Source organism: Pinus tabuliformis, chromosome 3_2 (genome assembly GCF_031772625.1).
Source record: "Pinus tabuliformis cultivar Carrire ecotype Pingquan chromosome 3_2, CPIR1, whole genome shotgun sequence".
In the NCBI taxonomy this organism is placed as follows: Eukaryota; Viridiplantae; Streptophyta; class Pinopsida; order Pinales; family Pinaceae; genus Pinus; species Pinus tabuliformis.
The window spans coordinates 41,596,590-41,668,678 of record NC_142302.1 but is presented as its reverse complement, the minus strand read 5'-3'; positions in this window follow the sequence as shown (position 1 = coordinate 41,668,678).

Below are 72,089 nucleotides of genomic sequence, written 5' to 3'. Positions count from 1 at the left end.
TAATCTTTTCTCGGATGGAAAAATCATTTACAGAAAAATATCCTTCTAGAAGATTTAACCATTTATCTATGGTGTCTATATCTATTTGGTCCTCAAATATGGGAATGTCAAAGTTTACTTGTACCTTAAAAGGAGCGGATCCTCTAGAGTGGTTGTTCGATGTGGATGCACTGTCAATGTGCAACCGTTGAAGGATCTGGGAAAAGTTATCCATCATCGTATTCATTTCATTCTCAAGGCCTCCTCGAGCAATATTTTGATAGGATCTCCTGCCCCCTCGTATTTCTTTTCTTCCCACATAGGCAGCCATCGAGGTTTGCGAGGCTAATTTTGCAAAGGTTCAACAAGATCGAGCCCTAACTCCTTATATGCCAACCTCGTTGCGGACATGCAAAGAAAAACAGAGAAAGAGAATACCGCTCTGATACCACAAATCCAGATTTAAAAAGGAATGAAACAAATTACAAATATAACAATAAATACAAGGATGCAGTAGAGATAACACTTCATTTCATTAATATCCAATATTGAAATATGCTTACAAACATAATTGAAATAAGACTAGCTCGGGTGATGGTAGCTTATCTCTGAGAAGAGATGTGGTGGCTACATGCCTCTGAATTGTGTTACAATGAGGCTCAAAGGCCTATTTATTATTGAGAAATAATGGAAAACCCTAAACATCCAAAAATATAACCCTAATAGATGAAGCGCCAAACTATGGGCCTCGTTTGGGTAAATTGGTACATCAACTTCCCAGGGTCGTAACTTTGGCATACGATCTCCATTTGACGCACAAAATACCTCGTTAGAAAGATCTATCTGAGGACTACACCTTTTGAATGGCAAACATTGCCTTATGACACTTGTTGGTATCTATTTTCCGAAAAAAAAAATGTTGTTTAGGGCCTCAAAACGACTCTGGAAGTTCACGACCCGAAAAACTGCCAAAAATAGTAAATTGTGCTACAAATAAGGAAACTAAAAAACTGAAAAAAAATAGTGGTGGGGGTATAAGTGGAATAAGAGGGTGGCCACCAATATCCACCTGGATCATTCATCCCCCCTTAGGAACCAATGGTCCCCATTGCGTTGAGTTCCTCCATGAGATGAGGAAACTTTTATTGAACTTGGTCACTGGTGAGCCACTTGGCCTGGTGAAGGAGTTGGCCTGCTTTGACAACTCGATATAGTCGGATCCTTTGTTGTCAGGTGTTCTTGATCTACATGTCCATGATCCAATCAATTTTTTCTTGATCCATACAATCTGGATTTAACTCTGTAGGTGTGAGTTGTTCTGCAATGTTTGATGTGTCCAACAATGGTGGGAAGTATGGTCGAAGGCGGTCCACATTCAACAATGGGTGCAAGCCAAGGAATGGGGGAATGTTGAGCTCAAATTCATTGTCTCCCATAGCCTTGGTAATGGTTTAAGGACCATATCAGAGTGGTATGATTTTCTGATAGGCTTCGGTAAGGCATTCCTTCTACAAATGCAACCAGGCTTTATCACCCAACTGAAACTTGTGTGGCACCCGATGTTGATCATGTTGCTGCTTGTACTTGGAATTTGATTTCTCTAGAATTTCGTGGACCTACTAGTAGGTATGTTGGATGTTCTCAATGAATTTGTTTGCCTTATAGGCTTCGGACTAGACATGAGTTGAATCTACCTGAGTAATTGCAAATGGTATGGCCACATCAATGGGACATAGTGGTTGGAATCCCAAGCCCACCTAAAAAGGGTTGTGGCCAGTCGAGTTGTAGAGAGCCCAGTTATAGTTTTGTTGGACATAGGGGAGGCTCTCATCCCATGTGCATGGATGCTTTGAGTTGTCCAGGCGCAAAATGTGTATGATCATCCTATTGACGACCTCTGTCTCGCCATCAGTTTGGGGATGGAAATCTGTGGACTTAGTGAGCCTGGTGTCCAGCATCGACTAGAGACTCGACCAAAATGTACTAAGGAACTTGCTATCCTGATTTGAGATGATAGACTGGGGGATCCCAAAGTGTACCCACACTCATTCAAAGAAGATTTTAGCAGTGGCTTCTGTTGTGATATTCTTCTTGCAGGCTCCCATAATGGCCATCTTCGAGAATATGTCAACGACCACAAAAACACAGTCATTTCCACGCTTAGTAGAAGGAAGGCCTAACATGTAATCCATGGAGATGGATTCCCAAGGTCGACTAGGGGTACGCAGTGTAGTATAGAGCCCTTGCTTCTTGATGGTCAGTTTAGCAATGGCGCAGGAAGTGCAGGATTTGATGTACTTCCCGACAACCTATCGAAGATTCAGCCAATATAAATACTTATGCAGTACTGCCATCGTTTTCTCGACCCTGAAGTATCGAGCGACCCAACTGTGGTGTACTTCCCAAATCATCTTAGCATGCTCTCTTGAAGGAACACAAAGGTGTCCCAAGTGGCATAACAGGGCATCCTAGAGGTGAAATTTTGGAACTTGTTGACCCTCCAAGAGCATCTGGTATGTGTGGCCGAATTCTGGGTTGGTTTTGTAGAGAAGTCACCAATCAGAAGTCTCGTGCCCACAAGAGTTGAGCACGTTGGTTAATGCCATGATCAGTGGTTCGCTGAGGTAGTATGCGACATTATTGGTGTTGCCCTTCTTATACTTGATATTCAAATGGAACTGTTGCAGGTATGTGGACCACTTTTGATGGCGATCACTCTCCCACTCCCCTTGCGTCTATATGAACTGTAGGGGTCAGTGGACTGTGTGGATGATTGTTTCCTTCCCTAAAATGTAATGCTTCCATTGTTGGCAGGCCTTCACAATTGAATACATCTCTTTGTCATAAGTGGGAACTTTCGAACTGTGTTAGAAAGTGTCTCGCTGTGATATGCCACTGGATGCCCCTGTTGAGTAAGGACTGCCTCAATAGCATAGTCAGAGGCATCTGTCTCAATCTCAAATGGTTGTTGCAAGTCTGGTAATGTAAGCATTGGTGCGGAGCATAGGCGATGTTTCAACTCTTTGAATGCCTTTTGTTGAGATTCAGACCAAAATAATTTTTCTTTTTCTCCTCCCTTGGTGACTTGACTCAAGGGCCAAGTGATATGAGGGAATCCTAACATGAACCTGCAGTAGAAATTGGCAAGACCCAGAAAGCTGCGAAGCTCTGTCAGAGTGGTTTGGTCTGGCCAATCCTGAATGACTTGGATTTTGGATGGATCCACATGCACCCCCCCATTCATTAATAATGTATCTTAGATACTGAACTCAGGTCATGCCAAAAGTTAATTTCTCCAAATTGGCACACAGCTTGTGTTGTCACAGTGTTTGGAGAACTTGTCGGATGTGGTGGAGGTGCTCTTCCCAACTCTGGATAAATATCAGGATGTCATCCAAGTATACCACTACAAATGAGTTGGTGAATTGCCACAAGATTTCATCCATCAGCCTCATGAAGGTTGCAAGAGAATTCGTCAACCCGAAAGGCATAACCAACCATTCGAAAAGGCCCTCCTTGGCTTTGAAGGCAATCTTCCACGCATCAAAGTGTTTGATAGGTACCTAGTGATATTCGGACTTCAATTCGATCTTGCTGAAATATTTGCCCCCCTGAGTAGGTCTAGAAGGTCATCAATCCGTAGGATCCGGTACCTATTACGAACAGTGATCTTTTTCAGTGCCCGATAGTCAATACAGACTCTCCAAGTCCCATCCTTCTTTTGTACCAACATGATCAGTTTCCCACTGGGCAATGAATTCTGCTGGATGTAACCTTTTTGCCGCAGCTCCTAAATCTACCTCTTGATTTCGTCATTCTCCAGAATGGAGCACTGATAGATTGGTCCATTGGGAAATAACGCACCTGGGGTCAAATCGATGGAGTGCTTGAGCTGACAGTGCAGAGGCACCCCTAGGGTGGAGGTGAAGATGTCCTCGTACTCCTCCATGACCTTATCCATTTGTTGTTGTCGTGCATATGGGCCCTGTCTGAAGGTCGTGGCCACCGTCTTCTTCTTTCCATGAAGGCGTATCATCAGGAAAACAAATTTCCTAGCTTTGGAAATGAACTTACTGCATTGTTTTGCAGTAACCAAAGCGATGGCGGTAGGCAGTGCTACCTCCGGTTTCATGTACAACTTATTTCCCAAAGTAACAATAACAGCCCGAGGCCTTGACACATACACATCATGTCGCTTCCACAAGTATGGTTGGCCTAATAATATATCACAAACATCAAGGGGAGCAACATCACATAATACTTCATACATGAAGGGCTTGATGATGTATGGAAGCGGCGTTGTTGGTTCACGCGAAGATCCCGTCCTTAGTGAAGCCACCTGATGGTGTATGGTTGTGGGTGTGTTTTGGTCAGTAAGCATTGATGTTTCACGACCTCTGCCAAAATGAGGTTCTTTTGGCTACTATTTTCGACAATGAACTGTAGTGGGGAACCCTTTACCCAAATCTGGGAGTGGAAGCGGTGCTCCACCTCCTCTGGATCTTCAGGTTCCTCCTTCTAGATCTTCGTTGTGGCAACAGTGGAATTGGGATCCACATTAATAATCTACTTCGCTTTTTCATTCCCCTTGTCAAGTTCTGACTCATAGTTGGAACACGCATCTGATTCTAAAGCCTTCAGCTCGGCCACCAGTGACTGCTTGGCCCGACACTCACTTTTGTTGCGAGTGGAGCTCTTATGGAACTCACACCACTTTCCCATGTCCTTCTTCGACATAAAGGTGTTTTTCTTTTCTTGTGGATTTGGAAGGTTGTCCTTAGCCGCCCTGCCTTGGTTTTTCCCTTTGTTGTGCGGTTTGGGGGCACCTTTCCCTTGCTTCGAATTCGCAGATCCAAATTCTCGCTTCTTCTGTTTAAACTTCTGATCGATCTTGACAGCATATCAGTACTTCGTGCCAAGAGACGAGATGTCCACGAACTCCATCTCGTCCTGGATGTACCTATGTAGGCATTCGTGATACTTGAGTACCAAATGTTTCTGAGAATCCTTGATACCCAACCTAGTGTGAAGGGTATGAAAAACATTGATAAACTCCAGCACATATTGGTACCTTCCATGCCGCAGTGTTGCCCATTTTATGTATTTATCCTCATAGCTCCCGACAAGGTATTACTGCTCCTTGATGGCATCCTCAAATGAATTCCAAGTGGGTGCGACTGAAAACAGTGAAGTCGTACTTTCATCCTTCTTCTCGCAGTAGGTTTCCCACCAGTCCTTGACGTGGGGGGCGACTTTAAGAAGAAAAAAAGTAATCTTTTCTCGGCTGGAAAAATCATGAAGAATATCCTTCTAGTAGATTTAACCATTTATCTACAATGTCTACATCTATTTGTCCCTCAAATACGAGAATGTCAAAGTCTACTTGTACCTTAAAAGGAGTGGAGCCTCTGGAGTGGCTGTTGGATGTGGATGCACCGCCGATGGGAAACCGTTGAAGGATCTAGGCAAAGTTATCCATCATCGCGTTCCTTTGTTTCTCAAGGGCCTCCTTGAGCAATATTTTGGTAGGATCTCTTCCCCCCTCATCCTTCTTTTCTTCCCCCATAGGCGGTCATCGGGGTTTTTGAGGCTGATCTTGCAAAGGTTCAACGAGATCAAGCCCTAACTCCTTATATCTTGACCTCGTTGGGAACATGCAAAGAAAAATAGATAAAGAGCAGACCGCTTTGATACCACTGATCTAGATTTAAATAGGAACGCAACAAATTACAGATATAACCATAAATATAAGGATGCAGTAGAAATAACACTTCGTTTCATTAAATATCCAATAATGAAATATACTTACAAACATAATGGAAATAAGACTAGCTCGGGCGATGGTAGCTTATCTCTGAGAAGAGATGTCTCGGATACATGCCTATGAACTGTGTTACAATGAGGCTCAAAGGCCTATTTATTATTGAGAAATAATGGAAAACCATAAACATCCAAAAATCTAATCCTAGGAGATGAAGCGCCAAACTATGGGCCCTGTTTGGGAAAATTGGTACATCAACTTCCCGGGGTCATAACTTTGGCATACAATCTTCGTTTGACGCGCACAATACCTAGTTAGAAAGATCTATCTGAGGAATACAACTTTTGATGACCAACATCAATCCATAGCCATGTTGGTCCCAATTTTCCGGGAAAAAAAAAAAAAAAAAAAAAAAAAAAAAAACATCGTTTAGGGCCTCAAAACAGCTTCGGAAGTTCAGGACCTAAAAATTTTCCAAAATTAGTAAATTGTGCTGCAAATAACGAACTGAAAAACTAAAAGAAACAATGGTGGGGGTCCAAGTGGAATAGGCGGGTGGCCACCAATATCCACCTAGATCATTCCTCCCCCCTTAGGCAGAAATGGTCCCCATGAGTTAAGTGTTCTTGATCTGTGTGCCCATGATCCAATTAGTTGTGTCTTGTTCCATGCAATCTGGATTTAACTCTGTAGGTGTGAGTTGTTCTACAATGTCTGATATGTCCAACAATGGTGGGAAGTATGGTCGAAGGTAGTCCACATTGAACATTGGGTGCAAGCCAAGGAATAGGGGAATGCTTAGCTCAAATGAATTATCTCCCATAGCCTTGCTAATGGTTATGGACCATATCAGAGTGGTCTGAGTTTCCGATAGGCTTCGGTAAGGCGTTCCTTCTGCAAATGCAACCAGACTTTGTCGCCCACCTAAAACTTGTTTGGCACCCGATGTTGATCATATTGCTACTTGTACTTGGCATTTGATTTCTCCAGAATATCGTGGACCTGCTGACAGATATGTTGAATGTTCTCAATGAAGTTGTTTGCCTTATCGGCTTCAGACTGGACATGAGCTGAATCTACCTGAGTAGTTGCAAATGGTATGGCCACATCAATGGGACATAGTGGTTGGAATCCCAAGCCCACCTGAAAAGGGTTGTGGCCAATCGAGATGTGGAGAGCCCGACTATAGTTGCGCTGGACATAGGGAAGGCTCTCATGCCATGTGCGTGGATTCTTTGAGTTGTACATGCACAAAATGTGTACGATCATCCTGTTGACAACCTATGTCTGGCCATTAGTTTGGGGATGGAAAGTTGTGGACTTAGTGAGCTTGGTTTCCAGCATTGACTAGAGACTGGACCAAAATGTACTAGGGAACCTACTATCCCAATCTGAGGTGATAGATTGTGGGATACCAAAGTGTACCCACACTCATTCAAATAAGAGTTTAGCAGTGGCTTCTGCTGTGAAATTATTCTTGCAGACCGCCATAATGGCCATCTTCGAGAATCTGTCAACAACCAGAAAAACACAGTCATTTCCATGCTTAGTAGAAGGAAGGCCCGACATGTAATCCATGGAGATGGATTCCCAAGGTCGACAAGGGGTAGGCAGTGGAATATTGAGGCCTTGCTTCCTTATGATCTATTTGGCAATGGCGCAGGCAATGCAGGATCTGATGTACTTCCCGACATCCTATCAAAGATTCGGCCAATAGAAATACTTTTGTAGTATTTCCACCGTTTTCTCAACCCCAAAGTGTCCAACGGCCAGATTGTAGTGTGCTTCTCAAATCATCTTGGAACTCTCGCTTGAAGGAACACAAAGGTGGCCCAAGTGAAATAACAGGGCATCCTAGAGGTGAAAATTTGGAACTTGCTGACCCTCCAAGAGAGTCTGGTATGTGTGTCTGAATTCTGGGTCGCTTTAGTAGAGAAGTGGCCAATTAGAAGTTGTGTGCCCACAAGAGTTGAGAACGATGGTTAACGCTATGATCGGTTGTTGGCTGAGGCAATCTGCAACATTATTGGTGCTTCCCTTCTTATACTCGAGATTCAAATGGAACTATTACAGGTATGTGGACCACTTCTGATGGCGATCATTTTGCAACTTCCCTTGCATCTGTATGAACTGTAGGGGTCGGTGGTCTGTGTGGATGACCGTTTCCTTCCCCAAAATGTAATGCTTCAATTGCTAGCAGGCCTGCACAATGGAATACATCTATTTGTCATAAGTGGGATACTTCTGGACTATGTCTGAAATTGTTTCACTGTGATATGCCATTGGATGCCCTTATTGAGTAAGGACTGCCCCAATAGCATAGTCAGAGGCATTTGTCTCGATCTCAAATGGTTGTTGCAAGTCTGGTAATGTGAGCACTAGTGCATAGCAAAGGCGATTTTTCAACTCTGTTCTATTGAGATTCAGACCAAAATAATTTTTCTTTCGCTCCTCCCTTGGTGACTTGACTCAAGGGCCAAGTGATATGAGAGAATCCCAACACGAACCTGCAGTAGAATTTGGCAAGACCCAAAAAGCTACGGAGCTCTGTCAGAGTGGTTTGGGGCTAGCCAATCCTAAATGACTTGGATCTTGGTTGGATCCACATGCGCCCCCCGTTCATCAATAATGTATCCCATATATTGAACCTAAGTCATGCCAAAAGTGCATTTCTCCAAATTGGCACACAGCTTGTGTTGCCACAGTGTTTGGAGAACCTGTCAGATGTGGTGGAGGTGCTCTTCCAACCTCTGGCTGAGGATCAGGATGTCATCTAAGTATACCACTACAGATGAGTTGGTGAATGACCGCAAGATGTCATCCATCAACCTCATGAAGGTTATAGGAGCATTCTTCCACCCGAAAGGCATAAGAAACCATTCTAAAAGGCCCTCCTTGGCTTTGAAGGCAGTCTTCCACACATCGGAGGGTTCGATTGGTACTTGGTGATATCCGAACTTCAAGTCGATCTTGCTGAAATATTTTTCCCCCTTGAGTTGGTCCAGAGAGTCATCAATCCGTGGGATCGGGTACCTATTCCGGACAGTGATCTTATTCAACGCCCGATAGCCAATACAGAGTCTCCAAGTCCCATCCTTCTTCTGTACCAGCACGATCGGGCTCCCACAGGGCAATGAACTCGGCTATATGTGACATTTTTTTAGCATCTGTTGAATCTGTCTCTTCATTTCATCGTTCTCCAGAACGAAGAGTAAATATATTGGTCCACTGGGCAACGGCGCACCTGGCGTCAGATCAATGGAGTGCTTGACCTGACAGTGCAGAGGCACCCTTGCGGTGGAGGCGAAGATGTCATCGTACTCCTCCATGACCTTATCCATCTGTTGTTGTCATGTGGAGGGGACTTGTCTGGAGGTCATGTCCATTGTCTTCTTCTTTCCCTAAGGGTCTATCATCTGGAAAACAAATTTTTCGATTTTGGAAATCAGCTTACTGCATTGTTTTGTTGTAACCAAAGAGATGGCGGTAGGCAGTGCTACCTCCAGTATCTTGTACAACTTATTTCCCAAAGTAACAATAATAGCGCGAGGCCTTGACTCATACATAGCATGTCGCTTCCACAAGTATGGTTGGCCTAATAATACATCACAAACATCAAGGGGAGTAACATCACATAATACCTCATCCGTGAAGGGCTTGATGTTATACAGAAGGTGGCACTATTGGCTCACGCGAAGATCTCGTCCTTAGTGAAGCCACCCGATGGTGTACGATTGTGGGTGTGTTATGGTCAGTAAGCCCAGTCGCTTCACGACCTCTACCAAAATCAAGTTCTTTTGGCTACCACTGTTGATGATGAAATGTAATGGAGAACCCTTTACCCACATCTAGGAGTGGAAGAGGCGCTCCTCCTCCTCTAGATCTTCGGGTTCCTCCTTCTGGATCTTCGTGGTGGCAAAAGTGGCATTGGGCTTTACATCAATAATATGCTTCCCTTTGTCATTGCCCTTGTCAGCTTCTGACTCAGATTTAGAACATGCATCTGATTCCTAAGCCTTTAGCTCGGCCACCAGTGATTGCTTGGCCCAACCCTCACTTGTGTTTTGAGTGGATCTCTTATGGAACTCACACCACTTTCCCATGTCCTTCTTTGGGTTCACAATGTTTTTCTTTGCTTGCGGCTTTTGCAAGCTATCTTGGGCTACCTTGCCTTAGCTTTTTCCTTTGTTCTACAGTTTGGGGGCACCTTTCTTTTGCTTCGAATTCACATATCCAAAGTCTCGCTTCTTCTATTTAAACTTCTGCTCGATCTTGATGGCGTAATGGTACGTTGTGCCAAGTGAGGAGATGTCCAGGAACTCCATATCATCTTAGATGTACTTGTGTAGGCAGTCGCGGTACTTGAGTACCAAATGTTTCTAAGAATCCTTGATACCCAACTCCGTGCGAAGGGTATGAAAAACATTGGTAAACTCCAACACATCTTGGTACCTTCCCTGTCACATTGTTTTCCACTTTATGTATTTATCCTCATATCTCCCGATAGGGTAGTACTACTCCTTGATGGCATCCCAGAATGAATTCCAAGCGGGTGCACTAAAAACAGTGAGGTCGTACTTTCATCCTTCTACTCGTAGTAGGTTTCCCACTAGTCGTTGACGTGGGGGGCGGCTTTGAGAAGAGAAAAAGTAATCTTTTCTCGGCTAGAAAATCATGAACATAAAAATATCCTTCTATCATACTTAACCAGTTATCTACGGTGATTGCATATATTTGGACCTCCAATATGGGAATGTCAAATTTTTTGTGTACCTTAAAAGGAGTGGAGCCTCCAGAGTGGATGTTGGATGTGGATGCGCCACCGGTGGGTAACCGTTAAAGGATCTAGGCAAATTTATCCATCATCGCGTTCCTTTGTTTCTTGAAGGCCTCCTCGAGCAATATTTTGATAGGATCTCCTGCCCCCTCATCTTTCTTTTCTTCCCCCATAGGTGGTCATCAGGGTTTGCGAGGCTGATCTTGCAAAGGTTCAAGCAGATCGAGCCATAACTTCTTATATCCCGACCTTGTTAGGGACATGCAAAGAAAAACAAAGAAAAAGCATATCGCTCTGATACTGATCCAAATTTAAATAGAAATGCAAAAAATTATAGATATAACCATAAATATAAGGATGCAGTAGAAATAACACTTCATTTCATTAATATCCGATACTGAAATATGCTTACAAACAAAATGGATATAAGACTAGCTCGGGCGATGGTAGCTTATCTCTTAAAAGAGATGTGGCGGCTACATGCCTCTGAATTGTGTTACAATGAGGCTCAAAGGCCTATTTATTATTGATAAACAATGGAAAACCATAAACATCCAAAAACCTAACCCTAGGAGATGAAGCACCAAATTATGGGACCCGTTTGGCTAAATTGGTACATCAACTTCCCAGGGTCGTAACTTTGGCATACAATCTTCGTTTGACATGCACAATACCTCGTTAGAAATATCTATTCGAGGACTACAACTTTTAAATGACCAAAATTAGTTAAGCACCCATTTTGGTATTGGTTTTCCCAAAAAAAATGTCATTTAGGGCCCCAAAACAGCTCCGAAAGTTCAGGACCCGAAAATCTGCCAAAAATAGTAAATTGTCCTACAAATAAGGAAACTGAAAAATTGAAAGAAAAAATGGTGGGGATCCAAGTGGAATAGGAGGGTGGCCACCAATATTCACCTGGATCATAAAGTACTTCAGGAGCAGGTCCATTGTGGGATACTGGTACCCAATAGTGTCCATTGATTTCCATGAGAATGTTATGATCGATATGATGGTTTGAGGCATGTATATTCCTTGGTTTTTGTATCTTCTGATGCGAGGAAGCATTGCCAAGGGATGGAATGCCTAGGATGGGGGTGCTATTAGAAATTGGAAGGTGAGTGACTGCATGGAAGGGGTTACCGGATTCCCGAGGGACTGTGTAGTGGAGAAGGGAAAGTCACAAATGGATTTGTATTGGTCACTAGAATTTCCAAATGGAATCAGATGCACATTTGGAATGCTCCCTGAAACAATGAGCTGGAAATTGTTCATTGAGAGGACAAGTGGCACATGATTATAACATTGGGCATTGGATGCAGATTTGACTTTGTTGTGGATTTTGGACTTCCCGTGAAGGAGGTGAGTCCTGCTATTACTTTGAGGGTGGAGGTGTGAGCCTCTGGATTCCCTTCTTGTGGAGGCAGGCATCATATCTTTATTTACTGGTTTAGAAAATGTGCATATGTGTATATGTGGTTATTGTAAATACTGTAACGAGTTGTGTTATAAAGCTCCAGTATGTGGTATGTCGTCATGTTGTCATGATGTTTTGCTTTTGAGCGGGTCATTCATTCTAAATATTGATCTGAGTTGTGTTATGAAGCTCCATGGGAATTATGTTTTGTTTTTGGTGGTCTTATTGGTTATAGGTGTCATTGAACACAGAGGACGGTGTTCCCCCAAGGGGGAGGGTTTTGTAACAACCCTGGTGAAAATTCCATGTAAAAATATATAAAATACCACAAATGATGGGACACATATTCCAAGCTAAATGTTGGGCAAAGCATCCTAGGGGGTGTTCATTTGGTTGTTTATGGCTAAGGAAATTGGCAAAGGCAATGGCTAAGGTTTGTAAAGGCAAAATGGCATTTTTAGCACATTTTTTTATGAAAATAATGGAAATTAGGAGAAAATAAAGGTGAAAGGTCATAGGTTGCATGTGAGGAGGAAAATGAAGGAAAATGAAGAAAATAGAGGCCTCATTCATAAAAAGGATTCTAAGGGCCAGTTGGTCACCTTTTGTCAGTTGAGTTTTGGAGCTCTCTCACTATTCTCTCTCTCTCTCATACTCTTGGACACTTAGAGTTTCTTGGAGCAATTTTGGCATTGGAGCAAGAAAAGAAAAGAAGCCAAGAGGAAGCAAAGATCAAGCATGGAAAGGCAAGATAAAGTAGCTACAATAGGCTTCATTGCAGGTATCAACTTGCATGTGTATTTTCCTTGCTAGATTTGGCGTGCATGGGATTGCATGTGGTTCTTTTCTACCATGTCATGGGTTTTTCCAGGTGTGATAGTATTTTCAACCTAGCCTTGACATCTCTTGATAGCTTTGATCATATGGGTTCTCTCATACGATTTATGTGGGATGGCCAGATTGGATTCAAAGCTGAGTGGGGTGGATCTTTGAATTGACAAACACATGGTCTGAGTGGTCCTTGAACCGGATTGAGGATCATGAAGCCATTGGCCTAGTAACCCCTGAACCAGATTGTGGGTTGCGGTAAAGCTAGATTGTGTGCCTCGGTGGGCCTAGGAATCCTTGCCAGTGAATGGTGGGATACATGGTAAAGCTAAGAGGTGGATTTTCTCTCTGTTGCGCCTAGTGATTCCGGGATGGGATGCACAGTAAATCCTGGAGAGTCTATCTCGGTATATGGCCTAGTGATCCCAGGATTGGACTATGGATGCACGATAAATTCTGAGAGATTGGGAGGTGCTCAAATTCTAGTGGCATCCATGTTGATGTTTTTTTTGTGTTCTATGAGTCCCACATTCATGCTTGGAATATGGAAAAGGGGTAATTGGTTGAAGAGATACTTGGCTCAGCCAATCTATGGTTGGGTGAAACATGGTAGTCCCATCTCTGGTTGGTTCATTGCATTCATTAATGAGAAATTCATTCCCTTGATTTTCATGTGTAAATGTATTGATGTATATGTGGATTTTGATGGTTGATATGTTTATGGTATTTATGTTCCTATTATGTTGGCTATATGTACATTTTATGACAACAACTATGTATGGCTCTCAGCATTTTTTTACTTCTATATGAATGGATAGTGTATATATATGATAATGCAGCAAATGACATGAGGGAACAATGGTTCATAGTGATTCTCATATAAGTATGAGATCCCTACACTTAATTATGTTGTTTACACTTGTAGGTTACATGTTGATGATATGTTTGACGAAATGCCTGCCATGGCTAGTAGGGGTATGATTATGGTCTTGTTCATCTTATTAATTTTTCATCATTGTTTCCCTGTAATTTTAATGATTTTAAGCTATCACTCCATTCTGGGCAATGGCCTAGGCTCTGGGATTTAAAAATTGGCTTAAATCCTAGGGTCGCTGGCACAAAACTGGAAATTTTGGTCCCTAGTCTCTGGCGGGAAAGCCTGTGAGAGCGAATTTAGGTTGTCGGTTGCTCCCTTACCCATAGCATGAGAGAAACTATGTCCTGAGATATCCAGAATATAAGTGGGACCCATGGACATACTGTCTAAGTGGTTGACTTGTCTCCTGAGGGTTTTGTTGATGAGGTTGGATGACTGTGTATGATGTTTCCATTGATTCCACTTTCTTAAGGTCACATAGGAGGTCGAATATGATCATAGTAGCCTCTTGTCTCATGTTTACCCTTGTTGGCATGGTTACTTGGGTGGATGTGGGAGGAGGGTGTTATAATTGGTCTATCGTTTCAATGGTTTTTGGTTGCATGTTTATATCTTCATGAGTGGATATCCCAAGACTCAAAGCTTATTTCTATGATGAATTTTTTACATCCATGTGATTGCACGTTTTTTCATAGAAATTTTCTCTGATCAAGACAATGATAGAGTCCTCACTTTCAACACATTTTTATGGATGATGCAAGCCTCTATGATGAAGAAGCAATCTCCTTTCTTTGATCCCTCCCTCGAATAATTAACTTCAATTCTTATAAGGATTAGGATTTCCAATACACTCTTTTATTTTTGGGCTCCTAAGTCATTGGCCTCTAATGGAAATGTTATGAGTAACTTCCCTTTCTATTCTGGAAAACCAAATAGTAAGAATAACATAGTCTATCCCAGGTTGCGTGTAGAAGAGGATTTTTCTAATCCTTCTCTCAGGGTATCTTGATTTACGCAATAAGAAAAGTTTGGAAGCAAACATTTGATTATGCATTGATAGACTTTAGATGTGAAGCATGCTTTGAGTAAGGTCATTCGGTGGTGTCATGGCCTAGCCAAAACATGAACTAAAGAAAACCCCTTAACCCTTCATAGGAAAAATTAATTAGTATGACCATATGCCCACCTAGAAAAAGGGTATGGAAGAAAACCAACACATGACAAGAGTGAGAAACTCATCCACAACAAAAGAAAGTTCTAAAAAAAAAGTTGAAATATGTAACAATGGTCTTGTGCATGACATTGTTGACACTAAGAAAGGCAAGATAGATTACCCCCCTTATCATTCCTTTAGGGGAAGAATAAGAAGGATGGTGGATTCAAGGCAAGAAGAGATAATAAAAATAGGATAAATAAAAATTATATTAGGATCAAGGATTTGGATTATTTGGAGGGAATTATATGATGAATAAGAAAGGAAATCCACTATATAGATCCAAAAACAAACCCTCTTAGCGAACAAATAATTTTTAGTTTAAGAGAATCAAGATTAATTTGTTGTGGTGTGGTCCATTACTTGGGATGAGGTGTCCCCATGCTAAATATCCATAGTGTGTTGGGATGTGGTCTAGTGGTTGGGATAAGGAGTCACCGTGGTAAAGACCTAGGTATACTATGTTGGGTTTTGCACTAGTGGTTAAGATGAAGAGTTATGATGTTACAAACCCACATTCAAAAACCAAAGGGTATAAAAAATTAGAAATAAAGTTACTAGTTGATTATTACAACATTTCATATGTAACATCCATTTTAAATTGAGAAAGATTGAATAAGATTCATTTAGGATCACTATTTTCTTAGTTCATATTGCTATTTATTACCCAATTCATGTAATTGGGATGTTAAAAATGAAAATCTTGTGAAAAATTTAATCATTTAGTAGATGAAATCAAACATTGTCATCAATTATTCATGCTTAATTATGTGAAAATTAAAATGATTTGGTTGACTAAATTTAGAGAATGTAGAAGATTCAAATGAGTTGGTTGATGAACCTTAGATCATGTATACAGTTAAATCAAAGTTGCATATATAAGATCCTTAAAATGGTTGATCGTTGAAATTTTTCTTAAAGAAACTATCAATTTTGACATATCCTTCCCATTCCCAAAAAACTCCTTTCAGTTGGCTAACACATTGATGTCAATGAGAGAAATCATTTAATAGCGAAAACAATTTAACATGAATTCACTTTCCATGATAGCCTTGTAAGTATATCATGCATGTCGCATGACTCAATTTAAATTTGTTGACAAAAAAGAGAAAACACTAATAGGATATCAAGCATAGAATTAGGGTCTAATTTCAATTCTTTTCAGTACTTCCATCATTGGTAAAGCCCAATCACTAGTGGCCTTACCTAGTGGGATCCTCCCAAATGATGTAATAGGGGGAAAATGGCCTATTAGAGTTGAGAAGGATATAGGTGTGGTGGCCATTTAATGTTATGTGGATTGGATCCATTATGCTAGTTATTTTTAAATAAGGCCTACTAAGTAGTTATCATGCAAAAAATTTAATATGGCTCATTGATTAATGTAGATACCAATAGTGGTTAGGGAAAGAATTTCTTAGATAACTATAAGTAAGGATGGAGTTCACTTTACGATATGTCAAGGATTATCATTGTAGTGAATCATTGTTCATTTTGAGGTTCCCATGTCGAAGAGGCACTTGAGCCAAGGTTTATCCTTCAATAAAAGATTATTGTATGGTGTTTACCAGCCTTAAGGATTTTATGATTTTATGATTTAATGAAGCAAAGAGGTGATTTTTGCCATTTATTGCTTATATGTTTTGTGAACCATCTTGAGATTTAATAAGGATAAATTCAAGTGGAAATATTCACGAATATATGGTTTGTTATTAATCTTCAACATTAAGGTACATAACATCTACACTATTTATGCATGTGGAGAACAACTTTGCCATATTAGGCATGGACTTCATTATGTTCTTCGTTATTATTAGTGTGCATAATTAGAAAAGAGTGGTCACAATATCCACCAAGAAAATTTGACCCACGAATAACATTTCTGTGAAACCGTTGCTTTGACATTGAAGGAATCAATGATCATTAACCCAAACTCATAATTTAAAAACAAACAAAAAAACACAATTCCAAAGCTAGAAAATGTCAGGATCCATAGATGATTAATGTTGAACCTCACTCTTGCCACGTGACTAAATATCACTACTACCTTCATAGATCAAAACCTATGCTTTCCATTGAGAAACTTTGACAATTTATTAGTCTCTAGTAGATTCGAGAGGATTCTTAGCATTGACATATGAATAATATTAAAATGGAGGTTTGAGTACATAGACATGTTGATAAGTTTTTTCAATTATAACTTCTTAAATTCTTTTCAACTGGCAAATTTTTAGTGAACCCTTTACTCATCATTACAACATATAAAAAAACTTCAAGGTTTTTTAGTTTATCATTGCATAGAACATGTACAATTGATGTGTTAAATCAATTGACATGTGTATCTCAAGGGACATTTAACACATTGATTTAAAATAATTTACACAATAATAAACAAGAGATCCTTGGAAAATATACTAATGCCCAATTATGGGTGAAGTGTTCACTCAAAACTCATTGTGACAAATCCAATGTAATTAGTAGCTCATCAATTCAAGGCATGTTTTTTCTTCTATCACTAGTTGCAAATAAGGAACTAGAGTCATTCGAGGGCACATCTTATAGTGCTCCTAGGAGCATAATATGAAATGAACATCAAACTAATATGTTTTAGTTATTGTACATGTATTTTTTGATGCCAAGGAAAAAATGTTGTCAACTATCTTACGGGATTGTGATGTGCAAAGTTGACCCCCAACTTTAAGTTTTGTAATGCCTTCCACTATGGAAAACACTAGTTCTACAAATAGATAAAAAAAATTCAAATACATCAAAGTAAACGTTTGTAAGAAGGGAATCCTTAGCACTATCCCATCATAATGAGTGAAAAACAACAAACACCTCATCAATTTGAAGCTTGATTTGGCTTTTATCTTGAGTTGAAACTCAAAGGTCAGAGTCATTCATGGTTTTCTATTGTTGTGCTCCTAGGAGCATAAAATCAAACAAAGCATCAAAATCACTTCCCATTAGGTCCTACATATTTATTTTGGAAATGTTAAGGACAACATGTTTTCCATGGGCTTTTAGGCCCTCTATATGCAAATTTGACCCCTAAATGCAAGTTTTTCTATGACTTCTACATGGAAAAACCTAATTCATGCAAATCATCATAAAAGGAATTGGATGGCAAGGAAATGTAAGTGAGAAGGATGCCAAGTCGTGTTATTTCATGATGATGATTCTATCACTTTACAACTTGTTAATTCAAATATTAACAAGGCTTATATTGTGAGTAGTTATTTGTGGGCTACAAAAATTCAAGGACACAAGTCATAGTGCTCCAAAGGCCATAAAAATCAAAGGAAGCATCAAAAATACTACTTATTAGTGTGTATGTTGGTGAGGTTGAGAACAACACACTCTCCACTAGACTTCAAGGTCATGGTGTTTAAATTTAGCCTTCAAATGTTAGAAAAATAGTTATGTGGAAAGGAAACGTACATGAGAAGAATGCCCCAAGTGTGATTCCATAATGGGGAGTCTAATGTAGTTTAATCGAGTTTAATTTGGATTTTATCACAAGTTAAAACTCATGGGCCATAATTATTCAAGGACACAAGTTATATTTATCCTATGGGCATAAAAATCAAACAAACATCAAAATGGCTTCATGTTGGTTCTTGCACATGTATTTTGGTGATTTTAGACACACATTGCCCTTAACTTTCGAGGATGTTATGTGCAAATTTGATCCTCAAATGCATGTTTTATAATTCCAAAAAACGCTGGTTTTGAAAATTATTATAAAAATAGTTGTGTGCAATGAAATGCATGTGAGAAGGGTTCCCTTACTATTATTCCACCTCGATGAGTCCAATTCAATCAACAAATCATCAATTTGAGGCCTCAGGGTTGTTAATGCTTTTATTATGAGTGGAAACTTATAGGTCAAATCCATTTATGGAAACATGTTGTTGTGCTATTAGGAAGAAAAAAATTTGAATGAATCATAATTACTTCCTATCAATTCCTACCAAAAATATTTTTGGAGAAGCCATCAATAACATAGTCTTATTGTTTTTAGGCTTCTACGGTCAGTGCTTTGTGTGTAGTTTTCTTCTGGAGTTCTCGCATCCATAATTGTTTGCATCGACGTTTCGAGCCATCCATCGTGGCTCATCATCAGGATAGATCGGTAATTGTGTAAGACAGATCTCATTGGTATGTGAGATCTGCCTTGTTCTTAGCTATCATAGATCTTAGATGTTCGAATACCCGAACCTCTTGTAATTTCTCCCTTCCGTATAGGGTTAAAATTATTGTTTTTAGGCTTCTACGATCAGTGCTTTGTGTGTAGTTTTATTTCGGAGTTCTCGCATCCATAATTGTTTGCATCGACGTTTCGAGCCATCCACTGTGGCTCATCATCAGGATAGATCAGTAATTGTGTAAGACAAATCTCATTGGTATGTGAGATCTGCATTGTTCTTAGCTACCATAGATCTTAGATGTTCGAATACCCAAACCTCTTGTAATTTCTCCCTTCCGTATAGGGTTGAAATTAATTTTTTTAGGCTTCTGCAATCAATGCTTTGTGTGTAGTTTTCTTCCGGAGTTCTCGCATCCATAATTGTTTGCATCGACATTTCGAGCCATCCACTGTGGCTCATCATCAGGATAGATCAGTAATTGTGTAAGACATATCTCATTGGTATGTGAGATCTGCCTTGTTCTTAGCTATCATAGATCTTATATGTTCGAATACCCGAACCTCTTGTAATTTCTCCCTTCCGTATAAGGTTAAAATTATTGTTTTTAGGCTTCTGTGATCAGTGCTTTGTGTGTAGTTTTCTTCCGGAGTTCTCGCATCCATAATTGTTTGCATCGACGTTTCGAGCCATCCACCATGGCTCATCATCAGGATAGATCAGTAATTGTGTAAGACATATCTCATTGGTATGTGAGATCTGCCTTGTTCTTAGCTATCATAGATCTTATATGTTCGAATACCCGAACCTCTTGTAATTTCTCCCTTCCGTATAGGGTTAAAATTATTGTTTTGAGGCTTCTGCGATCAGTGCTTTGTGTGTAGTTTTCTTCCGGAGTTCTCGCATCCATAATTGTTTGCATCGACGTTTTGAGCCATCCACTGTGGCTCATCATCAGGATAGATCAGTAATTGTGTAAGACAGATCTCATTGGTATGTGAGATCTGCCTTGTTCTTAGCTATCCTATGATATCTAAGAACAAGGCAGATCTCACATACCAATGAGATCTGTCTTACAAAATTATTGATCTATCCTGATGATGAGCCACGGTGGATGGCTCGAAACGTCAATGCAAACAATTTTGGATGCGAGAAATCCGGAAGAAAACTACACACAAAGCACTGATCGCAGAAGCCTAAAAACAATAATTTTAACCCTATACGGAAGGGAGAAATTACAAGAGGTTCGGCTATTCGAACATCTAAGATCTATGATAGCTAAGAACAAGGCAGATCTCACATACCAATGAGATATGTCTTACACAATTACTGATCTATCCTGATGATGAGCCACGGTGGATGGCTCGAAACGTCGATGCAAACAATTATGGATGTGAGAACTTCGGAAGAAAACTACACACAAAGCACTGATCACATAAGCACGTCGATGCAAACAATTATGGATGCGAGAACTCCGGAAGAAAACTACACACAAAGCACTGATCGCAGAAGCCTCAAAACAATAATTTTAACCCTATACGGAAGGGAGAAATTACAAGAGGTTCAGGTATTCGAACATCTAAGATCTATGATAGCTAAGAACAAGGCAAATCTCACATACCAATGAAATATGTCTTACACAATTACTAATCTATCCTGATGATGAGCCACGGTGGATGGCTCGAAACATCGATGCAAACAATTATGGATGTGAGAACTCTGAAAGAAAACTACACACAAAGCACTAATTGCAGAAGCCTAAAAACAATAATTTTAACCCTATAAGGAAGGGATGAATTACAAGAGGTTCGGGTATTCGAACATCTAAGATCTATGATAACTAAGAACATGGCAGATCTCACATACCAATGAGATCTGTCTTACACAATTACCGATCTATCCTGATGATGAGCCACGGTGGATGGCTCGAAACGTCGATGCAAACAATTATGGATGCGAGAACTCCAGAAGAAAACTACACACAAAACATAGTCTTAATTAGCTTCCTGGGTTGTGATGTAGAAAGTTGACCCTAAAACCCAATTTTTATAATCTCTTACATAGGGAAACGCCTCACTTTTGAAAAGAATTTGAAAAATATTTATGTGGAAATGAAACATGTGTGAGAAGAGAAACCCTAGTGCTATTTTGGTTTAGTAAGTCTGATGCAACTAAAAGATCATTAATTAGAGGCCTTATTTGTCTTTTCTTACTAGTTTATACTTGTGGGATATAGCTATTTAAGGACATGGACCATAATGATCCCTAGGCATAAAATTCAAATGAAGCTTCATAATAACTTATTGTAAGCTCTTGCACATGTGTTTTTTATATGGAAAGGACAACACATCAGACACAACCTTTCAGGGTTGCAATCTGCAAATTTGACCCCCAAATTCCATTTTACAATGTCCTCCATTGGATACTGACCATTGTGAAATTGGCCTCTTTGTAAACTATTATTTAAGTACCCTTGGATGGCCATGAGATGCATAAATAAGGGTGCCATTAGCTATGTTCCATTGAGTCAAATCCAATAGTGTAGACAACCACTAAAATTGTCTCATGTTTTTTTTAATCTCTAGGTGTGGTTCATTTGTTGGGCCACCTCAAGAACAATTTAGATGCAATGAAATCAAATGATGTGACATATTGGAGAATCACCCTTCCCCACATGCATATTTAGGCATGATAAAGCTTAACATATAGGGAACCATCCTCCAAGGCTTGCAAAATAATTATAGTAAACATTGAGAAAAAATCTATGATGGAAACTTAGTTTTGCAATTGCAACAATTAAGCAACATTTTCATGTTTAAAAATCATTAAGTTGTTCATGCAATTTAGTTAAGTTTATAGTTTCACAATGTTGACTTGTCATGATACTCTCCCTTGGTTTTCTTGAGGGTCTAACAACTCATCATTTTTTAAAATTGTGCTAATAAGCAATATAATGTTTATGTGTTATGAGATGCATAATGAATTTTTATGGTTATAAATGGTTTTGATGAATTTTTGTGGTTAATATTAACACTTAAAAGTTATAATTTACTTTTAACTACTTGATCTCATTATATATTTTTTCTATCCAAAGGAGTCAACAACTAGGATGGTCTTGCACTCGCATGACACGGGGTCGATTCTAACTGCTAACACTATAACTCTAGGTGCCTACTTATGCCCCTTCTGCATGCATAGGTGAATCAGGGGGATTTTAACCTTGAACCTCCTCGCACATGACACTTCATTTTCACAACCATCACTAATTGAGTTCCCCCACCCCCGAAGGCTTACTTGATCTCATTATATTAATCATGCATTGTTTAGAGATTATATGTTGCTTTACTAATTTCCTATTAATTTTTGTGTTTTCTTATCTTTTAAAATTAGGAGCATAATAAATGCACATTAAGTATACTACCATAGAGGTTCAATTAACATCACACGTTTGTTAACCATAGTCACAAGTAATCAATATTAATGTGCATATAATTATCAAAATTAATAATTATCCAAATTGCACTAATCCTCCTCGTTACAACATCATAAGTTTTACCTTCATTCATATTGTTACCAATGTCATTATTATTGTTGTTATTTTTACCACTATTAGGATTTTGAGGTGTGCAAGAAGAAATATCATATCCTTGCTTAACAAAATAAAGTGCATCAATGTTTTATAGTACATAATACACATTGGTGTATCTTAAATAGTGAGGCAACAATGCACCATACTATAACGTGTGTAACATTGAAAACCTTCCCTAAAACCTCCTACTGCCCAAATCTTTTGATTATAATAAACCTCCGCTAAAATTATCCAAAAACCTCCACTTTTTTTTAACTAGAATGAGAATATTATATTTATAAAAGTATGCATTGTGGATGTAGCAATTATAACAAAAGAGGGACTATTCCTGCTATTTGACTCACACACATGGCTCCTTGGAATTCCCACTGGAATAAAATGTTTGATTTCCTTGATATCTAAACCATTATGTCTATATGCATAAATATGCCAAAATATATAATAATAAAAAATTTACAAAATTTACAACAAATGCTAACTGAGAGGAGGTTTACATCTTTGGTCCCTTTAGACAAATTGATACAAAAATAGAGCATGATCAATTATTATTAAAAGGCACTCCTAGTAAATCAAAGAAGCTTGGAGATTTATGGGAGTTGGAGTTTCTTTCTTTGTGGCCTTCCATGCCTCTTATCAAAAGAGGGTAGGGACCTTCATTTTTCTTTAACACTTCTAAAAAGGATGGAGAAGAGGAAGAATAATGATCTCCAACACTTTTTTATAGATGAAATTCCACCTTCCTTATTTTTCTCCTTTTCGTAGGTGAAACTTCTTTTTCTGCTCCCAAGTCCTTGCCTTGGCATTATTTAATAGTTGCCTAAAAGGCCTCTTTCAATGACCTTTGAGATCCGTTCTCTTTATCTTTCCATGTGTTGGAAAATGTAACTAGGTTTAGTCTTCATAATATTCTATGTACTATTGGTTTTATGTATTTGATTTAAAAGAGAAAGAAAACTTATTATTATTATGTTAGAGCATGGGTTTCATGCTCTAGATCGATTTATTTGTAGGTCAAGCACCCATTGTGTGCTCCTAGGGTTTTTTCATAGAGTCTAGGAGTCAAAAGAGTCATTTTTATATGTAGTAGGCTCCATTGGGCGTCTTGTATAAAGTCAAAATAATTTATTTGATTCAAAATAGTGTTAATAGTCCCTCCTAGACCAAGTTGACCTTCAAAATATGAATTTGGCCTCATTAGGGAAATCTGCACTCCTAAAAAGCGTATATATAAGAAGCATTCGACCTTAGTTAGAGGAGATCATCCAAGAATTTCAATCAAGCAAGAAGGAAGACTAAAAGTTAAACAAAGAAGAAGAAAAACCTAAGAAAGAAGAAATCAAAGTATAAACCCTAATTTGTGTCTCCTTTCTCTCACACGTGTGAACAAGAAGCTAGGGTTTTGCAGCAATTAGGATGAAATTTTAGATCTCCATAAGAAGACAGAAATTTTGATCTAAAAGGAAAATCATATCATCCACTTGACTAAGAAAGAAGATCAAGCCAAACGAAGGAGAAGGAAGGCCAAATTTAGCCTCTACTACCCACACGTGCAAATTTGTAGTTGTTGCTAGAAGACCGAAAGGTTGCAGACCTAAAGCAGAAGCGAAAATTCTAAAATAAAGGTCGAAATCTAAAGTTTGAAGTTGTTTGACTATTGTTGACTTTGGGGAAAGGAAGCTCATCTAAATTAGGATTCTTGTTCTTGGAGGGGTCTTTGTATTGGTTTTAAAGGTCTTGTAATTCTTCATTTGAATATTCCATAAGAAGAGAATAATTTCTGGTGGGCTTTCCTCTCTAGGAAAGTTTTTGGCCCTAGCTAGCAGCCTATATTTTGTGTCCACTTTTACTATTTGATCTTCATGTTTTGGTAGTTGTTCGATGATAAGAACACCATAATAATCAAGAGAGGATGAAGCTAATTATAAACACTACAAATAGAAGTAAACAATATCACAAGAAGTTATCAAGTTAAGAGAATTCACCCTTAATCTAGTTTCCCTAGATTTCTCAACATGGTATCAGATCCAAGGTAACAAGGAAAGGTAGCTTGGAGATCATTTAAATTAGAAAAGTATAAAAAGGTTCGAATATAAGCAGAAGAGAATCAAGGAAATCTAGTCATCACATCACAAAGACCTTATCATCTTAAAGGAAGAACTCTTGGAATAATAAAAGAAGGCCTTAAGGACCTTGCTAAAGCAGGACTCTACACATTTGAAGCATCTTGGGAAGCCTCCATCATCATCCAAAGGAAGCAAGAAGAATCATTGTCATTTTCAAGAAGGAAGAACATCCCTCCCTCATTTTAAATCTCACACTCTAGTGGAATGCATCATCTTCAAGGAGATATCTTCATTGGTCAAGTAAGTACTTTATATTTATGTATCATCCTATAAATAAAATGACTACTTTTTGCAAGGAGAACAATAAACTTGTTGGGAAATCAAACTACCTTGCATGGAAGAAGAGAATATATTTGATTCTCATAGAAAATGAAGTTTTTGAGTATGTCAAGGGCTCCATTGCAAAGCCTCCTCAAGAACAATCTCAAGAAACATCAAAGTATATGAAAAGAGAAATAAGGGCTCATTGAATCCATCAAGGATTCTCTCATTCCCTTTGTAGAAAAATTGAAGACATCAAAAGAGATCTATGACAAGCTGGTAGAGTTGTACTCTGTAGGTACAGCTGGGGAAATAATATATTTAAGAAATGAATTATATAAGATGAAAGTGTCAAAGGAAAAATGGATAGCTTCATATCACATGAAGGTACCTCAAATTATAGATCAACTACAAGAGCTATGAGAAACAATCTCATATCCAAATATGACCACTTTTTTACTCAATGCACTACTAGATGAATGGGGCAACTTTGTATCAAGCATCTATGGAAAGAAGGAAGCTACACCATTCAGTGATCTATGGCCATTATGTAAGTTTGAAGAAACTAGATTAAAAGAAAATAAGGTGTTGGTTCAAATGAGAAAACACAAGAATTTGCTTCTATGACAAGGAAGAAAGGAAAGTTTGAAATTTTTGAGCCTCAGAAGAAATTTCAAAAGAAGATTGACATGTCTAATATTCAGTGTTATGAATATAATGAATATGGGAATTTCAAGAGGAATTGTCCTAAACTGAAGAAGGGCAACAAGAAAAGGAAAGAAAGAAGTGAAGCTCATGTGACCGAAGAAGTAGAAGAACCAAAAGAGAGGAAAACAAAGAAAGAAGAAGTAAAAGACCTCTAATATTAAATGTCTCTCATACATTGAGTATATTTTCAAGACAACAATCATGGTGGAAAGCATTATAGTTAGGATAGAATGCATTGTCGCAATAATTGAGATGGAATCATCAATAGAAGTATAGAAGAAGTAGCAGTTTGCATTGTTAAAGCAAGTCATATAGCAAGATAGGAAGATAAGAAATCATCACACCTCGTCATCTATAGAAAGAAGCATTTGAAAAATAAGGATCACCTCCATTGGAATATTTGTTGGAAGGATTCACCGCTACTTCAAAGAAGCAATTGTTACATAGATAGTCTACATTCCACCAAATGTGGGATCCACTATTTGGAAGGATGAGGGTAAGATGATAGAAATGTGCAGCATGATAATTTAGTTGAAGTACTTCTCCATTTTCAAGCAAGGAAAAGGAATTTTTTAAAGGAATTCTAGATGACCACATAAAGAAAAAAGGTATGCATGTATTTGGTAAATTTTTTAATAGATAGATTCATGTCATCACTTAGTTGCAGATAGAATGGTTAGAATACTCTATCTCATGAGCATGGTTGAAGAAGAAGGAAATCTTCCTTATGAATGACATATGAAGGCATAAATCAATATTCCTTGAACTCTTCTACATTATAAAAATGATAGAATCAGCATCATATGACCTCATATGAGGTGGTGGACAACAATTGTCTCTATGCAAGAACAGCTATATATATAGAAGATCCCGAGGAAGCAATATGTGAAGAAGGTAAAAGAAGAGTTTGTGAAGATGTAATCAAAATCTAATATTAAAAGGATTGGATATGACATCTCCATGAAGAATTTATGAAGACCTCCTATAGAATATAAGGAGGTAGGCCATAAGGTTTCTAATAAGAGGGAACTATGCTAAAGAAAGGAGTATGTGAAGAAGTTATGAAGACCCTAATGAGTATGATGAAGAAGGATAACCTCAATAATGGAAGCATTGGAGATGGATTCGTAAAGAAAAATATGTTGATGTTGCAAAAGAAGATTTCATGACCAAAGGCCATAATAAAGAGGTAATTCTATTTCTCATGTTCAATTTGAATTTTGAAAGCATCTGGTTGGGTTGGAACAGAGCGACCAACAGAAGATTGTATAAATTCACCTGCACCTAGTACACATAAATTTGGATGAATGATACTTATAGGAACATGACTTGGAAGAAGGTAGCAAGGATAGTCATATGATGACAAAGAAGATCACTTTCTGATGAAAAAGAAGGATGACATGACTAGCATTAATTGGTTCAACATTATGTTTCATTGAAGAGAAGTGATGTAGAAGATGGTTGAATCCCTATGAATAAGTTATAGAAGAAGATGGCTCCATGATATAAAAGTTGAATTTTATACATAACCTAATGATGTAGAAAGAGAATCCCTACAAGCTTCTGATAATACCATGATCTCCATAGAAGAATAGATAGTTGTTGTTGAAAACAAGTCCCTAGTTAAGAGGGAGCTTGGGTATATTCCTTTCATGTGAAGGAATAAGAAATCCTCCCTAGTTGAGAGGGAGAGATAGACACATCATTATTGTCTTCATATCATGAAGAAAGAACGGAGGATTGGGTAACCATCTAAGACCTATACCAATGCTCTTTGAGGATGAGGTAGGACATTCAATAGGTAAGAGTAATCGAAGAGGAGATTCCTTGAGGATGTGTAAATCCAATACAGGAATGGTCCTAAAAGTACATACCTTGTGAACATCCGGATGGGGTATGTGCCTTGAGAGACAATGATGAAGGTATCTATAAGTTATTGTCTCCCCAACATTGTGCTCTAATCTAGTGGAGAGATAGAGTTGTTAGTCAAAGCCTTGGTCTATGACAATGTTGGTTAATATGATGAGATGCACTGATATAAGCTGAAAATATAGCTTATGAGATGGCTTACCAATCCGACTCTTCTTATGAGAAATTCTTCAATATGAGAATGTCTATGTACCTTCTATGTATTATGAATACCTCCCTAGTTAAGAGGGATTATTGGAAGATGTAACTAGGTTCGGTCTTCATAATATTTTATGTACTATTTATTTTAAGTATTTGATGTAAAAGAGAAGGAAAATTTATTATTATTATGTTATATCATGGATTTCATGCTTTATATCAATTTATTTGCAGTTCAAGCATCCATTGTGTGCTCCTAGGGTTTTGTCATAAAGTCTAGGAGTCAAAAGATTCATTGTTATATGTAATAAACTCCATTGCGCATCTTGTATCAAGTCAAAAGAATTTATTTGAGTCAAAATTGTGTCAATAGTCCCTCCTAGACCAAGCTGACCTCATTAGGGCAATTCGCACTCCTAAAAAGCCTATATATAAGAAGCACTTGACCTCATTTGGATGAGATCATCCAAGAAGTTCAATCAAGCAGTCAAGCAAAGAAGAAGGAATACCAAAGAAATAATAAATTGAAGTCTAAACCCTAATTTGTGTCTCATTTCTCTCACACGTGCGAAGAAGAAGCTAGTGTTTTTGCAACAATTAGGACGAAATTTTAAATCTCCATAAAAAGACAAAAAAATTGTGATCTAAAAGGCAAATTGTATCATCCACTTGATTAAGAAAGAATATCAAGCCAAGAGAAGGATAAGGAAAGGCACATTTAGCCTCTACTACCCATAGGTGTGAAATTGCATTTGCTACTGGCAGGCCAAAAAGTTGTAGACCTGAAGCAGAAGCTAAAATTCTGAAATAGAGGCCGAAATCTGAAGTTTGAAGTTGTTTGACTAGTGTTGACTTTATGGAAAGGAAGCTCATCTAAAAGAGGTTTACTTGGTCTTGGAGGGGTCTTTGTATTGGTTCTAAAGGTCTTGGAATTCATCACTTGAACATTCTATAAGAAGAGAAGAATTTATGGTGGGTTTTCCTCTCTAGGAGAGGTTTTGGCCCTAACTAGCAACCTATATTTTGTGTCCACTTGTAGTATTTAATATTCATGTTTTGGTAGTTGTTTGATTATAAGAACACCATAATAATCAAGAGAAGAAGAAGCTAATTATAAACACTACAAATAGAAGTAGCAAATATTACAAGCAGTTATCAAGTTAAGAGAAATGACCCTTAATCTAGTTGCCCTAGATTTCTCAACGCTATCCATGTGCACTTCTAACATATATTAGTGAGGCGACCTACTTTCTTATGTGGTTTTTCACGGATTACCCTTTCACCCTCGGATTTTTCACATGCAAATCCATAAACCAAGGATCCATAATGGTTCCTGGTGTTTCTATGGGAATGACATACCTCTTCCTCTTCTGATGCAACCTCTTCCTCTATGACTAAATTTTCTTGTGTTGGAACATCTTTGAGGGGAGGCATGTCATTTTTACCCTCATAATTTGTGCGTTGGGGGCTGATGAGTTAAATATCTTAGTGAAGTGGACCAAGATTTCCCTTCTTCATCTGCCGGATTGAGGGAATCAAATTTGTTCCTTTCCAAACATTTTTCTTATGAGAGGAGAATTCTTCAACTTTGGTAGTTGATTTATTTGGAAAGGGAGGGTCTTTAGGTCCTAATCCATTTCCTTTTTGTGTCTTTGTGGCTATATTTTGTCGGGGGGCACCCTTTCTTCTTTTTGGTTGTTGCCATTGTTCTCCTTCCTCATTATTTTTTTGGAATTTTTTCTGCTTTTGGGCATCTTTGGGAAAATTTCTCATATTCATGACAATTCTTACATTTAAATAGTAGTTGATCATAATCCACTTCTTGATAATGAGTCCAATTATGTAGTATATTTGTTGTCATCGAGAGTCCCTTATCACGATCCACTTCTACACAAATCTCAGCGCAATATTGCATACCTCCTCATGGTTTTGCACAATTGAAATAGTAGCCCATAGCATTTCCAATGTCCCTAACAGTTTCCTCATTACAATAGTGAAGGGGAAAATAAGGCAATTTAACCCAAACAAGAACAACCGATGGAACATCATTTTCTGGGTTGAAATCTAGACTCCATCAATTTATATACAAACCCTAAGCCTCCATAAAATATGGCCCACTTCAAAAAATTAGATCTCGATCTACTTTCTTTTCAAAGAGGAAAGAGAAAATCCCCCTACCACATAAAGAAATAGATAGTTGTCCTTCAATCATGGGTCTTCAGTTTTTATCCACCCAAAGATTCAAAGAGCACAATGAGGGACGTAAACCGATAAATTTTCTGATCAAGCCTCTCTCCACTAGCCTAAGATTCATTGCGCGAGATTGATTGGAATGAACCATAATTTTTGGGACATCATCTTATTTCTTCACAAATTGAGCTAGCTTGGAGTGTTGGAACCTCATACCACTGGCAACGAGTGCATTAAAAGCATCAATATCAGGATCAAGTAGAGGAGGCAGAGAGTCAAGCCCTCCAAAACTTGAAACGATTAGCGAGGTGGATAGGGTTTCTTCAGTTCTTTTCATGATCATTGTTTACATACCATTTGTAAGTAGTTTACTTTGTTAATCTTATAAATTTTTAAAAACCTTCACTTTTATTAACAAAAAAAAATTGGTAATTTTTTGTTGGGTATACGACCAAAGTCCCACATTGACTAGAGGTGGGGAGGATCATGGATATATAAGGATGGACAAATATCTCCATTGGTATGAGTCCTTTTGGGGTAAGTCCAAAAGCAAATCCATGAGGGCTTAGGCCCAAAGTGGCAATATCATACCATTGTGGAGATATGTGGTGTCCAGAGTCCTTACAAGTGGTATCAGAGCCATGCCCCGAAGTTAGCCAAGTGGATGAATCCTCGGAATACCGAACGAAGGTGGTGGACCCTGGTAATATCACGATGGGATTCGTGGATGAGCTCGGTTAGACAGGCGGTGTGCTCCGGATTCTCATGGACGTGTCCTGGTCCCAACACGGTGAAGAGGAGTTGACCTGGGATAGAGCAAGCTCTCGAGGCAGGTGGTGCTCCATGTAAGGCGTGTGCTTCCAACGTATTGGAGCGGAGAATCCTGGTTGGTAGAGAGTGGATGGATGGAGTTTGAGGGGAGGCTCGATGGTCCTTTGTTCGAGGGGAGGATTGTTGGGTATACGACCAAAGTCCCACATTGACTAGAGGTGGGGAGGATCATGGCTATATAAGGATGGACAAATATCTCCATTGGTATGAGGCCTTTTGGGGTAAGTCCAAAAGCAAATCCATGAGGGCTTAGGCCCAAAGTGGACAATATCATACCATTGTGGAGATATGTAGTGTCTAGAGTCCTTACATTTTTCCAATCTTTAAACACTAAAATTCTCCACTAAAACTTTTGTTATTTTGCTCTTTGGTGTTTTTCATGTTTTCCTCATATGATAACTTTCTGATAACATCATTTCCATGTAATTGAACGAGTTTTACTTCATTTTAATATTATGCATTCATCCCAATACAACACCTCAGTAGAGTAACCAATTTCGAACTACGCTTATATGGTCCATAACACTAAAGGGGCACCTATGAACTCTAGAATAAATTACTTGTAAACAATTATTTATTGTAAACGTCTTTTACCCCAAAAGGCAATAATCCTTTGAAAACACAAAGACATGTCCCTATAATGCAACCACAAATGAGGTAGTGGAGAAAAATCGAGTTGAGAAATTACTAAAGAAGCATATTCATTAAAGCCCTTTTCACCACCAAAATATGTTTCATTTTAAAAAGAAAAAGAATGGCCAAGACAACCATATGGGGAAGAGTTACATGGAGTGAATATTAATTGGTATATAAAGAACTATAACATAAGCACTAATTTTGGAAAAGTAAAAGATAGTTTAAAATCTATTAACTTTTTCACAAAAATAAGAACATGCTTAAACAAAGGATGCACATGTGAAACATTAACAATACCATTGACAACCTTAGTAATTAAAGATGTAATTTTCTAGTGGACAGTAGAGTATGAGGAAGCATTTGAATAATTGAAATAGAGGTGGATTATTATTACTATGTCAAAATTTACAATATGAATGATTTTAAGATAAAAACCAATTTGGACAAATATGCAAGATACCATGCAATTAAACGTGTTTTAATCACAAGATTAGATTGTTGGTGTATCTTTTTGGTTTACAAAATTTGATCCAATGCGACACTCATAAAATTGCCCACATTTGAAGGCAAGCTCATGTGATTCACATTAAAAGGGATATTTTGAGCTTTAGAATGCATTCTCTTTTAAATAATTAAGTATTTCCATTTTCTTACCTAAAAAAGGCAATATATTTTTGCAAGGATCCATAAACCATAGTCATAAATGGAAGAAAAAAAATGTGTTACGAAATTACCAAATAAGCATATTTATTAAAAGGAATTTTCATCTCCAATATATGTTTTATTTTAAAAGGAATGAGAATACTTATCAGTGTTAACAAAATTAGTTAAATAGAAAGAATATTAATTAGCATATTAAAAATCACAATGCAAATATTGATTATGGAAAAACAGAAGATTTTACGAAAGGTTTAAATTTATTTACAAAATTCAGAGCATCCTTAAATAAAGGATGTCTTAGGATTGAAAATGTTAGAGGCTAGTAATGCTACTAGCCAAGATTTTGATTAGAGATATAGTGTTATGGTCGATACTAGAGTATGATAAAGCCTTTATATAGTTAAAATAAAAGGTTGACTACAACGTAGATGTTTCTGGGTCTAATTGGATTCTCCTCTATAGAGTTCTCCATATACATAGTCATGTCAAAGTTTGTAATATGAATAGATTTTGGATAAAAAATAGTATGGACAAAAACGCAAAATACTATACAATCTAAAGCATATCAATAATGAGTACTATTATATTTGGGACAAAAGAAATTTGCTCTTCATAATTTCTAGTTACTAATTTTTTCTCATTATATTTGGACACTACAAACCTTCATGCACCTTTGAATAAACCAACTAAAAATTATTACATTTAATCAATTAAGATAACCGTAAAAAAGAAAACTATATTTGTTCACCATCTCTTTAGAAATCTTAATTCAATTTAAGAAAATGAATTTAAATTCTTTTTTAGAAAAGACTTCCTTTATTATAAATATAAACTCAATTTTTGCCCCGACTTTTAGACACTCATGTAAGAGATTAATTACTCCTTGTTTTCTTAAAAGTTAAGAAAACACCTTGTGAAATATTGTACTATTTGCACTAATTGCAAGCATCATGTATTAATAATGTACTATTTCCTCCGAAGGAGAAAATGAAGCTTGTAGTGAAATTTCTATGTCTTATGTGATGAATACATGAACCCGTACACAAACCTCTGGATCTTCACGCAGTAACGCTCTTCAATGACCTCTTGCCAACACGAGAAAAATGTCCCTCAATCCTCGGTGAACCTCAGATGAACCTCTCCTCTCACAGAATATTTAAAATAGCATAACATAACATAAACTCATGCAGAACACTTTGAAAAACTTCTTTCTTTTATTGATCTCAAAAGATGAATTACAATGCTGGAAGATTTAGAGAAACTTCAACCAGAGATAAACTGCTTGGGCATTTACCAGACGATACACCTTATATTAAGATGCACTCCAGAGGCTACCTGGCCCTTTGCAGACTCTATCTTTGAACTTTCTAAAACAAACACAGACTCAAACTTAATGAGTTCAGCCACTTTAGGTTCTTACCAGGGTTGTTAGGCCCTGATACGCAAGCTTTTCAAACTCGACTCTAAAGAGACTTTCTTTGTGATGCAAGCAGATCGAACACAGACATTCGCAGATGCAGAGTAGGAAGATTATCTCAGACTTCAAACAACAAGATTCTCACTCTCAAACTCTCCAACTCCGAAAGCCCCAGTGAGCCTTACTTCTCCCTTTTTATAGGATGAGAAGGGGACAAACATCAGATAATCGTACTGAGATTCCGAGATATGGATCAAATCACACCAAAAACCAATCGTATTGAGATTTTGAGATGTGGATCAAATCACACCAAAAGTCGGAGAAATGCTCTGGGTCTCAAAAATCAGAATTTTTTACAAAGTAGAGATTATTTCAAATCCTACGGAAAAGATATTTACAATGTGGAGATTTTTATTTTGTCGTAAAATCCCACAAAAATCAGTCACTATCAAAGTCAAGTGATAAGACATTACTGTACATTATGGATGCTTTTTAGGAGGAGCCCACGAGAACCCTTGGAGTCTTTTAAGTTACGTTCCCAATGGATTTGTAGCAGGGAATCGGCCATCATTATGATGGTATGCTCCACTAGTCTCCCATGCTTTTGTATAAATCCTTTGTACAATCATTGGTTTCCCGAATATAACTTGATGGTTTACTTTGGTTAAGACTAACCAATGATGATGTCCTCTCATGAAGTAGCCTAATATGTGATCATCAAAAAAATTCTTTAGATCTGCAATAGTCTTACAAGGAAGGTGAAAACACTCCATGCCATTACACTCCATGCACTCATGGAAATCACTTTGAAAATCTCTTTCAAAGTACCTTGGATCCATAGTAGACTTATTTATCCCATACCATCTCCACCATTTCTGTAACCAAGTTGGTTGAAATAATAACTGTGCAATGAAGACAGGTCCAAATTTTAATAATGTGTAATGTATTTCTAATTTTTCTTCTCTACATAAGATATCCCACCAGAGATCTTTATAGCCCTGGAAATTATAGACAATGTTAGGAAATACAAGGTTCGGATCCTTTTGTGGCCACATTATTCTTACAAGATGTTCAGAATATCTGGTTCTATTGATAGTATAATATTTATGGAATGTTTTGGTTCTATTGCTTCCCTCATTCCATATGAGACTGATATCATGAAAACTTTCCATTAATGCTTCATTTGCAAGATTAGAATACATCATTGAATTCTTATACACCATATCATGTATCCAAGTGATGGACTTAAGGTAAATCTTTCTTTCTGGTACAAGGTGTTGTAAGTCCTTATGAGGATGTAGATTTGCATCCATAACTTTGGTGTTTCTTAATTTCCAAGTGGGTTTCCATTTTTCTGCATAGATTGATCATGGGGTGCTATCTGGAATATTTCTAAGTTTTTCTTGTTGTGTTGTAGGGTCCCATTCAGTGACAATAACCATTAGATGATTTTCTTTTTTCAGATACTCCTGACTCAAAAAATCTGTTAGACAGTTTCTTTCTCCCTTTATATGCTCAACATCAAAATCAAAATTTGCAAACAATGCCTTCCATCTAGAAAAATTGGATTCACTAGACTTTTTAATGTCTTTTGTCAAAACTTTTTTGAGTGCAGAGGCATTAGTTCTAAGTAAAATTTCTTGTGTACAAGGTTGAGATCAAACTTGTCAATACAATTCCAAGCCGCTTTGACTTCCTTTTCAATTGTTGAATAATTCTGTTCGGCCAAATTCCATGTTCCTGAGGCAAATTGTATGACTTGTTCTTCTCCATCTTTTATTTGCTTTAAAATTCCTCCCCATCCAATATTACTGGCATCACTTTCTACAATTTTTGGAAGATTTTCATCTGCAACATAGAGAATGGGTAAAGTTTTTACCTTGGCTTTTATTTTCCTGACTGCAGCAGTATGTTCTTCAGTCCATGGTACTGGTTCTTTTTTCAACCTCTGGTTCAGTAGGCTTCGGTCTGAAGCACACCCTTTATAGAAATTACTGACATAATTTAGGCATCCTAAGAATCTATGTAGTTGCGTCTTATTTGTAATCTTATCAGGAAATTTGTCGGTGAAATCTAATGCATGTTTTTGTAGTGTAATCTAACCATATTCAATACTATGGCTGAGGAATTTGATGGTTGTTTGAAAAAACTCCATTTTCTTCTTTCTTAGCACTAGACCATTATTCTTTATTATCTGTGAAAATTTTTTAACATGCTTAAATTGTTCTTCAACAGATTTTGATAAAATGAGTACATCATCTATATACACAATAAGCCAATCAAAGTATGGCTTAAAAATCTGATCCATTATCTTCTGGAATTTGGATGGTGCATGCTTTAAACCAAAAGGCATGACATTCCATTCACAGTGTCCAGCAAGAATACTAAAAGCAGTTTTGAACCTATCTTCTTCTTGTATGGCAACTTGCCAAAAACCAGATTTCATTATGTAGATCATCTTCTGGATACATCGCATTAGGTTTCTTTTTGATCGACGTTTCGAACCAGCAACGGTGGTTCATCTTCAGGATGTTAAAGATTATTGAAAGACTGGTCTCATTTTTCCAAATATATAGAGATGTATGAGATGCTTAGCCTCCAACATTACGCCTCCATTCCAACCTGCGTTGTCCCAACCTGTGAAAGCAGCTACACACAAACACCATAAACAAGATAATAATAGTAAACCTATGTCACAGACCAATAATAATAATAAACCCAATAATAAAAAAGACAATCTAGTCATAAATCTATCTAACCTCCAACTAAATGAACACATCCTAAACTTATTAAGAAAAGGATTAAATTTCTCCATCACACCACGCAAGATCCCTGTTGAAGACATTCTGTGCAATATTGAATATGGTATCAAAAACCTTCCTGACAACATAAAAGAACAAATCAGACAAGACTGTTCCATCACCCTTAGGAAAGCAAAACCCCCCAAAAGCAATGTCAGCAAACAAGAGTATCTAGCTCTCAAAACCTTGAACTCCAACCCTGATCAACCTCCCTTACATACTAGGGACTACAGACAAAATCTCCCGCATCCTGAAAAATAATGGAATTCTAACCACTTTCAAACATGCTCCAACATTACGCCTCCATTCCAACCTGCGCTGTCCCAACCTGTGAAAGCAGCTACACACAAACACCAAAAACAAGACAATAATAGTAAACCTATGTCACAGACCAATAATAATAATAAACCCAATAATAAAAAAGACAATCTAGTCATAGATCTATCTAACCTCCAACTAAATGAACACAACCTAAACTTATTAAGAAAAGGATTAAATTTCTCCATCACACCACGCAAGATCCCTGTGGAAGACATTCTGTGCAATATTGGATATGGTATCAAAAACCTTCTTGACAACACAAAAGAACAAATCAAACAAGATTGTTCCATCACCCTTAGGAAAGAAAAACCCCCCAAAAGCAATGTCAGCAAACAAGAGTATCTAGCTCTCAAAACCTTGAACTCCAACCCTGATATTGTAGTGTTGAAAGTAGACAAAGGAGGAGCCACCATTATCATGAACAAAAGTGACTACAAAGAAAAAATGCTAGATCATCTAAATAACAGTGGCTGCTACAGAAAACTCAACAAAAACCCATTAAACAAGATCTCCAAAAAAGTATGCAACCTAATCAAAACTAGTAAGATACAAGACAACAAAAATCTCATAGTTAACAATCCATACACACCGAGAATCTATGGAGCCCCAAAGATTCACAAGGAAGACATCCCTCTCAGACCAATAGTAAACACGATTAATGGACCTACATACCATCTAGCAAAACACCTAGCCAAGAAACTAAAACCGCTAGTGGGAAACACAGACTCTTTTGTCAAAGACTCAACCCAATTCATTGAAGAAATCAAGAACATCAAACTTGATCAAAATGACATTTTGGTTAGTTTTGATGTCACCTCACTATATACCAATATCCCCATTAATGATGCCATGGAGGTCATCTGCAAACTGACAGATCCAGACACATCAAAGCTCATAGAAATTTGCCTAAGATCAACCTTTTTCAGCTTCATGGAAGATATTTATGAACAGACATGTGGAGTTTCCATGGGGTCGCCCTTGTCCCCTATTATTGCCAATTTATTTATGGAGGACTTTGAAAACAAAGCCCTTATGACCGCACCCCTAAAACCTAAATTGTGGAAAAGATATGTGGATGACACATTCATCATATGGCCTCATGGAAGAGAAACCCTAGAAACCTTCAAACAACACCTAAATAGTTTATCCCCTTCCATAAAATTCACTATGGAAGTTGAGGTCAACAAAAGCCTCCCCTTCCTTGATATCCTCATCACTAGGAATGATGATGGCTCTATATCCCACCAAGTATATAGAAAAAAGACTCACACTGAACAATATTTACATGCCTCCTCACATCATCACCCTACCCACAAACTAGGAGTCCTCAACACATTAGCAACTAGAGCCCTTAGAATCTCTGACAAGGAACACCTAGAAAAAGAAATAGAACACCTTATTAAAGTTTTCCTAAAAAATGGATACAACAAACATCAAGCTATCAAAGCCATAAATAAGGCAAACACTCGACCTAACAAAAATAAAAACTTTGATAATATAAAAGGAAAAGTCAACCTCCCTTACATACTAGGGAGTACAAACAAAATCTCCTGCATCCTAAAAAATAATGGAATTCTAACCACTTTCAAACCCTTAAACACTATCTGTAACTGCCTTAATCCAGTCAAAGACAAAATTGATCCTAAATGCCATAAAGGTGTCTACTTAATTCCCTGCTCATGCAGCAAACCCTATGTAGGTGAGACTGGGAGATCCTTTAACACAAGAATCCAGGAACACTCAGCTGACATTAAACACAATCGATCCAAATCATCAGCTCTAGCTGAACATTCTGATAAAACTAAGCACCAAATCTGTATAGAAGATACCTGGATCTTAGCTAGAAGTGATCACTACTTCATAACGAAATTCAGAGAAGCCATAGAAATTAGCAAACACACTAATAACCTCAATAGAGACGATGGACGGACCATAAGCGAAAACTGGATTCCAATCCCATCATCCAAATCTACCCCTACCTAACTATAATCCTCCTCTAATTAACCTAGAACAAACATAAAAGATCTAATCATTTTTAATCAAATAACACACTATGACCTTAATAAAATATAATTTAACAAAAATCATAGGAAATAAACATCAATTGAAAATATCTTAACTATAATAACTCCACAACCTAGGACAATATGTAGTAAACCTTAATAAATAATCACGACATATAATTAAAATTAATATAAATACAAAGTAAAAACAATTACAATAAAACATAAATAAGAAGATATTATTAACTCCTAATAAAATAATAATAATAATTCATTAATTAACACAACAGAATAACTAAATCATAATCAAAACATATAGAATAAGGGATAATTAACACAATTAGAATAGGGCAACTTATCCTAAACAAAAATTAAAAATTAAAATAAAACATAAGAGAATAATTAATGAAAACAAATAGAATAAGAAAAATGGATTAGCCATAATAAATAATTAATAAATAAATTGAAATAAATATAATTATAACAATTAAAATTAATAATTAATTAATTAAAATTATAATAATTAATTAAATAAATATAATTAAAATAATTAATAATTAATAAATAAATTGAAATAAATATAATTACAACAATTAAAATTAATAATTAATTAAAATAAATATAATTTAAATAATTAAAATAATTAATTAATTAAAATTAAAATAATTATAAAATTAATTAAAATAAATATAATTAAAATACGAAATAATTAATACAAATATAATTAATATAACCATAACCCTAATGAAAATAATAATTCTATAATAATTTTAAAATCCTTAAATATCACAAAAATACAATTAAATTTACAAAACATAAGAGAATAATTAAATTAATTCTATCACAATTTTAAAACAAATAGAACAATTTAAAAATAATTTAATAAATCCTAATATATGTCGGCTAAGCATCACATACATCTCTATATATTTGGAAAAATGAGACCAGTCTTTTAATAATATTTCACATCCTGAAGATGAACCACCGTTGCTGGTTCGAAACGTCGATCAAAAAGAAACCTAATGTGATGTATCCGGAAGATAATCTACATAATCATGAGACTCGTAGAAACCTCAAAGACAAAAAAAAACCAGATTTCATGTCGAACTTGGAGAAGATTTTGGCAACCGCTATCTTGCTTATCAAACTGCTTTTGTGGGGGATTGGATATGTGTCATCGGCTAGGACAATATTCGGAGGTTTTTAATTTATAACTAATCTGGGGACCCCTCTAATCTGTTCTGAGTGTTTGTTGACATAAAATCCATAGCAGTTCTAGGGACTGCTAGATTCTCTGATTAACCCTATTTTTAAGAGATCTAAAATCTCTTTTTGACATAATACTTGATATTCTCTGTTCATAGGAATTGGCCGACTTTTACAAGGCTTTCCTGCATAGTCTTCTTTGAAGGGAAATTTGACTGTGTGTTGTTTCCTGTGCCAGAAAGCATTTGCGTTTTCTGAACAACATTGTCTTTCATGATATTCTTTTAGATCTGAAATCCCGTGTTTCAATTTGAGGGATGTTTGTCCCCTTCTCATCCTATAAAAAGGGAGAAGTAAGGCTCATTGGGGCATTCGAAGTTGGAGAGTCTGAGAGTGAGAATCTTATTGTTTGAAGTCTAAGATAATCTCCCCACTCTGCATCTGCGAACATCTGTGTTCGATCTGCTTTCATCGTGAAGAAAGTCTCTTTGGAGTCAAGTTTGAAAAGCCTGTGTATTAGGGCCTAACAACCCTGGTAAGAACCTAAAGTGGCTGAACTCATTAAGTTTGAGTCTGTGTTTGTTTCAGAAAGTTCAAAGACATAGTCTGCAAAGGGCCAGGTAGCCTCTGGAGTGCATCTTAATATAAGGTGTATCGTCTAGTAAATGCCCAAGCAGTCTATCTTGGGTTGAATTTTCTCTAAATCTTCTAGCACTGTAATTCATCTTTTGAGATCAATAAAAGAGAGAAGTTTTTCAAAGTGTTCCGCATGAGTTTATGTTCAGTTATGCTATTTTTAGTATTATGTGAGAGGAGAGGCTCATCTAAGGTTCGCCAAGGATTGAGGGAAATTTTGCTCGTGTTGGCAAGAGGTGGTTGAAGAGCGTTATTGCGTGAATATCCAAAGGTTCATGTACGGGTTCGTGTAAGAGTTCATGTATTCATCACATAAGACATAGGAATTTCACTGCAAGCTTCATTTTCTCCTTTGGAGGAAGCCCCTTCTTCAGAATTGGTATCAGAGCGAGTAACGTCTGGTTCATACGGGTATTTATCTTTTAAAACTCTCTCAAAAGATAACATGGAACCAAGAAGAAGACAGGGAAAATTTTAAGAACGACCCTAAATTTATATGTATAAGAAATGGGTGAATCCCCATGATACATAGGAAAAATGGGAGGCGATTTTATCAATAATATAATATGGATATATAATTTTTTTGGTGAATATCTCACCATATTATATTATCTTGTAAAGTCATGGCGAATCTTTCACTGAATTATAAAATCTTGTAAGACCTTGGCAAATATTTCACTGAATAATAAAACAATATGAAGTCTTGGCAAATGTTTTGTTAAAGTATGAAACCATATATGATAATATGAAAACATATTCATTAAACTATAATATAATAACATACATGTTTGGAAAAAAGAAACATAATTTTCTCTTCCCACAAACAATGTTGCAAGTTTCAGTGGCCGTGGTTGTCAAGGTTCTTATTGTACAATGTCGTGAAGTGTTGAATCGATGGAATCCATTATCCCATACCCATGAACCTTACCTATGGTCTTACGATGCAATCTTCCATTTGATTCATTTTGTTAAAGTCCCTCCCCTTCAAGCAAGCTTTATGCAAGTAGGAAAATGAAACAGGACCCCCTTACTTACCAACCTTCCTTTCTCTTACCTGAATAGTTGTATCTTACCCAACCAACAAATGGTTCCTACCTTGAATGATGGAGTTTAATAGACCAAGAATAAAAGATTTATGTAAATCTGGTCCCCACCACCTGAACACCTTATGGCCCAACACGAATGAAGGCATGTTAAGGATTTCTTCACTAGTCTTCATAAAGATCATTTCAATTCATATTCATCATGGCTTCCGGTAACCACTCATGTAGGGTCACTTGGCTTAGCAATGAAAATTTCTCATTAATGAATTCCATCACTCGACCACCTTCAATCATATTCATTTCAACAATTTCATTTTGATTAGCATTTGTAAAATTTGTATGTGGTTTTTGTCATAAACAACTACTATTTTTTCTTGAATTTTTCCATCATATTCTTAAGTAGCATTGCCATGTTCATCATCATCACCTAATAGATGATAACATCCTTGAGGTAGACTCAACATCTTTATAACAACTTTTGCATCTTTATCACCAGGTATTTCAAAAAATTGGCTACAAGCCTCATCATTGGCAAGAGCATCATAATTGACTAGCCAAATTCCATTGCACCTACATTCCACATTAATATTAGAGGGTCTCAAGGTCCTTTCAATAGATATGCTAGAAATTTAAACAGATCCAAACCTTTTTACCTCTCTCCATGGGTTCTTTGCCATCAAATTTATTCTCTCAAACCTTAAATAATTCTTAAAGGCCCAAACACACTTCTATGGGTTGCAACTTATGAGTAATGTCTAAGCAGTGCCAACACTATGTATGCCTATCGTGTTTGCCTCTGTGGTTTGTAAAACTATGTTGTTGTGATGGCCATAAAAAATTAACAAGTATATGTTTGTAAGATAGACACCTCAAGGTAAAAAGTGACAAAATGACTGATATATATCCCCTCGACATGTTGGCCCTCCTTCTTACCAGGGAGATCCCCTTGACATGTTGGCAGGTCCATGCATTAGGATGTGCAACCACAGATATTCCTTTCTCACAATTCTTGACATGTTTCTTCATATTGTTATTTTCCTAAAACAAATATAGCCTAGACATTGATAAACCAATTGTAATTGCACAACAAAATATAGTTATCCACGTTGTTGTTAGGAAACACTTTGGCACATTTTCACTCATTCTCTTGGCATTTATCTACATGCCACAATTCCTTCCAACTTGGAAAGGAAACTCATCACAATTTCATATATATTTTGTAAATTGTATGAATGATCTTTGTATGCCTTGGATAGAGTGTAATAGAACTTGGTCATAATTGTAGGGTGTAAATCCTTAGCTTTGTCTCTATTTAGGATTTCAATTGTTCATAATGCAAGCTCTTGATATATTTTCTTCACTCTTGCACACCCTGATTTCCCCAAAAACCATCTTTGAATGGACTCAAAGTGGAGCAATGTTAGCTTTAAGTTGTATCAACTCTAGGTCATTGCCAATTTCAAGTATCTCCTTAGACAAATCAACTATTTCCTCCTTTTGTTCAATTAACACTGTAATAACCCCTTTCTTCTTCTTCCTTGCATGAGGTATTTAGCCAATAATGTATTGATGCTAGTGAGTTCCATATTTTCTCACTGCAACTCTTATTAAGCATTCATTGAAGTCAACATCAATTTCCTTCAACATATCCTCTTTAGTTCGGCCTTTGTTAACACTAATATTCTTGGTTAAACTTGCACCTTGCACTATAATTCATGCAGAAGAACCACCTTCAACATCTACATCATATTCTCTTCATATTTTATATCACTATGCTTTTCAAAACCTATAGGATTTAACTCCTCATTTGAGGAAGAGTTTTGTAGATGATCAACCCTTGTCACTTACATTCTTGCCCTCACAAGAGCAACACTATTTCCTTGTGCATGTCAGAAAAACATTAAACAAATAAATATTGTAGAATAATAGAGGTTGATTCAGTGCACAGCAAAAAGGAAACGAAAAACTTTAAGGTAAATATAGGTGACAAGAAACAAAACTTTAGAAGGAGAGAGTTTATGAAATAGTGTTGATCCCTAACTAAATATTCGTGGTGAGAGAAATGTTTGCAGTGACCTATAGAGCAGTATTGTAAACTGAGTTGAAGAAATGGTGCTTCCATTAATGATGGTTTAGATTTATAATGTTCCATTGGAAATCTTCATTGATGAGTCCCAAGAATAAAGATACATTGTATGAAATTCTGACAGTGATCTAGAGAGTAGTATTGTAAACTGAGTTGCAACAATGGTGCTTCCCTGAATTATTGATTAAATGTATAACATTCCATTGGAAAGTTGAGGGGTGAATGGTCATCGACATGGATTGCATATGCAAAATGATGATATCTGTGTCTAGGATTGATTTGATTATGATCTAGGGGCTCTTAGTTTCTCCTAGCCAATGTTGGTGCTTCTAAAATGTTTAATGGCCCTGGCAGATTGATTTGATTAATGGTCATTTTGAACATAGTTGAATAAGTTACTCCTTTGCATTATAGATTGCAAACTTAGGGGTGGGTCATGGAAAGCATTAAATGATAAGCATTACCTACTCATGTCTGATTAAAGGCACAAGGGGAAAGAAGCATTGGGCTCTATATGGACTTGAGTTTACACATATTGGAACATCATTTACTGCAGACATTCTCCAGCAATCAACCTCTCTGTGAGATGTGATAGGTAATCTGTACATCAAAACTGAACCTTGTTGGACTAAACATTTGATGGTTCTTAATGTCTAAGGATTTGAAGTTTCTTTACGTTAGAGCATTTAAAGATGTGTTTGGACATGATGTTTTGTATGGTAGTGAACTAAGAGTCACTTTCTAGACAATTGTATGCCTAGTGAGTTTATGGACTATTTTTAAACTTGTGAGCATTCTTCATTATTTTAATACCACTTTTATAATGTGTTATCAGTGTGTTGTGTTTTGATTTGTTATAGCTTTAGAGGTCAGGTTCTATCTCCACTATTGGTCCCCATTCCACTATTGGCTTCCCTCCCCTAGTTTATCACCTGCTCCAGAATCACAAACTCATGAGGCATTGATTACAATTGAATAGAACCAATGAGAACTTGACAATAATATTAATGGAGTTGCAACAATAAGAAAAACATAATTAGGTCATTATATCGGGACAATACATTAAGCATGCAATAATGCTTGCGAGAACGATCTCCATTATAGCAGGAATGACTGGGTATCATGACATCAAATACAAAAACATTCAAAGCATTGATCAACAAGAGTTGTTGCTTAAGAATAATGTATTACCCCACAAACAACACCTCATGGTTAATTTCAAATGTATTATTACACCACAAATATCACCTCATGTTTAATTGCAAATGTATTACAACAAACAACAGAGGAACTGCCAACACAAAATCCCAAGAATCAAATACATGCATGACCCAACAGGGACTTCTATGTTTTGACAGCGGAGGAATTCTCAACTAACATTATCTCCTTACAATTAATCAAAGTACAGCCCCTGATCACTTAGATGAGTGTTCAATTTATAGGAGGATTGAAGGAGGTTATGTCATAAATGGGGGTATTGAATGGCCTTCCATACTTAGAATTAGTTCCATGGGAGAAGGGATGAGAGGATAGGATGCATCTTAACTCATTCCTCATCCATTTTTGAGCTCATAGGAGTTGATAAGTGAATGAAACTTCTAGATGACTCCAAGAGATAAGAATATTCCCCAAACCCTATGTGAATTTCGCTCAATCTCACCCAGCGCAGGTGAAAGATGTAGGTTTTAACCCCATACAGAAATTACCTACATACGAATTCTAAAACACACAAAATAAATAATGCGAGAGCAGAACACATAAAACACATATACACAGATATTTTCCCCTGGATCCCAAAACCGAGACTACCAGCTTGATTTTTCATTATGTTCCTTTCAATGTTATAATACATATTTATACATGCCGAAGCATCCAATACCATGGACCGAAAACCATCACGTCCAATACCATGGACCGAAAAACCATCGCATCCAATACCATGGATCGAAAACCATCATGTCCAAAAAAAACATGTGCGAAAATCATGCACAAAACCATAGGTGGGTCCACCCAACCTAACATAGGGTCCAAAATCAAACTTTTCCGGGGCGCTGCCCCGGACCCCATAAAGTGGGGTTACGGGTGCCCTTCAAACCCCCTGTTAACTACGTGGAAAGAATATAACACAACCCAACATTCTCCCACTTGTTGTTTTCTTTCCACAGGGGTCCACAAGAGAGCTTAGTCATTTTTCTAGCCCTGAAATGCCCATTGTCTCTCTACACCAAGAGAAATTCTCAGAGCTCACAGATTTTGTCAATGCATCTGCAGTATTCTTCAAAGTGTCCACCTTTACCAACAACACCTTTTTGTCTTCTATCATATCCCTCATAAAGTGATACTGAACATCAATGTGCTTTGTCTTTGAATGATATGCAGGGTTCTTTTCCAAGAAAATTGCACTTTGGTTGTCACTGTCTATCCTTATAGCTTCCTATACTAACCCCATACTTGAACACAATCTCTGCAACCAAACTGTTTCCTTGCTTGCATGAGTGGCTGCCATGTATTCTGCCTCTGTAGTTGATAGTGCCACTACAGATTGTTTCTTACTCATCCAACTGACTGCACCTCCAAATAGGTTAAACACATACCCACTTGTATATCTTCTTTGATCCAGATCTCCAGCCGAGTCTGCATCAACAAAGCCTTGAATATCCAACACTCTATCCAATCCTGGTCTTCCTTGGTAGCACAAACCATAATCACTAGTGCCACGCAAATCCCTGAAAACCCGCTTCACTGTTGTCCAGTGCTCCTTCCCTGGTTTTGACATAAACCTGCTCAATACTCCCACTGCATGTGCAATGTCTGGTCTAGTACGGACCATTGCATACATCAGGCTACCGACTGCACTTGCATATGGAACATGGGACATGTCCTCTTCCTCTTCTTGTGTCTTTGGACACTGTTCAGCAGATAACCTCACACCTACAAGAATAGGAACCTTCACCAGTTTACTATCCAGCATATTAAACCTCTGCAATATTGTCTCGACATACTTCCTCTGATTTAACCAGAGCTTCCTCTTTGCCCGATCTCTTTTAATTTCCATGCCCAAAATATAGTTTGCAGCACCAAGATCTTTCATGTCGAATTTGGAGGACAATTGGGTCTTCAAATCCTGGATAACTTCTTTGTCATTTCCAACCAACAACATATCATCCACATACAAGACCAGAGAAATAACACGGTCACCAATTAATTTAAAATACACATAGTGATCTGCTTTGCTTCTGGTGAAGCCAAGTCCCCGTATAAATGTATCAAATTTATGATACCACATCCTTGGTGACTGTTTTAACCCATATAGAGACTTCTTTAACTTACATACCAGTTCTTTCTTACCCTTCACTGCAAAGCCCTAAGGTTGCTTCATCTAGATCTCCTCTTCCATATCCCCGTGAAGAAATGTTGTCTTCACATCCATCTGTTCTACCTCAAAATCAAAAGCAGCAGCAACAGATAAAAGTAATCTAATAGAAGTTACCTTGGCAACAGGAGAAAAAATATCACCAAAATCAATTCCCGACACTTGGGAATAACCTTTTGCTACCAATCGAGCTTTGTTTTTCTCCACTTTTCCTTCTGCATTTGTCTTCTTTCTGAATACCCATTTGCTGCCAATGGGTTTCCTTCCAGCCAGCAACTCCACTAGATCCCAAGCCTCATTTTTGTGCAAAGATTCCATTTCATCAATCATGGCATCTTTCCAGAGTTTTCCATCCTCTGAATCCACTACTTCCTTCACAGTTCTAGGATCATCATCAGTAACAGACAAAGCAAAATTTTAACAGAAATCAGATGGACTATACCTTTCTAGCTGCCTTCTTTCTCGAACTGATCTTCTCACAGCTGGAGTTTGTGGCTCTTCATCTTCTGATTCCTCCTCTGCTGTAGAGTCTGATTCTTCCTCCTTTAGCTCAAACTCTATCTTCTCAGGTTCCTTTGGATGGACTTCATGTTTAATAACATCTTTCACCTCTCTGAACACCACATCTCGGTTGTACACAACCTTTGTTGTTACTGATTCCAAAGCTTATAACCCTTTAAACCATCCTTATGCCCAATAAATATGCACTTTTCAGATTTACTATCCAACTTGGTTCGTTTCTACTTTGGAACATGTACATATGCATCACATCCAAATACCCTCGGATGTGAAAGAGAGGGTTTCTTACTAGTCCATACCTCTTGTGGTGTTTTATTCTCCAACGTTGATGAAGGTGACCTGTTAACCAGGTAACATGCAGTATCCACCGCCTTTCCCCAGAATTCTTGTCCTAACCCAGCGCCACTGAGCATGCTTCTTGCCCTTTCCATCAACGTCTTATTCATTCTTTCTGCAACTCCATTTTGCTGAGGTGTATATGGAGTAGTCTTCTATCGTGCTATACCACACTTCTTACAGTATTCTTCAAATTCCTTACTGCAAAACTCTCCACCGTTATCTGTCCTCAGCACCTTTATCTTCTTCTCTATCTGGTTTTCCACCAGAGCCTTAAATTCTTTAAACCTGTCAAAGACTTCAGATTTATTCTTAAGGAAATATATCCATGTATTCCTTGAGAAGTCATCTATAAATGATACATAGTACACAGACTTACCCAGTGATGGAACCTTCACAGGTCTAAACACATCACTGTGCACAAGCTCTAATATCTATTTCGCCCTCTTACTACCAGAGGGGAAACTCACCCAATTCTGCTTCCCATATACACAATTTTCACAGAAATAAAAATCCAGAGAGGTATTACTCATACCTTCTACCATACCTTTACCATGAAGTATTCGAATGCCTTTCTCTCCAATATGTCCAAGCCTTTGATGCCACAACATGGTCTTTTCTCCAAAGACCACTAGATTTTCTACTCCACTTTCAGGAACCACGGAATTGTTGCACCCATCAACAATAGTGCTACCTTACAGCTTGTACAGAGTTCCAATCCAAACTCCCCGCATCAATACCAGTGCTCGCCGAGCCATCTTGTAGGTATCCTTCTCGAACACTGTTTTTACACCTGCATCATCCAGCTTGCTTACAGAAATCAGATTTCTGGCCAATGCAAGAATATGTAGAACACCCGAAAGTGTTCTAACCCTTCCACCTTGCAACTTCAACTTTACTTTTCTGCGACCAATGATTCTAGCCTTCCTGTCATCCCCCAAGAAGACATCACCACCATCATATTTCTCATACTTGCAGAACCACTCTCTATGGGGAGTGAAGTGAAAGGATGCACCTGAATCAATCAACCATCCCTCATGATCTACATGTGTACTTGAAGAAGCCAAGTACACATCCCCACCTTCATCTGAGGTGGTTTTCGCCTCTACAGAAGGAGCCTCATCAGATCCATTTCCTTTGTCAGGAACTTTAGATTTACAGTCCCTTTTAAAGTGGCCTTCCTTTCCACATTTCTAGCACACCACCTTTACAGGTTTTCCTAGAGATTTAGATCTCCCTCTAGATTTAGATCTCCCACTCGATGACTTATTTTTGTTTCTGTTTTGGGACCGTCCTCGTACAGACAAGGCATCACCATTCCGGCTCTCCATATTTTTCCGTCTCATCTCCTCCGTCAGCAAGGCTGAGACTATTTCATCAAACTGCAAGGCAGTTGCATTGCTACCTATTGCAATAACAAGACTATCCCACGAATCTGGTAGAGAACACAACAAACTGATGCACTTATCTTCATCTGAAATTTTAATATCAATAGATGTAACTGACTTACCATAGTATTAAATGCGTTCAGATGCTCTGTCACCAAGTCTCCATCTTTCATCCTCAGGTTATACAACTTTTTCCGCGGGAACAGTTTATTCACCAGAGACTTAGATTGGTACAAAGTACCTAACTTGTCCCACAAAGCCTTTTTTGTAGCTTCCCCTGGTACATTCAGCAATACTGAATCTGAGACACACAATCGTATTGTGCTCTTTACCTTCCGATCCAACGTCTTCCATTCTTCATCGGACACTCCCGTTGGTTTAGTACCCGAATCTACCGTGATCCACTGATCTTTATCCACCAACAGATCCTCCATCTTGAGTTTCCACAACTCAAAACTCTGACCATTAAATTTCTCAATCTCTATCTTTCCACTGCTCGTCATCTTCTTTCACCACTAGAATCAATCTCGTAGATCTCCCACTGAACAGGGTCTACCACAGGCCCGAGTGAAACCCCTCAGCAACAAAGATATCCCCTTGAAGCCAAATCTACTCTGATACCAAATGTAGGTTTTAACCCCGTACAGAAATTACCTGCATACGAATTCTAAAACATAGAAAATAAATAATGTGAGAGTAAAACACATAAAACACATATACACAAAGATTTTCCCCTGGATCCCAAAACCGGGACTACCAGCTTGATTTTTCATTATGTTCCTTTCAATGTTATAATACATATTTATACATGCCGAAGCATCCAATACCATGGACCGAAAACCATCACGTCCAATACCATGGACTGAAAAACCATCGCGTCCAATACCATGGACCAAAAACCATCACGTCCAAAAAAAACATGTGCGAAAATCATGCAAAAACCATAGGTGGGTCCGCCCAACCTAACATAGGGTCCAAAATCAAAATTTTCCGGGGCATTTCCCCGGACCCCATAAAGTGGGGTTACGAGTGCCCTTCAAACCCCTTGTTAACTACATGGAAAGAATATAACACAACCCAACAAAAGAGGGCCTAAGTGCTCTGTAAAGCACCCTGGCATGGACTCAACTACTCTGGAGCGCACCCTTACACGGGCCTACCTGCGCTGGTCCCTTTAGAGGTCATTTTAGGATATATTCAAGACATGAAACTATCTGGGAAGGAGGCATTCAAAAGGGTGACTTGTTTAGGGCATGTAGCAACTGAAATTAGAGTTTGATGAGCCCTAAAACACTGATCTGTAATAGCTGCCCCCTAAATCATGAAGTCGAAAAAATGTTAATGTCAAATGAAATGCTTTACGATGTGATGAGGAGGCTTCGCAGTGGAAGGTGACCTACATCAATTACAATACATATACCATGATTTTTTTTATTTTTACATGAATTGCCGAGGTAAGGCATAGCCATGCTCAGCATATAAACTTTCATTACATGTACACAGACAGTCATCTACAGATATATACCCATGATTGGAATGACCATCAATGTAAAGCCATTGTACATATGATTTAGTACTCCTGAAATCGCAGCCCAAATGGATGAAACTAGATCAGGGGTCTTCTATCTCGTTCAATCGTTCGATCAAGTACGAGCCTAACCATGTGAATATGTGATCTGAAGTCGAACATGGGAAGACATCGTCTGATTACCAGCCAATGATGTAAGTCATTAACAGACGCGAGATAAATCATCGATAATGATAATGATCCTCAACGGTATGATAACCATCAAGCTGATAACCCAACCCAAGTAGTCACGGTGATGAAGTGAAAGTGTCATGTTCAAGAGCGACTTGCTACCATAAAGTGGTTTTCCCCTTTTTCCTTTTCACTAGTCATTGATGACCAGTACCTCTTTATTTTTTATCAAGCTTGAGGAGGATAACATATGCTTGTTGTATAATTCCACCCTTCGAGTGAATCCATCGCTATGTGATGTTTTAACAAGTCTAGCGAAGGTGAAACTCGGTCTTGTCATGATCGACGCGTTTGTTGCTATTTTATGTTTTAACGAGTTTAACGACAAAGATAACTCAGTCCTTTTCATGTTTAGAGAGTTTGAAAAGGGACGAAAATAAAACTCCACAAGTTTTTTTTCGTAGATTTGTCTCTCAAGCCCGAAAAAGCGTAAAACAATACAAGAGAGAACCTACTAACCATGTTTGGTCAATGTATTCCTTTTTAAAAAATAATCTATCTCAGCTCAAAAAATGGTTAAACTTATACTGAATATATGTCGTTCCCAATCCATTAACGAGCTGAAAAGGACAAGCGCTCAGCAATCTTTTCATATTTAGAGAGTCTGAAAAGAGCTTAAAGAGGACTCCATTTTGAGGAACGAGTGGTGTCTAGGATAGCAACTAGTTCCAGTGATGTTGGAACTTCTCAAAACATGTTGATTTATGTGAAGAGGTTGGCTAATAAGACCACTCATTGCAACTGTTCCTCAAAAAGGGTAAAACAACCAACTGAAAGTGTATGATCAGCCAAGCAGATACTGACAATGGAGGAGAAAAAACCAAGCCTCATCTGATGGAAGAGGCTGATAGAATGGAAATAACGAGGGTTAAAATGGAGATGGGTTCATTTTTACACAAGCTTGAACCATAGGGAACTATGCTTGGATTCAGTTTCATGTTTACACAAGCTTGAAGTGAAAAACTATGCTTGGATTCAATTTCATTTTTACACAAGCTTGAAACGAAAAACTATGCTTTACATGCCCCCAGCACGATGACTTAATTCTAAGTGCATGGCCCCCAAGCTTCATTGCATTTACCTAAATAGACTACTCGTGGCCATCAGGTGGATGGAATGAAGGTTCATTTCTGAGATCAAGTAAAAAACTCGACTGGGATTTTATGAGATCTAGTCAAAGACACGAATTGGAACTTTGCTCCAAGGGACCTTGTTTCATTTTTTAATGAGCTTAATACAAGACAAGGAACTCTGCTCATATTCCTTGTTTCATTTTTTAATGAGCTAGACACAAGACAAGGAACTATGCTTTGGGACTTGTTTCATTTTTTAATGAGGTTGACACAATAAAAGAATTGTCCTCATATTCCTTGTTTCATTTTTTAATGAGCTTGACACAAGACAAGGAACAATGCTCATGGGAGCTGTTTCATTTTTTAATGAGTTTGACACAGTAAAAGAACTATCCTCATGTTCCTTGTTTCATTTTTTAATGAGGTTGACACAAGACCAGGAACTATCCTCATATCCTTGGTTTCATTTTTTAACGAGGTTGACACAAGACAAGGAAATATCCTCATACTCCTTGTTCATGACTCATAAGAGGTCATGACTTCCAAGAGGTTCTCATCAGATGGGAGAACAATGCTCTGGAAGGGATCCATAGCAAGGAATCCATTAAAGAGATTCGGTTCCAATGCCCCTATTACATAATGTACAACATCACTGAATTAATCGTCAATTGATGTAGGCATGGAACGGGTTGCCATATAATTAACTCATGGTGGGGATGATACCATTGGTACAAAAATACCATTTAGGAAGATGGTTGACTGGAAGCTATATTTGGACCACGAAATGAAAGATGGTCAATGGTGACAATTCTACCTTCATGCGGGAAACACATCACTCAAAAGAGTGTTGAAACAATAGCTTCCATGTCATAAACCTAGTCGCGCCCGAGAAGTAATTTCTAATCTAAAGGGTCTGGGACTACCATCACATTTAGATAAATGATTTTTCCTCCCAAAGTAATAGGCAACTGAGGAAGGATCCTTAATAGTTGACTGGTTCCTTTGTTAAAATCCAACAAATTCTGGGTAACAAGCACAAGTGGCGGTGAACAAAGCGCTTTCCAAGCAGTAAAGGAAAGGATACTCACAGATGCACCTTCATTTATAATAGTGTTAGATACAATCATATTAAAAACTTGTACTATGATCTAGAAAGTCACATAAGAAGGAAGACGACATCTTACCAGTCGATTCCAATCAAAGGAAGTGACCAAACTACTTGGACGGAATACCGTAGAAACTGGAGTATTATCCCCTTATGTTATGAGAACAGGAGGATTTTCCTCCTATCTTGATGGAACAGGAGGGTTGTCTCCAACCTCATTGGAATCTGAAGAAACAAAAAGAACCTCAGTGGTATCATACTCACTCTCTATGGGAAAGGTATGATTAACTGAAGGTGAAATCGGGTCAACTGTTTCCTCGACCTATGATGGGTGAGGTGTAGACTCATTGGATTCACATTCAGAGAGAGTGAGTTTGACCGATGGTTGATTTGGGTCAGTCACTTTATCAACTAGTGAAGGATTAAGGGAGAGTCTCCCGTAACCAGATGGAAGTCACTACGGAGAAGTAGGACGGTTATCCAACACTTTTTTGGCTTCATCCAAATAGGGACAAAGGTGAATGGGGTGCTTCCCTTCACATAACCTACAGGGAAACTTAACTTTACCCTTCTTTCCATGAACTTTACTACCACTAGTTGATGGTGTGTCACCAGCATGATCTCCAGAAGTTGATGACACAAGACAATGTGAATGAGAAGACCATTCTTCTAAGATCTGAGGAATTCTAGAATAATTTCGAAGAAGATGGTCTCCCATACAAAGTTTTCACAGATACCAAACTTTGTGAGGCTTATCAAGCATTTCTCATCAAAAGTTTCATTCAAAGCAATGGTTTCTTGGTTGCCCCCTACTGAATTTTCTTCTTCTTCTTCTTCTTCCCTTTCTTCTTCTTCTTAGCCACCTGGTTACTAGTACCAATACTTCACCAGGCGAAGAGGAAGAAGGGGAGGAAGAAACAACCGAGGAAGAAGTCAAAGGGTCAACTTTAGGAACAACTAGAGGTTGATTTTTTCCAGTTGGAGGAGTACTTGCTTGCGGATAAATCACGACATTTTGAACCAAGGAGGTTGAAAACAACCATACTGGCAAGCCAATGGTAAATCTTGGAAGGGACAACATAACCATATATGGAGCAACAATATTTCCAAAAGTAGGAAAAGGACTAGGATTCCCATCAAAAGGAATTCCTTGATCGGTGGACTCCGAATTTGTTGCCATGTCTCAACCTAAGACCAACTAAGGAGCGAGCGTGGAGGATGTTATCTGCGGTCAATTAATTTTATTTTAATCAAAGTAACATAACAAAACAAAAAAAGGAATAATCTAGGCAAAAGGTTTACCAAGCAACTGTGAACTGCAGAATACCTCCCGGCAAATCGAGAAGTACGGGTAGGCAATCTCCCTGAATGCTGTGTTCGGTGTATCACAGTGTACAAGGCGGCCGACTCAGTTACCTAAGGATGGATAGCAACCTAGTGTTGTCCTCCCATATATACCCGAAAGTACGTGGAGGCCCAATCCGTATTAGCATTTTCTAATGCAAAACCGCACAGTGAGAGCATTCCCATATACTTTACGTATTGTAACACCACCCTATATACCCAAAGGTACGTGGATGAGTTACAATATACTCACGTATGTGGAATGAGATATCACACTCGGGATGTATTGTAGACAAGTTAGCGACAGCTACTATGTTTTACGATGTCGGAACACGTCTCTAGCCTAGAACCTCTAAATGTTATGTGTTAAGTTACAATGCTCCATTAGGTTAATTCAGATGAATTTTAAGTTGATCTTCTTTAGAATTTGCCTTTCAAGGTTCACCGCGTGATGTATGTTTGCAATTCCTAGAATGAAAATATTATGATAAACATTCTTTTCATTCAATTTGAATAATGAAAATCTTAGCTAATAGGGATAGAGCAATCATATTTCTTTGACAGAGAGAAAAGAGCACACCTAATGCAGTTTCCCTATCTATTCCTATCAAGCATTCACAAACTTTAATATGCACGATGCATGTTTTTCTTTTCAATTTCCTTAATGTTAAAATGAACAAAAGGAAACTAATGCACATACAATCAATCAATCTTTTTGCAAGAACGAAGACTTTACGACAGTTCCGTTTCAAAGGAAAAGAAGACTTTTACGACACTTTCTTTCGAACAAAGATTAATTGACTATAATCTAACTTTGGCAATGAAATGATAATGATAAAGAAATAATTCAAGAAACATTAATAAATCAAGCCAAAGTAGGGTTGGAAAAAGGAAATACAAGTTGATTTCAGAGATACTACAATCATTGATCTTTCAGCAAGCATAAACAGAAGGAAATTTGGAGAAAAAACCCAATCCAAAGGTGAAAATTTTCCCTAAGGTGGATTAGCGCAGGTCAAAGAGGGCCTAACTATGCTGCAAAGCACTGTCTCTCACTCAAGGGTGCTCTGCAAAGCACTATCCCCGGACCAAGCCTGCGCTGATTCCTGAGAGGCCACTCAAGAGTCATCTAACCTCAATTTTTTGACCAAGTAACACTTCAACAAGGCTGAAATACAATCAATAAAAGGAAGTAAGGTCTACTAGAGTGTCCTAGGATGTGGATAAGCTACTTGGAATGATAATCGTTCCCCAGCAGAGTCGCCAATTTGTTATGAGGAATTTGGTATCTACGGATAAACACTAATTCCCTAGATAAGTAGCCATATCTAGAACAACAATTTAAATCACTTTAGCCTTTTTCTATAAACAATAGATAAGACAAAGAGAATGAGAGGACCTACTTGTAATTTCGCTTTCCTCTTGTCTCCTTTGTATCAGTCCTGTCGCTCCTTCCCATACTTAACACACTTAAGAAGTACTTGTAAACATCAACAGAAGACAAAGAACCAATCAAAGAAAAATATCTATTGATTACAAGTAAATGGAATCAGATACATTCACACATATAAGCATCATATATCAAGATAAGCATATGGAAAAAGGTGTAAATACTTTATTGAATAGAAGGAAGAATTACAACCATGAAGCCTAATTTGAAGTCACTCCTCCAGCTTTGGTTCCATCCACATCACATCATAAGCATGACATTCCGGCAGCATAACGACACTTACAATAGTCTCAATTCTCAAACTAGCATTATCTCCTTACAATTCATCAAAATCCAACCCCTGATCACTTATATGAGTGTTCAATTTATAGGAGGATTGAAGGAGATTATTTCATAAATGGGAGTATTGAATGGCCTTCCATACTTAGAATTAGTTCCATGGGAGAAGGGATGAGAGGATAGGATGCATCTTAACTCATTCCTCATCCATTTTCGAGCTCATAGGAGTTGATAAGTGAGGGAAACTTCTAGATGACTCCAAGAGATAAGAATATTCCCCAAACCCTATGTGAATTTCGCTCAATCTCGCCCAACGCAGGTGAAAGAGGGCCTAAGTGCTCTGCAGAGCACCCTGGCATGGACTCAACTACTCTGTAGCGCACCCTTACATGGGCCTACCTGCGCTAGTCCCTTTAGAGGTCATTTCAGGATGTCTTCAAGTCATGAAATTGTCTGGGAAGGAGGCATTCAAAAGGGTGACTTGTTTAGGGCATGTAGCAACTGAAATTAGGGTTTGATGAGCCCTAAAACACTGATCTGGATGATGGGAGTGATGTGCCCAAATGGATCTATAACAATTTTAGATCCTAAAAAGGTTCAGGAATAAGCTCGAAGACACGGTACTTCTTATCTACATCTTGGTTGTCTCTAGGTGGGCATAAATTATTTAACCCACAGAGGGCTTAATACATATGTGTTGGCTACTATCAGATATCTCACGCATAATAGATATATTGATTCATTAATTGGTAGTATCATGGCTCCTTTATCAAATGGTCTTGTATGGTTTGATTTCCACCCAAATTTCTCAATATATGTGTATGATGAACACATTAAGGACATCCTCCAATTGCAAATCAAAACTAGTGGTTTTGATATGAAAAGGAAAAGGACAAACATTGCAGTTCATATGAGAGTGTATTTCAGGGACACCAACACTTTATATCCAGCCATTCTTCATACACCCTGTCAAGAGTCAAAATCCAGCACCCTAGTAATCTCTGATGCTCACAATAAAAAAATTGAGCATCAGACCATCAAATTGGAAGATCTCAACTTTCCTGAAAGCTGGGTAGTATATCTACCTCAGTCGCCCAAAGTTCAAAGTATCACGACTGCTCAAATACAAGAAGGACCAGCTAAAGCTACTTTGTCCTTCCCTAGAAGATGTACTTTCGATTGCAAAAGAATACAAGAAGCCTATCAAGCCACAAAATACCATATAAACTCATATCATATTCCATGTCAGCCATCTACTTCGACATCTATAAATACTCCTTCTTTTAGCTGCTCACATGTTGATTTATTTGAACTTGCTCAGTTATTACATTTTTCCACTCTTGAAGTAAAATGTCTTGTCTGCTAAACAATAGTTTGCTTACAATCTCTCGCAGAGCTTGTTCTCCACAAAAACCATAATCCTAGGACTGGTGAAGCTCCTCCTACCACTTCTACAAATTCCTACCCAAATCCTAAATGTGCAGATATACCATTTCCTCATGATACTATCATGATGATACATGAGTTACTGTCTCTTGAAAATGAAGATCCACGTCTTACTGAAATGTTTAGTAAGATGTGTCCTCCTGGAACTCAACGATATGGTTTAGGATATCTTGAACAACTTGACAGTATAATTCCTTCATCAAGATTCCAAAACTTTGTTCCTTTAGACTGCAAAAAGCCATCAAAACTAGAGATGTATAAATTTTTCTCTCTTATGGATGGATGCCCAAAGAATAGAATTCATGCCAAATGGATGAAAAATATGCTAAATTGGGATCTGCATACTCACCTTGGGACCCAAGAATTTTGTCATAGTACAACTACTCAAGAGAAAAATACACTTTCCCTACAATGGAAAAGCTTTATGGACAACACAAACTCATGGATATCCTTTTATACATGGAGAAAATTAAGAGACCAAACAGAAGTACAAATGGAAAATGCAGAATCATCATCTACACAGAAACATTCCTGGATAGCCTGTGATGGAAGAAAACTAGAAACTAGCAGTACTTTCCCTCCATTCAAGGGAATTGTGTTAGGAGAAGCAGCGAACACTGCCAAAGCCATTCCTTTAGTGTCAAAAGATGACTCAGCCCTAGGGATAGATGGAAGGATACAAAAAGCCAGTGAACAAAACAATTGGACAAACTCTGCAATTAAAGGGCTTGAAATGAATATGGAAAAAACCACTAAGAAAAAGGAATGCTTTGATACTATACAAGTTGTTGTAAATAATGTAAATAAGAACTTGAATGATATGAATTTTTCAGTTTCAGTTTTGAAAGGATTTGTCAAAGAATCTTCAGCACAGATAAAAGAGATGGATAAAAGAATGGATTCGGGACTCAAATCCACTCAAGATCTCATAGGAGAACTTTTTGAGCATTTTGACAAGCTCACTATAACTCCAAAAGATAAAAACATCCCCACTTCCATGTTGTTTAGCCATCATGTGCCCATCCAGCATGCAAAGAAATCTATAGAGAAATTCCCTCTTCTCTTCCCCAAAGAAATGCCCGAAGAACAAGCTGAGTCTCCTAAAAATTTTATTTCTTCATTCCTAGAAGACATATCCAAAGAAGAAAAACCTGACTCCTTGAGTCACCATATTTTTCCCATCTATGAACCATTGTCCAGTCAATATACCAGATATCCAGCTCCTGATCTCAGTGGAAAAGGAAAACTTCTTGAGACACATACTTTTCAGTCTGGCTCCTACAAAGAATGGAATATAGATGGACTAAGTGTTGGTCAAATCAGGCAAATGATTGATCAGATGTATATTGAATACAAACTGATGTGTATGAGGGGAAAGTCTAAGGTTATACCATGTTTCACAAGCACCTTACAGAGATGGTGGGAAGTAGAGTCTTCTCATGCTCTAATTGATAAAATGGAAGCAGAAGTAGTCAAAGATGAAGAAGGAGATATATTCCATAAAGAGGATGGAGATCCCCAAAATAACATGATAGGAGCTTTAACCTCATTCATCCTTGAACACTAGTGTGGGGCAACTGTATAAATTGAAAATAAACATGAAATGATTCTAATGAATCTAAAATGCAGAAAAATGTCACAATATGAAGACTTTCACGGGGATTGGACTCAAAGAATGTATGAGGTTAAAGACAGCCAAAACGCCTTATGGAAACAAGTCTACTTAGTAGCACTTCCATCTAAATTTGTAGAATATATCCAAAGGCAAGAAGTTTTCCAAACATCTTTTGAGACATATACATGGGGAGAAATACATTGTAACATCACAAAAGCAATGGTAGGCTTATGTACTAGCATGAAGGTAAATAAGTATGTACGGAAATTATCTAGACTACCTTACCGTAAGTCTATCTACAACAAATATGGATTACCAATTGATGATCCTATTGTATAGAAAAGAAAGATCAAAAAAAAAAAAAAACTTGAAGAAAAGACAAAAACAGCCAACCAGAAATCTCCCTGAGAAAACAAGAAAACATCCCAGAAAAGGGTATTACAGGACCATGCCCAACACACATTATTTTGCGCCAAAGGATATTCACCTCAAATCACAGAGGCAACAAATGATCACTTGTTGGCTATGTGGAGAAAGTGGGCATACAACAAATAAGTGTCCTAAGGGAAAAGAATCCAGAGCAAATAGAGGCAGGAAGTCACAAGAACAATTCCTCAGAAGAACTCAGAGATAGGTAAGAAGACCACTAGTTCAATTCAAAGAGGAAGTACATTTGATGAAACAAGACTGTTGTAGTTCACCATAATCAAATGAGTCTAGCAATTCAGACCCAGATTATAGTGATGAACATATAAACATGCATATACAACAGTGTGATTGCACAGATACTGATGAATGTCATTGTAGCCTCTCTGAAACTGAATCATACTTTGATTCAAAAGAACAAGATGAAAAAACTACACAGAAAGAAAAGGTGTGTATGGCACATACCATAGATGATGATGAATCTAAAGTACTGTCAAGCATCAAGATGCTTGCAAAAGGAGAACTAAAAGAAAAACTCCTAGAAACATTCCTGCAAACCATGCACAGAGGCACTAGTAGTTCTTCAAAAGGTACCATCTCTAAAGCTTTGTTTGTGGATGCCTCTTATGAGAAGAATACAAAGTCTTTTCAAAGAAACTAACAACATACAAAGCCCAGATCCTTCTAGGGGAAGTCAGCCATGAAATTCATCATCTAAAGAAAGAAATTGTTAAGCTCAAAACAAAAAATTCAAAAATAGGAAAAGAAAAAGAAACAAAGCAAGGAGATTATCAGATAAATCCCATTGTAGAGATTTTTGAAGGGAAACAACATGAGAATTTTGGATTTGGGAATATGAAAATAATGACCATACAGTATCAACAACATCATGTGTTGTTAAAAATAGATATCCAATGAGAAATATTCACAATGAGAACATTAATAGACTCAGGAGCAAATATTAATGTTTTGAATAAAAAGCTAATCCCTGCAAAATTTTGGACAACTGCACACAGGCAAGTTATTGGAGTAGGAACACAAGAATTCAAATATGAAGTTCCTAAAGCCACACTTTGTTTCTCAAATTACTGTATGAATGTAAAATTTGCAATCGGAAATATTCCCATAGATTGTATCCTAGGAAATGTTTTCCTAACTGCTGTTGAGCCACATGGGTCAGCCAGATTACCAGATGGTAAGGCTAGTTATTTCATATCTGTCCCCAACCATAAAGGTTTTTTGTAGACTATTACTCTGCCATTTATCTCAACGCTCGGTATCTCTACAATGGTCCAAACCATGCAAGAAGTAAGTCTAACAGCATAAAAGATAGAAGAAATGAAAGATTTCAAAAATTCCTTAAGGATAAAAGAACAATTCCAATCCCTCAAATTGAAACACGGGATTTCAGATCTAAAAGAATATCTTGAAAGACAATGCTATTCAAAAAACCCAAATGCTTTTTGGCACAGGAAACAACACACAGTCAAATTTCCCTTCAAAGAAGACTATGTAGGAAAGCCTTGCAAAAGTCGGGCAATTCCTATGAACAAAGAATATCAAGTATTATTTCAAAAAGAGATTGCATATCTCTTAAAAAGAGGGTTAATCAGAGAATCTAGCAGTCCCTGGAACTGTTATGGATTTTATGTCAACAAACACTTAGAACAAATTAGAGGGGTCCCCAGATTGGTTATAAATTACAAACCTCTGAATATTGTCCTAGTCGATGACACATATCCAATCCCCCACAAAAGCAGTTTGATAAGCAGGATAGCGGGTGCCAAAATCTTCTCCAAGTTCGACATGAAATCTGGTTTTTGGCAAGTTGCCATACAAGAAGAAGATAGGTTCAAAACTGCTTTTAGTATTCCTATTGGACACTATGAATGGAATGTCATGCCTTTTGGTTTAAAGCATGCACCATCCAAATTCCAGAAGATAATGGATCAAATTTTTAAGCCATACTTTGATTGGCTTATTGTGTATATAGATGATGTACTCATTTTTTCAAAATCTGTTGAAGAACATTTTAAACATGTTCAGAAATTCTCACAAATAATAAAGAATAATGGTCTAGTACTAAGCAAGAAGAAAATGGAGTTGTTTCAAACAACCATCAAATTCCTCGGCCATAGTATTGAAGATGGGCAAATCACACTACAAAAACATGCATTAGATTTCGCTGACAAATTTCCTGATAAGATTACAGATAAGACGCAACTACATAGATTCTTAGGATGCCTAAATTATGTCAGTAATTTCTATAAAGGGTGTGCTTCAAACCGAAGCCTACTGAACCATAGGTTGAAAAAAGAACTAGTACCATGGACTGAAGAACATACTGATGCAGTCAAGAAAATAAAAGCCAAGGTAAAAACTTTACCCATTCTCTATGTTGCAGATGAAAATCTTCTAGAAATTGTGGAAAGTGATGCCAATAATATTGGATGGGGAGGAATTTTAAAGCAAATAAAAGATGGAGAAGAACAAGCCATACAATTTTCCTCAGGAACATAGAATTTGGCCAAACAAAATTATTCAACAATTGAAAAGGAAGTCAAAGCGGCTTGGAATTGTATTGACAAGTTCGATCTCCACCTTGTACACAAGAAATTTTTACTCATAACTGATGCCTCTGCACTCAAAAAAGTTCTAACAAAAGACATTAAAAAGTCTAGTGAATCCAAGTTTGCTAGATGGCAAGCATTGTTTGCAAATTTTGATTTTGATGTTGAGCATATAAAGGGAGAAAGAAATTGTCTACCAGATTTTTTGAGTCGGGAGTATCTAAAAAAAGAAAATCATTTATGGGTTATTGTCACTGAATGGGACCCTACAACACAGCAAGAAAAACATAGAAATATCCCTGACAGCACCTCATGGCCAATCTATGCATAAAAATGGAAACCCACTTAGTAATTAAGAAACACCAAAGTTATGGATGCAAATCTACAGCCTCATAAGGACTTACATCACCTTGTACCAGAAAGAAAGATTTACCCTAAGTCCAGCACTTGGATACATGATATGGTGTATAAGAATTCAATGATGTATTCTAATCTTACAGACGAAGCATTAAGGGAAAGTTTTCATGATATCAGTCTCATATGGAATGAGGGAAGCAATAGAACCAAAACATTCCATAAATATTATACTACCAATAGAACCAAATATCATGAACATCCTGCAAGAATAATGTGGCCACAAAAGGATCTGAACCTTGTATTTCCTGACACTGCTTATAATTTTGTGCCAAAGTCAACCATCAAAATAAAATAAAAGCATTATGTTTTATAAATACATTTAAGTGCAATTACAAACATCATATAATGAGATCCATTTAAGTGCCAACATTATGTTATGTGGGTGCATTTGGAATGATGGATGATTTTTTTTTAACTTGGCATTACAAGTCACCTAGCTAAAAAAATTATATATAACAACATCCAAAATTTCAGAAGGCAAGTATTTGTGCCAACGACCTCTAACGAAGCTAAAGAGTATATATAGTTTTGTGATCAAAAATTTCAACAAATAGGCTAATCATTAAAGACAAGTTTCAAGCCCTTACGCCTAATGGTAACATTGATGCCTTTCAGAAAGTCCAATTCTCTTTTATTGGCTCCACCTCATCTCCTCGAGGAAAGTGGTGGCAAAAACATATTTAGTTCACACGCATTCTCTGAAAATGTGATGAAGCAAAAACTAATAGAAAAGGTCCATTTCACAAGAAGAAATTCTAAGACAAAAGGACATACATGACAATAGGAGACATCTATAGGAAAATCTGAGATGGCATCTTAAAGTTTTTTCTACATTAAGGGGAAAGTGACGAAAGGAGTTAAATACAAACATAGAGAGTATTAAATAATTTATGGAGAGGCTTACTTTTTTATATAGTAACATTTTTTCTATAGTATATGTAAATATAGATTTATCATCATATAAATTTTACATGTAATATGAATGTAATTAACTTTTTTTTTTTAATTTGTAAATTGTTTATATATAAATTTATTAATTGATATTAATTAAATGAATAAATAATATTAATGAGATTTATTAAAAAAATTAAAAAATAAAATTATATTTATTAAATAAAAAGAGAAAGTGTTTTTTTTAATATGAAAGGAAATATGAGTTTCTTAGCTCAAAAAAACAAAAAGTCCTAAAAAAACAAAAAGGAAAAGTGAAAGTAGATCCAAGGATTGCAAAGTCCGAAAAAAATGCAATCATTATATTTTGGTTTCACTCTTTTTAACGAGAAAAGAATTAGGAAGTGTGTATTTTTCTCATTTCTTTACCCTCAAAGCTTAACATATTTAGTAGTGTTAAATCCGATGAAAATTAAAGTATATAGTTTTTGTTATACTTTTTCCTAAAAATTATTTATATATATAAGAGTTCAAATAATTATTTTTCAACTTATTAGAAAAAAATATATAAATTGAGTAAAATATATTTGCAAATTAATATTTTCCACTCTATCATAACATAATTAATTAAAAATAGAAACAATAATCTCCTACCACATGAAAGGACTAATTAAGAATAAATTAGGTAAAGACTTATTAAAAATAGAAACAATAATCTCCTACCACATGCAAGGACTAATTAAGAATAAATTAGGTAAAGACTTATGATTATTGAGTTTGGAATTTCACGTGTTAAAACTTAATTTTAAGAGTAAGAATTTATTAAATATAAATTTCCTTAAGGGTTAGATTGAAATGTTTTACTTGAAGTGATGCATATTACGGTTTTGGATTAGAAATTTTGAGTCTATTTACACATGGTAAATTTTCTTCTATTTATCTTTATTGGTGGTTTTTCCTTGTTTTGCTCTACTTCCATGCATGTTAACTTACTATTTGGTCATTTCTTGATGGGTATGTTTATTTATCAACATTCCTCCACCCTATTAGGCATGATCACTACAAGGTTGGAGTTGTCTTTTTAAGCATGTTTTTCTTTCTTCTATGGAAGGGGCTCCTCATTAATGGTGTAGATCCCTCTAATGGCTTAGAGGTATCTTTCAAAGACATTTTGTCTACATCTAGTGTTGTAGAGCCCACTTGCTCAGATGGTCACTTGATAGTGGAAAACAAACTTTCATCTCTACTTGTCTCCCTTGGCCTTGAAGCATTCAACCAAGTAGTATCTTAAAAGCTCAAGTGTTGGTATGACGTTTCAATAGTGTTTGATCATCTCTCTCAAACCTTTAAAAAAGGATCTCTTAGGCTTGGGAAGTGTCATCTTTGTGATGAAGCTCAAAATCATCCTTGTACCCATGAGTTTGTGTTGTAGAATTTATCTTTTAGAGACATATATAGAATCCCCTATCTCGACCATTGGTTTATGGGTCATGTTGACCTCTGCATGAAGCGGTGATTCCCTTTCATTAATCCATCCTTTGTATTTTTAACTTCAACCCTTACGTGGATTTGGTTTTCCAATCCTTTCTAACATTTTTAGAGCCTTGAATCTTTGGCCTCCATCAAAAACACTATAGGGAGTTCCATTTTTACCTCCCACAAACCAAATGTAAGCATGTCACAACCTATGCCACATTGTGTTGAAATGGATTTTGATGATGCCTTGCCCAAGGACATCTGTACTAATGTTGCAGGCAGTTTTGGAAGTAAAATTTGGATTATGTGCAAGCACACATTAATTATGGATCATGTTTCAAGTATGGCCATTTGGTGGTTTCATGCCTAAGCGAAAAATGGACATATAAAACCCTCCAATCCTTCTAAAAGAAAGATCAAAGAATAAAACCATAGGCCTACTCAATGGAAGGGCGTGGAACAACACCACCATTTAACAATCAAAGTGAAAAATCCATACACAAAGAAAATAATTGGAGAAGAAGCAAAAGCCTTTATAAACAAACATGTGGAGGAAGACTAAAGTTGTTGATACATAGCAACTCAAGGTAGATTTCCCTTCTATTGCTCTTTCTAAGGAAGAACAAAGGGGGTGGATTCAAGTGCAAAAGTGAAAATAAAAACACGAAAAAACACCCAACAAAATTATATTAGGATCAAAGGATTTGAGTTGTTTATAGACAAGTATTATCATGAGTGAGAAGGGAAATCCAATGGACAACTCCAAAAAGAAACCTCCTTCGTATAAAAATGATTAGAAGCTTTTGAGAAAATCAAGATTAGTTTGTTTTGATGTGGTCTAGTAGTTGAGTCATATGTCACAACACTAAAGATATAGGTTCAATTTGTTGCAACATCATCCAATGGTTGAGACAGGATGTTGCCACACTAAAAATCCTTGTTGATGCCTCATACCCATTGCTCATTTGTTGTTGAAATTGCTTGTGAGAAAAAGAAAACAACAATGAAATGGTAGGAATATAATTGAGGTCCAATCTCCACTCTTTTCACCATATCCTTGGTCAATTTAATCTAGTTACCAGTGGTTCTGACTCAATGGATGTGTGTGGAGAACAAGTATGTGATGTTATTCATAGATTTGATTTTTTTTGTTATCATCATTGTATGCAGTCATACAAGTGCATCCCAACTTACACCAAGTGAATTTGAACAACAAATAACAATTATGTACAACCATTACCTCTTCATCGAAAAAATAAACCAAACTCCAAATAAAACATAAAACTAGGTAAACAATAAATAAGAAGAAACTAATGAAAATTATTGTCAAACCTCACCCTCACCTCACCCTCATTATCAAACTAAATCTCATGGTTGATTTTGAATATTCAAACTCTCTCTCGCCATCAAGAAACTTTGCTATTGTTCCATTGGTAAATTAAATCACATTTTAATCTTCAACAACTCCAAAAAGATTCTCAACTTTAATAATAAAATAATCTCAAAATGAAGATTTGCACAACAACACGTGTTCACCTGGTTTACCATACATGATTAATTTTCTATTATCACATTTTGAGTGAACACTTTACTAGTCATTAATATGTTATTATATTTGTCAAATCATTTTAATTTATTATAAGTAAATGACTTCCACCAATACCTTCAATTTCACTCAGTCATTAAAATAATCATTTACATAAAACCTTCATAACAATGTGAGAATGATAATGATGATTTGTCAAGAGAGTCCCATCAATCACCTACTAGACCCAGTGACCCCTTTATCTTCTCCAGGAAGGAAAAGAAATTGGCCAAGTATTTGAGGGCAGTCAACCCCATTGTGTGGAGCCAAGGGAACACGTGGCAGTTTGCAGGCACAATGTCCCCTCATTGGCCATATGTACTTTAAAGGATTCGTGGAGCTGAACGGAAAGTTTTGACCCCGGGCAGCCAAAGTTGTGTGGTTGAGGGCGCGGGTACGAATCCCCAAAAGAGAGGCCACTAGAACCCCGCATTTAGATTCCAATATCAATTCAAGGGCCGAGAGTGAGAGTACAGATAAAAGGGAACTTAGATTTTTTCGGCAACCACGTGCCACGTTATCCTCGAAAAAGCAGTTAAGTTGGCCACAAATTTTAAATATTTTATTTAAATAATCGGCAATCTATTTCTGTGGTCCAGAAAACGGACGCCCATGGCTTTTCTACCACCGAAATATTATTATTATTATTTCTTTTATTTTATGTCAGTTCTATCCATTGGCGTGGCAGGCCGAGATTGATGGATCATCCACCGGGCAACGGCCTCGCGTCGGTAACCGAACCGGTTAACCCGATGTCAGCGCATTGTGGAGATATTTAGGGTGCCCGGACGCGAACCGGTTAACCGGATGTCAGCGCTCGGAGAGGTGGGACCGTCTTCTGGATTTTTCTTGCTTTCCACGTGGCGGCTTTCGCTGCCATCCGCATTTTACTGACTTGTAATTAAAGGGCACATGCAAAGACAAACTTTAAGATAAAGCAGAAATCAAGTAAATGTTGAGATATGATAGGGTTCCGGAAAAAAAATACATAAAATTTGAATTTCATTTTTTTCATAATTATATGATTTTTTTTCATAATTATGAGGATAATATAGAGTTTTTAAAATTTTAATTTAATTATTAAAGAGATAATATAGAATTCATTTTTATGAAATATTTTAAAATATTATTAATAATTATTATATTTTGAGATTTGGAATTTATTAATTAAAAAAAAATATCAAATCAATAAAAATCATAGATTTTTTTAATGTGTGGTATTAATAAATCATAATATCAGTGAGATTTGGTTAATTGTTGTTTTTGAACTTTGAGTTTATAGTATTGACCTATAGTATTCATGTGGAATATAGCTTCTTTAAACGGAGAAATTAAACTAGCCTAAATCCATCTTAACTCAGACTCTACCATGAGTCAAGAGGGATCAAATCTCTTTTAAAGTGCATCTTAAGAGATTTGGTCCCTCTCTCCACTGGGTAGATTGAAGTTAACAATGATCTAGGTTGGTTTTAATCTTAAAATGCAATGATCTAGGTTGGTTTTAATCTTAAAATGCAATGATCTAGGTTGGTTTTAATCTTAAAATGTGAGATGTATCATACATGTTTTGATGTCTATCATCATTCACTAGCCATCTAGTCATTTGATAATGTCGATAGGCGTGCCTATTTTGGAATAGGTTTCCAGAATTTTAATTTAATTATCAATAATTATTAGATGGATGGTAGAGATTTAGCCTCTATGAAATATTCTAAATATTCATAATAATATACACAAATAAAATGTTGGGATTTATCTCTAAAATAGCTATGCTCTTGCTCTTTTAATTAAATTGATTAATTAAAAAAATATCATAGTAGTATGCACAAATCAAATCAAAAGTTGAGATTTATCTCCAAAATAGTTATGTTATTTTTCTCCTTTAATTAAATTTGATTAATTAAAAAATGTCACATAAACAACTGTTGATAGGCATGTCTATTTTGGAATAGGTCTCCCAAAATTTTTATTTAATTATCAATAATCATTACACGTATGGTAGGGATTTAACCTCTATGAAATATTCTAGAATATTCATAATAGTATACACAAATAAAATGTTGGAATTTATTTCTAAAATAGCTATACTCTTGCTCTTTTAATTAAAATTGATTAACTGAAAAAAAAAATATATATATATAAAATCATATGTAGTGAGTTATAACTTTTTAGATATATAATATTGAAAAGTCATTTTATTATACTAATGACTACTTATAAATTAAAAGTTTCCATATAAAATAAAAATATAATTAAAAATCTTGTTTTATATATATATATATATATTTTTATATTACCATAATTAACCATAACAATATTCTAAAATAGAATTATTAATTTTTATAATTTTTATTTTATGAAATAATTTTAATTTTAATTTCATAAAAGCTAATTTATATAATAAGATAATTTTTGGTGAAAATTTATTATAGAATTTTTAAAATAAAAGTGTTTTTGCATAAAATTATATTAATTTCTAGTTCACTCATCATGACTTTACTTTTGCATCAATGAATTGTTTATGCTGAGTTGATGTTTTTTTTTTGGGGTTGATGATGTCATAGTTGTTAACATATTAGGTTGTCATTTCGTATGTATGTAGATGGTCACTGTGAGTTTAAATTGTTTTTTTAAACGTTTGTGTTTCTTCTATGTAGGGAAAGGGGTTTCTGACTTTAAATTGTTTTTTAAACGTTTGTGTTTCTTCTATGTAGGGAAAGGGGTTTCTGACTCTAAATTGTTTTTTAAACATTTGTGTTTTTTTAACTTTAGGGAAAGGGGCTTTTGTCATTGTTATGAATCTTTATTAGTTTAGAGAAATTTTTACATTTTTGTCTCTTTAAAGCATTGTGCAATATTTTTTTTTTATAGTCAGATTGTAATTACCTATTTGTATCACTTGGGTTAGGAAGCTTAGAATAAGCCATATTCTTAAAATCACATGTGTTGGTCTATGGTTTTGAAGCTTTTTGATCTTATGTTTTTAAATATTCACAAATAGATATTTTAGTTTTAAAATTTTATTTTCATGATAAAATTATTACTCATTCTCATTTTTATGGGTTTTTTTTGTTGTAAAATTTATTTATGAGTTTTTTTTTTTTTGTAAAATTTATCTATGCTTGTGATAAATATGGAGTTTTGTATTTTGATGTTTTGTTTATAATTATAAAAGTTTTTATGATGGAGTCAAAGTTTTTGTTAAATTTCATATTGCTCTATGTTGTTTCAATTGCTTTAGTCCAATTTAGTTTTTCAATTAGCAATCTTTCAACAATTGATATTTCCAATATTTTCAATTAACAGTAATTGAAGATAGAACAATAAATGCAATGACAAAGGAGATAATCAACACATCAAAGAGACAACATATTTGGTCAAAAACCAGGGAAACCCCACTATGGGGAACCCTTTGAAATTCTTCTTCTTATTAGATTGTCATAAAATGTTCAGCGGAGAGTACAATAAGCCCAATACAAAATCATCCAACAATTAACCCAACAACATTCAAAAATATGTTCCCAGCACCAGTATAGATCAGAGACAACTTTTCTTGTCTACGGTCAAATGTCAAAGTCCAACCCTAGAGCTTAACTGCATGAAGGAAGAGGTATGTGTGCGGTTAAGACATTCCAACAGCATGGACAAGCCTGTAAGTCTGAAATTGTAGGCAAAAATTGATTGTGTCCAGCTTGCGTTCGGAAACCAAAACCCTAAAACACGTGTGAGCTTTGGACCCTATAATCTCGGCCCTGTATGAACCACTTTTCTCGACCCAGCCTTAGACCTGTGTGAACCAATCAATGAAGAAGAGAAGAAGAAGATGCTTGGTGATGATGTACAAATGAGCTTGAGGTCACTTGTATTTACAGGCTTCCAAGAGTGACCAATTTCTTGTTAAGGCTTACCTGTCCAAATGTGCATATGTGGGCTTTTCTTCATAATTACACTTTCCTTTATCCAAATTGAGTGCTTCAATAGTCAAAATTGGTCCTCTCGAAAAGAGGAATCTAGTCCCATGGTTGGAATTTATCACTGACTCTCCAAATTAACACTCCCTCTTAGCTAGGGAGAAATTCTAATTGCATCATGTAATAATCATATGTATCATGTCGGCATATCCTGTCCCATCTCTGCTCAACTCTATACGTTGAAACAATCTTGAATATAAATAAGAATAATCAGGTAGCATTAGCTACCAGCCTCTCACGAAAATGAGGAAGGGACCGTAGGACACTCTTACCTCATGTCATCACATAAGGGAGCAAACATCTTCCACCCTATGTTGAGCAATAGGAGTCATTGCATAGGGGAGCAACCATCTTCCACCCTTGTGTCAATGCAATGTCTCATCCATCCTATTGTTCCCTGATCTTCCCAACAATGACCTTCAAGATTCATGTGGTAGAAAACCTGCATCATAATCAGCTTGGGTGACACACCTCTAAGCATTCTCTCAACATGTTGGCCAAACAGAGAGTGGTAATCCCAACAAATCCAGCTTGTGGGTATGATGCCAACTCGGGTATACTCTGCAAAGACCAAGATAGGGGAGCACATATCCAACCCTACGGGTAACAAATATAGGTGATACCCTATTTTTCAGAGATTCCTCAACCCCAGGAGCCCTCCATCTCAATTCCTCACCCTAGTAGCTCTGACAGGGGGGAGAGTCGGCTTAGTGTAATCGATCAATGATCCCCCTTATGAGGAGGGATCACATCTGTTAGTCCAAGCCACTCTCTAAAGACCAAGAACTTCCCTTTCAATAAAGCCTTGGTGAGAATATATGCAATATGCTCATATATCGATATGTGATGGAGTCTAATGGCTTATCTCTACACCATGTCTCGAATGAAGTGATATTGGATTTCTATGTGCTTGGACTTGTCATGAAATACGGGATTCTTTACCAGACTGGTCCCACTATTTTTGTTGCAATATATCATTATAGTGTTTAGTACCTGCTCAAATAACTCTCCAAAGAGCTTCCTCAACCAAATTGCTTCGCAACTAGCCATGCTAGCGGCAATGCTAAGTGCTACAGATTTTTGCTTGTATCTCATCCAAGATATCATGGCAGATCTAAGGTATCCAGACATACTATTCTTGTCGACAATGTTTCGTGCCCAAACAACATCGGTATATCCATGAAATCGAACATCTCTAGCAGATTACCTCAAACCAAGGGTGATCATCCCATGCAAATATCTAAAAATGTGTTTGGCAGCAATCCAATGTGCATGGAGAGGCTCAGTCGTGAATTGACTCAATGCATTCACTGGATATCATATGTTCGAATGGGTGTTCACTAAGAACATTAGAGCCCCAATCAACTGTCTATAATCAGATGGATTCGCCAAATCGGGTCCTGCAACTTCTCCACATAACTTCTTGAAATTCATTTCCATTGGTGTGGGCAAGGACTTGCATTTTGTCATTCCAAATCTCTCCAACAACTT